The 72,089-nt window shown below is 35.4% G+C and overlaps 5 protein-coding genes and 2 long non-coding RNA genes across 21 annotated transcripts in view; 2 read left to right on the top strand and 5 right to left on the bottom strand.

The window, feature by feature from the left end:
* LOC125674359 (ralBP1-associated Eps domain-containing protein 1-like) overlaps positions 1-9,895 on the top strand; it is a 36,955-nt gene extending 27,060 nt beyond the window's left edge. For 2 of the 3 annotated variants that reach the window (XM_048911492.2, XM_048911490.2), the window contains 6 exons: positions 595-641; positions 869-1,048; positions 4,396-4,429; positions 4,994-5,025; positions 5,153-5,235; positions 6,636-9,895. In XM_048911492.2, coding sequence (XP_048767449.2) covers positions 595-641; positions 869-1,048; positions 4,396-4,429; positions 4,994-5,025; positions 5,153-5,235; positions 6,636-6,807 — 548 coding nt within the window. In that variant the 3' untranslated portion in view covers positions 6,808-9,895. The remainder of the gene's footprint in view (positions 1-594; positions 642-868; positions 1,049-4,395; positions 4,430-4,993; positions 5,026-5,152; positions 5,236-6,635) is intronic. The other variant, XM_048911491.2, reaches the window with a different exon arrangement.
* A 1,513-nt stretch (positions 9,896-11,408) lies between these two features.
* LOC125674793 (microtubule-associated protein futsch-like) lies at positions 11,409-38,149 on the top strand. Of its 11 annotated transcripts, none has more exons than XM_048912081.2 (17): positions 11,409-11,574; positions 16,291-17,099; positions 20,484-20,658; positions 21,666-21,692; positions 24,592-25,799; positions 27,399-27,602; positions 27,957-28,143; positions 28,585-28,760; positions 29,012-29,342; positions 29,516-30,268; positions 30,805-30,996; positions 32,566-32,697; positions 33,163-33,429; positions 34,790-34,967; positions 36,057-36,241; positions 36,334-36,379; positions 37,128-38,149. In XM_048912081.2, exons 1-17 carry the CDS (start codon positions 11,502-11,504, stop codon positions 37,186-37,188), a joined length of 5,004 nt encoding a protein of 1,667 aa, XP_048768038.2. In that variant the 5' UTR covers positions 11,409-11,501; the 3' UTR covers positions 37,189-38,149. The 11 variants fall into 11 exon arrangements, with proteins under 11 accessions (XP_048768038.2, XP_048768035.2, XP_048768036.2 ...); XM_048912078.2 differs by having other exon boundaries at positions 30,805-31,050; XM_056157782.1 differs by lacking the exon at positions 11,409-11,574 and adding an exon at positions 14,572-15,153.
* Positions 38,150-41,302: 3,153 nt separating this feature from the next.
* Positions 41,303-42,409, bottom strand: LOC130052565 (uncharacterized). The gene is made up of 2 exons (XR_008800906.1): positions 42,058-42,409; positions 41,303-41,516 (listed from the first exon to the last, which is right to left on the bottom strand). It is a non-coding gene; the product is annotated as an uncharacterized LOC130052565 (long non-coding RNA).
* A 2,473-nt stretch (positions 42,410-44,882) lies between these two features.
* LOC125676943 (uncharacterized) lies at positions 44,883-50,530 on the bottom strand. Of its 3 annotated transcripts, none has more exons than XM_048914815.2 (2): positions 50,283-50,530; positions 44,883-46,456 (listed from the first exon to the last, which is right to left on the bottom strand). In XM_048914815.2, exon 2 carries the CDS (start codon positions 46,454-46,456, stop codon positions 45,344-45,346), a length of 1,113 nt encoding a protein of 370 aa, XP_048770772.2. In that variant the 5' UTR covers positions 50,283-50,530; the 3' UTR covers positions 44,883-45,343. The 3 variants fall into 3 exon arrangements, with proteins under 3 accessions (XP_048770772.2, XP_056013753.1, XP_048770771.2); XM_056157778.1 differs by lacking the exon at positions 50,283-50,530 and adding an exon at positions 49,445-49,799; XM_048914814.2 differs by lacking the exon at positions 50,283-50,530 and adding an exon at positions 49,461-49,797.
* A 2,635-nt stretch (positions 50,531-53,165) lies between these two features.
* Positions 53,166-55,290, bottom strand: LOC125675622 (uncharacterized). The gene is made up of 2 exons (XR_007370579.2): positions 55,164-55,290; positions 53,166-54,110 (listed from the first exon to the last, which is right to left on the bottom strand). It is a non-coding gene; the product is annotated as an uncharacterized LOC125675622 (long non-coding RNA).
* A 2,996-nt stretch (positions 55,291-58,286) lies between these two features.
* On the bottom strand, positions 58,287-59,707 carry LOC125675577 (uncharacterized). Its single transcript, XM_048913317.2, has 2 exons — positions 59,404-59,707; positions 58,287-59,161 (listed from the first exon to the last, which is right to left on the bottom strand). The coding sequence occupies exons 1-2, from the start codon at positions 59,431-59,433 to the stop codon at positions 58,757-58,759; spliced, it is 435 nt and encodes a 144-aa protein (XP_048769274.2). The 5' UTR covers positions 59,434-59,707; the 3' UTR covers positions 58,287-58,756.
* A 12,031-nt stretch (positions 59,708-71,738) lies between these two features.
* Positions 71,739-72,089, bottom strand: part of LOC125673195 (proteoglycan 4-like) — a 1,781-nt gene continuing 1,430 nt past the window's right edge. The window contains exon 2 of the mRNA XM_048909646.2: positions 71,739-72,089. This exon is cut by the window's right edge and continues 21 nt beyond it. Within this exon, the coding sequence (XP_048765603.2) occupies positions 71,802-72,089 (288 nt within the window). The 3' untranslated portion in view covers positions 71,739-71,801.

The following is a 72,089-nucleotide window of genomic DNA, read 5'->3' as shown; positions in this document are numbered from 1 at the left end:
ACTTAAATGACCTTTGACCCTGTATAACTCTTTGGGGTCATGGAATAACATGACAGGATTTATAGAAAAAATATTCCCTGTCCAATTCTTAACACATGCCTACCTAAAACGGTGATACATGCAGATGTGACTCGATTTTAAAATATTGTCATTTAGTCTTTGAAAACTTCTAAAATGTGCCGGTAGAGAAAGGGTTAAGCAATAATGCCACTAAGCAGGTCACTTTTGTAATGCTTGCCATCACAATGATATCTAGTTATAAGTCTGATCATCACATTTTCAAACAAGCCAGGATATAACCCAATTAATTACATGTCTGATCATCACATTTTCAAACAATTCAGGATATAACCCAATTACATGTCTGATAATCGCACTCTTCAACAGACCAGGACATAACCCAATTACATGTCTGATAATCCCACTCTTCAACAGGCCAGGACATAACCCAATTACATGTCTGATAATCGCGCTCTTCAACAGGCCAGGACATAACTCGATTACATGTCTGATAATCGCACTCTTCAACAGGCCAGGATGTAACCTAATTAATTACATGTCTAATAATCGCACTTGTTTTTTTACTTTTGTCAGGTCTTTCCACGCCCCCAGCTGTTCCACCTAGAACCTCTCCAAAAGATGTAAGTTTCACCTTCGAATAAATTGATCTGTGTGGACCTATGTTGTGTCGTGATACTCGCTTCAAATTCTGTTTACATTTACCTGCTGTATGCATGAATGATTACTGTGTGTTTCTGAATTTGAAATTTTGTTTGTAAAATGATCAATATTTAGATCATGAATTTATACAAAGTTTAGGGTTACTCATTTTGGTATTGATAATTGTATGAAATTTTTATTCTTTTAGAGTCCTGGTGTTAGAAAATCTGGAGAAGTTTCCTTTAGTGCAATAAATTCAAAGTTTAACGAGTTTAAGAAGTTTGAATCCATTCCATCTGAAGAATCACTCAACAATATCGCTGGAATGGACAGTACAGATTCCACCAGTCACAAGGTTCGCTCATTAACACAGGAGTATGACAAAATGGTGAGAGGAATGTAGTAGATTTTATTTTGCTAGAGGAATTCTAATTGCTGGATAAGAATTTTGTCAACATTTACAGGGTCTTTTAAAAACAAAATTGGGTATGCAGAAGATATTCAGATTTTTAATGTTTTTTTTTTTTTTTTATGCCTGTCTAATACGGGACGCATTATATGGTGTGGTGATCGTGTTTGTCTGTCTGTCTGTCGTGTCCGGCTCATAACTTAAATACTACGAAACCTAGATTCATCAAACTTTGTCAGCTGATACATCTTGGGTAGAGGATGGGTCGCACTTTAAAGTTAGGTCACTGTGATCTTTGATTAAGACGATATGGCCAAATATGGCAAAATCCTGTCCGACTCTTAACTGGACAATTATTTGGTGTAGAATCATCCAATTTGGTTAGTTAATGCATCTTATGTAGAGGGTGTGTCATGGTCTAAATCAAGGTCACTGTAACCTATAATTCATCCTCACAATGTCAAGGTTTCTGTGATTACGTACCCTCCTGGAGAGTAAGCAGAAAACGTTGACATTGTGAAGATGCCTATAACCTGACAAGTGTTGAAAACTTCCACCCTCATATGAGTTATCAGTATTAATGGTTCAAAGTAGAAAAACTGTATTAATTTCCACATAATATAGTTTAATTATACCCCCCACAACAAGTTGTGGGGGGGGTATACTGGAATCGGGTTGTCCGTCTGTCTGTCTGTCCGTCCATCCGTCTGTAGATGCAATGGTTTCCGGGCTCTAAAGCTTTATCCTTTCCACCTACCATCACCATATCATATATATGGACTACCCATGGGATGAAGATGTTCCCTATCGATTTTGGGGTCAAAAGGTCAAAGGTCAAGTGCACTGGACATCGAAGTAGCAATATGGTTTCCGGGCTCTAAAGCGTTATCCTTTCCACCTACAGTCACCATATCATACATATGGACTACCCATGGGATGAAGATGTTCCCTATCAATTTTGGGGTCAAAAGGTCGAAGGTCAAGCGCACAGGACATCGAAGTAGCAATATGGTTTCCGGGCTCTAAAGCGTTATCCTTTCCACCTACAGGCACCATATCATACATATGGACTACCCATGGGATGAAGATGTTCCCTATCGATTTTGGGGTCAAAAGGTCAAAGGTCACACACACTGGACATCGAAGTAGCAATATGGTTTTCATTTAAATTCTTTAACGGCTTTTTTCATCGCATGGAACACCCTTTGGGAGATTGGGGTAAGCGGGGGGTATTCTTAGTGAGCATTGCTCACAGTACCTCTTGTTTAATTAATAACCAAAGAAAATGTATATGTTACCAACGTTTTAAACATCCATAAACAGCAGTATGTCAACATAAGAAAATCGCACATATTCCTTAAGCAGCATAATAAGAATAAATAAAAACTGGTTAAAATGACAAAATTTTAATTTCAACAGTTTAAAGAAATTGCTGCTGTATAAATATGTATAAATAAATGGTGGATATCAGGGAAATCATTATAATAGACATAAAATAGAGAAATACCAGCATAGGAGTTATTGCCCTTGACAACATTTTTATTATCATAAATAATTGATTTTTTTGTAACTTTTTCATTATGAATAGCTTACCAGATTTTTTTATTTTATCCAGTGAATAAAATTCCTCTAGAATATATATTTCTATCATGCACAAAGTTTAATTAAATAAAGATTTTGCAAAAGTCTATGACGTCACATGAGGATGGAGTTACCTTAACAACGGATTAAAACTTAAATACTTATATTTATTTATCATGTATTCCCAAGCTACTGAATGAGCAATAAGTAAATTGTTGAATTTAATCGGTAGTTGTGTATAGGGTATGATACAGAAAAGGATGAAGTTGATCGGTAGTCGTGTATAGGGTATGATACAGAAGTTGATCGGTAGTGTAGTTGTGTATAGGGTATGATACAGAAGTTGATCGGTAGTCGTGTATAGGGTATGATACAGAAGTTGATCGGTAGTGTAGTTGTGTATAGGGTATGATACAGAAGTTGATCGGTAGTCGTGTATAGGGTATGATACAGAAGTTGATCGGTAGTCGTGTATAGGGTATGATACAGAAGTTGATCGGTAGTCGTGTATTGGGTATGATACAGAAAGGGATGATCTTTTATTCTTTACCATCCCAAAAGATATACATGTATTTCCATGCACAAAGTTTAATCAAGGACATATGCGACGTTTCTCAATGATACACATATATATTTTTTCATGACATTTCACATACAATTCTCTTGCATTCTATCTGCAAAAAATCTGGGGGTATATTACCATGTCTGTTTTAGAGCTAGCATATTTTGATAGTTCCTGGGTGTTGTGAGTAAAAATGTGAAGTCAGCTCTTATGTCTTACAGAAGTTTGTATATATGGACATTAGAAACTCATTGTAGCAAAGAAGGAGGTAAAATCTTTGGAACAATCGGGGATCTAACCTGGGGCCCTTGCATTTACTAGTTAGGTGATCTAACCACTGAGCTACCTAAGCCCATGCACAAAATATGGCAGTATTACTATAATATTTAATTCAAACCTATTTTGGAAATCAGAATAGTCAGGAGATGAAAAATAATTTTAGAGAAAATGTCAGAGCGCATGTCCTTAAATAAAATGATTTTGCAAAAACCTATGACGTCACATGAGGGTGGACTACCTTGAATCAAAATTTTGTGTTTTCCCTTTTCGCCAAACCAGAAAATGCACCATACAATTTTATTGATATTTCCCTCAGAAGTAGTATTGTTTTTTATTTACTATCATTATTCCCTCAGAAATAGTATTGTGTTTTATTTACTATCATTATTCCCTCAGAAATAGTATTGTTTTTTATTTACTATCTTTATTTCAAAAGTTCAAAATTTTCTGGAATTTTGGTGTACTCTATTAAAAAACTTGGTAAAAATTTTCTGCCTTTTCTTGTTTCGTTTTATTTTTATGGGAGGGGGGGGGGGGGGGGCATTGAATCTATTTTTACATTTCTGCATAAATTCTATCTACTTCCCAAAAGGTCAAAATAGTGGATTGCAAAAGGAAATAAACTAGATTTCAATGTGATTGTCAACCTTACTATGAAATTTCAGTAAACCCTCAAACTCATCGGTTGTGCAATCCAAATGTTATCTAAACCTTGCACATAATAGAGCACCAAACTTTGAATTATATCATGAAAAATACTCTGCATCCCAAAATTAGTCTTATCTGAAGATTTGTTCTGATACCAAACATGTCTGTAATAAGCAAGTTTCACTGCATAAGCAGGAGGCTTAGTTTGTTTTTCATTGACTACCTGTAAATTGAACATGTAAATTTTTTCTTGTAGGGACATGTGCAAGCAACTGGACCTGAATCTGGAGGTAATATTCAGTTGAGGTTGTACCTCTCTTAGGTCCTGAAAATTGAAAGATTAATTTAGTTCCAGCTAAGCTTATTTTTGTCAACATTTTAAAAAGATGGAATTCCTTTTGTATATATTGAGTTTTCAAAGATATGGCATCAATTGATTGTCATATTGAAAAAAAAGTAATCATGCATAATAATGATAAATTATGATAAAAACATAGCACCTTATATTAAACAAATTACTCTCACTAGTGAGATTTTAACCACCAACTTCAAATCAAGAATTTAGAGATCCTACATTTTACCAGTGAGCTACAATGTCTGATATGTAAAGCATATACAATAAAGCCAGTACAAAAATTCTTTGATATAGATGGTAGAATTTATTATATCAACAAATAAATCCTGGTTGAGAGTTATCAAACATTGAGGGATATAACTTCAGTAAATTCAAATGATCATTATGTTTTACAAAGTTGGCCACATTATTTTATTCTATGATGAGAAAATCTGTAATTTCTAGCAGTGCACTAACAAATCAGGTTTATAAACACTGACATGTTATACTTTCATTTCAGATTCTAATGCTGTCGATGCCAATAAATCAAGGGTGAGGGGAATTTTTCTGTTAATACGTAAATTTTTGTCATGAATATCAAATATTGATATATCCTACTGTACGTAGTGTATGTACGTATTGAGTAACAGAACTGGAGTATGTGTATTTCTCATTGCAGGACTCCTCACCGCTGGTTAAGTTCGATATCCCAGATGATGAGACAGGAAGGGGGGAAACTCAGATTTCCCTTGAAATGAAGAGGTGGGCACTGACCTAAAGGGTTAAAAACATTTTTATTTAGTATAGCAATGTTTTGTTCATAATAAGTTCCAAAAATATTCTCAAGAAGCACTTTCAAGATTGTTTGCACACAATGACCCTTGGAGCCAGGACAAGGCCGCTATTTACAAAGAAATATGTAGGAAAATTCTTTAAAAACCTCTTTTAGAACCACGAGACTATGTCAAAATAATAAGCAAGCATCTATGTAGTGCAGATTCAAGTTACCCACACTGACAGAGACGAGGATGAACCCACAGTAGGGGTTAATTTTTTTTATTATTATTTTTTTTAATAAATTTTTTTTACATAGGATTCTGTAGACAATTAAAGGAAACCACCACAAGGGTACAATTTATCAAATAAATATGCAAAATTGTAAAATCAAGTTTTTGGAAATGTAAATTCAGACTATTACTTCTAAGGTCCTAGTGGGGCCTTTAAGAGGAGCTTAAAATTTTACGTAGAAATATGAAGGAAAATTGTCAAAACCCTTCTTAAGAACTGCCAAAGTTCAGGATGTCAAATTGATATGCAAGCATCATCATGTAATGTAGATTCCAGTTTATTCACCCCATAACTCAAGGGATCTTAGCTGAGTCATAAGATGTGTTTAAAATTTGATGTAGGAATACACAGGAAAATTCTTTATAATTCTTTTATTTCAAGAAACTCAAAAATACAATGTAAAATGAATATGTTAGAGTCCCAAGTAGTGTCAGTTCAAATTCGTTGAAACCACCAGATAGTGCAGATTCAAGTTTGTTCACAACATGACCCCCCCCCCCCCCCCCAGTAATATAGAATGTGGCATGCAGGAAGCTATGTTCATTGTAACAATGCTTCACGTAATTATCAAACTTTCTCCTCTCTTTTGATTGAAAATACCAAACAAGTGCATCCAAAGGGACATAACTCTCTTAAGTCATTGGTAGAAAAAATACCTTTAAGATTATAATTTTTCCTTTACCATCACTCTAGTCAATTGATAAGTAGTATTCTTTAAGGAATAAAGGTATATTATGTTATTTGAAGTATGTGGGTATACAAGCAATGGGAGCATTTGGCTATTTTTATTATCAGCAAAGCTGTTTATCCATAAATTGCCCCATTGTTTTACACACAGATAGACATTTATTCTTTTCACTTATATTTTATAATATATAGGTTTTTATGTTACTTTGAAAGTTTTAATGTTTTCAGTGCAATAAAATAAAATACAATGAAGCTGCAAAGGCTTATTAGTGACGAAATTTGATGAATATACATGGATACATATACTGATTGTAATCTCAAATTAGATTTCTTTTTTTTTCTTTCAAAAATCTAAATGTTTGTACTGTTAGAGGTGCCCGTTATGAGATGGCTTGTTGTAATTGTAGGCAGTTGAGCAGAGATAAGAAAGATCTACAGATGGCAATTCGGACACATAAAGAGAGAAACTCAATGTTAGAGAGACTGGGCAGTGAATTGAACCAAGAACTTCAGGAGGTTATGGAACAGCGTATTGCATTAGAGATTCAATTAGAACACCTGAAGCCTTTCTCCAGCTGAGAGTGGGAGATGTGTCACGACATAGTCTAGTCTGCATCTTGTGGTGTTCCAGTGATAAAAATCATTCCTACTATCCTCTGATAGAAAATTCATTGTCTTTGGTAAAGGTTTGGGGGAGGGGGGTGGAATAGTTGATGGCGTCATTACATGGAAGATGTATAAACAGGTTTTACATTTCAAAGAAATCTCTGTTAAGTTTATATTTATGGGAAACCTGTGTTATTTTTAATTTTTAAATTGTCTTTATGAATTGTAATATAACAATTTGTTTGCTTTTGTTGGTATTCCCAAACCACATTATGTGACAGCTTCATTGATGTAGAGATCTCGCTTCAGTTAAAATGGACTTTCCTTTAAAATGATGCATTTATATTACACCCATTCTACTTTTGTGTAATACAAAATGTAGATTATGTAATCTTTTCAACCATTAAGAAAAAATGTTCACCAGCTTCAGATTATTTGAATTTCATTTGATGATGATCAAAAGTGTCATTGAATTTTCCCTTTTTGTTTTGATATTTACAACATGCATTTCTGGTTGACTTTTGATAAGGATTTCTGCATACTTAAATTTGACTTCAGCTTAGCTCAAAGAAATGGAGATACAAAAGCAATATAACACTATATTGACCACATTTTAGTGTAAGACACATAGATATATTGCATATTCTCAGCTGACGATGATGAGATACCACACCGGAAGTATAGGTGTGAGTTTAAGAGGCTAGTATGACGGAATGGTTTTCCCCGTTACTCTTCCTGATGGCCAAATATTTATCCTTCCCACAACAATGCAATACATTGTGTAATGGGTGTGTACTAGTTTATACGTGGAAGTAAAGAATATGTTTTATTTTCGTGAATGCTTTAAGAGTGAACAATAGCAGATATCAGGAGTTCTGGGTAACAGACACTTTTGTACAGTGAACGTCATAGATTTTCATCCCTCAGTGCAATGTGTGCATTTCTTGTATTTGATGGTTATAAATTGGCCACTGTTTTACACATGGTATGCATCTTATAAACTGTAATGGTAAAAGATATTTACATATAGCTAGATTCTGGGTATGAATTATGTGTATTATGAGATTCAGTTTGGAGAAGTTCATACTACCTATGAAAATGACAAATCGCATATTCATTACCCACACATAAAGCAGGAGAAGTGAGAATGAACATATATATGTATCTAGTCTCGAAGACAACCAGTATCTTGCATGCTCGTAAGTTATACAGAGTTATATGCCCATTGTTTTTCATTCTATATAAAACACGTCATCAATTATAAACATATTCCAACTAGTCTGTAATAGTCTGCCACGTTACAATGCAGTCATTCAATTGAGCATAATGTGTCGCTTGATACTATAAAACAGGTTTATAGTAAAACTATCAGCATACACCGTATAAAAAATGGGGAGTTTTTTCTCCATTATAGTAAATTTAATTTCAACCAGGTGTTCTCTGATCATGACTGTATAAATTGTATTGTTATTTCATTTTATTTTGATTCAGAAGCTGAAGTTTAGATTGAACTAATGTAAGTGTATTGTGGCAAATGTACTGCATTTAGACCTCTCTTAAGCTAAAAAGAAATGAACTGTCTTAAAGAATCATTCTTTTTCAATATCATGTGATTCAGGGTCAAAAATACATGTGGACCTGGATGCAGTTTTATGATAGAAAGTCATATGCATAAATTTATCAATGTTCTTCTTTTAACTGACAAGGAATTACAGAATATTGTTTTCTTATTCATTCTCTCTCTCTCTCTAGCTGACCAAACCTACTACCGTAAGTGAGGATGTCCTCACAATGTGTAGAAGAGAATACACACATGTATTATTCTAAAGGCAAAACAATACTATGTTAGGTATAGCTATAAGGATGTCTATAAAAGTTTATCCAATAATCCCTTTTCGAAATATGAAAAAAAGGTTTTTGAGAGAGAATAATAGTAAGGACATGTCCTCACACCACTTGTCCTCACTAAGCTAATATTTTGTGTCTACATCTTTCAAATGCTGTAAGTCACATTTACGAGGACGTATAATTGTGAGGACATTTTTTTGTCCTCATAGTGCAATTCTGTCCTCACAGCTTATGTCCAGTGGTTGAAATTTGTCCTCACTTTGTTTTATTCTCTCTCTCTCTCGTACATGTATTTTATCTATTTTTGTAACTTATAAAATTGATTTAGAAAGAAAAAACACATCTTTTTTCGGTAGGGAATTTTGTAAATAAAATGAATACTTGCATTCAAAGTTTGAGCAATGATTGTAGAAGTAATATTCAGTGTTGCTTTTCACAGTATAGAACTTGGTGATATTAGGAATGACCCATGCCTCAGAGTAAAGATATCATTGTTTCAGCCATTTGTAAATATCAAATAGCCTGGTAGCTTGCAAACCAATGCAATGATGCAAATTATGATTCCGATGCATTCTATTTTGTTTTCGGTTGTGAGATAAATTAAGGCAATTATAACTTATTAAAGGCATTATACTATAAGAAATATAAGATAAGTAAAATTATTGAAAGACTGGCAAGTTTTTAATATGTTTGATTTACTACATGTGCAACAAATTTTCCCTCTGAGTTCGACTATTGACTAGTTTTGCAATAAATTGTGCATGTTCGCAATTCTTCACTTTCAGATCTCAAAATGAGGAAGGAAAGTTTGAAAGGGAATAAGATTTGCTTAGACATAGATCCCTTTGTTAATTGTACGTAGAAAGAGTAAATTTCCTTATTCAAGTTCTTTTTTTTGAAAAGGGCCTCAGATGTGTAGTTTCTTCCCATTCCTATGAAAAAGGGATTAGGAATGAGAAACAAAATGTATGTATATTGCATAATGAAGACGTATTTGGTTGAAGTTGTTAGATAAATAGGGTGTTTAACCTTTGAACTCTGAACTGTGTGAGTTGAATGTCTGTTGCAAGTTATAGTTGAGATAAGTAACAATAGTGTTATTTCTGTTGCCATGGTTACTTGTTTCGTTTTGAATGTTATAGAGCAGTTTGTGTATGGATGTTTTAAAAATGCGTAACTTATCATATAACAAGTTAATAAAACGTAAACCATGTATCTGCAGTTTCTTATCGATACAAAACTGGTCAGACAGTCATTTTCCTAACTCGGCCTAATTGTTCACCAATCAATTTTACACATTTCTAAACGAATATCAAAACTCCTCAATGACACACACATTTAGAAGGTCTATTTTAACCGATTATATTTTTCAATGTCAAGATATTTGTACATTGCATTATAGAGGTTTAATATGAAATCGCGTCTTGTCTTTAATTTGAACTAAAGTTGATATATTAATGCGTCGAAACGGTCGAACAAGCGAAATCAAAACTGATCAATATTGCTAGGAGGAAGTGTCTCCATTGTCATGCTCTATGCTTTGGAGACAAATGTAGCTTTAACATTAAATATTTACTCTTTGTGTAACCATTTATCATTGTTCGTGCTGAAGACCCAGTAAGAAGATTATTCCGCGGTCAGAGAAAGTGTTGTTCGTGGTTACATGTACATGAACGCGAGACCCGTCCATGTCCAGTCTTTCTGTATGTAGTGTAAAATCTGGGATATATGTGTGCCCCCTTTTGGTCCATGCCATATAAAGTGGGATTTGGCAGGAACAGGGTAAGCATTAAATTATCATCGAAGAAAATTCTTGTCTGGGGAAGACCGATCTCGTTGTTCGTTTTCTTTGCTTTACAAGTGAACTGAAACCATAACGGATCTTTAAATACTTTTGATATATAAGAAATTCGATTCGCACTCGATTGCAAACAAACTACTGTCTTGCATTTGTTTTCTCATTTTTGAAATAAGAAAAAACTAGTTCCCTGGTATTGCAATAACTGAGAATGACATTCAGGCGGCCCCTAGTTACAGAGACTCTGGAGCTACAGTTCATTCCAAAAATTAGAATATTGTTTCGAATACTCTGCCGCTAATGAAACCCGGTCCCGGATAGCTGAAGTACCGTGCTGTGTGACAGAGGTGCCCCGTTTTGTCCCCAGGTAAACCTGACGCCTCACGAACTTTTAATTTGATCAATATGTAATCTGTTCGTTATCGTATTGATTTTCAATACATATCATTAAATTTCAGTAAATATAAAACGGTATACATAAGAGTTCCATTATGTCTATAATGTTACACCAGTGATTTAATTAACCCGGTCAGATTTCATTTACGTTAACGCAACGCACATTTGTTTAAAGGTACGCCAATAAAGATGGAAGTTTTTGATTTAAAAAAAAAAATACATCCGTGCTTGACTCGTATATCCAAACTATTGACTTTAATCGGTTTGTTTTCTTTTTCTTGCATTGATTACATTCGAATTGATTGATTACTTTCTGTCATCTGATCCCTCGAAGTCAAGTGTTGTTGGTCCGCGGTAACCCCTATCGTGTCCCTCCCTTTCTGTACTTAGTATCAGAGATCCCCCCGTGGAATTGACACGGCGACACGTGAGTGTGACTTGTCAGAGCGTGCTAACGTTTAGTGTTTGATCTTTTTGGCAAAAGGTTGACTTCATTAATACATAAACGAACCATTAGTCGCAAAGCCCGAGTTTTGACACAGGTAAGTTAAGTAGATAGTTACTTTAGGTATTATAGTAAAGGTATCGACAGGGCGGGTGTGTGTGTCTCATTCTGTCGCCATGCATGGACTTTTACCACATTGAACTGTTGCTGTTCACTTTGGCCCGTAAAGTGTATCATAACTGGAGCACAGAGAGTGAGTAGCTTTAAGTCGATGTGGAACACAAGGAATGTGTTAGTGAACTCGGGTTTAACATTTCATTTCAATAGTATTCAAGTGAGACTACTGTGGTTACTAGTCTATTTGATATACAACATTTTATTTTAGTATTATTCGAGTGAGACTGTATTGTAGTCAGTATTTGATAAACAAAATTTTATTTTAGTATTATGCGAGTGAGACTGTATTGTAGTCAGTATTTGATAAAACAACATTTTATTTTAGTATTATTCGAGTGAGACTGTATTGTAGTCAGTATTTGATAAACAAAATTTTATTTTAGTATTATTCGAGTGAGACTGTATTGTAGTCAGTATTTGATAAACAAAATTTTATTTTAGTATTATTCGAGTGAGACTGTATTGTAGTCAGTATTTGATAAACAAAATTTTATTTTAGTGTTATTCGAGTGAGACTGTATTGTAGTCAGTATTTGATATACAAAATTTAGACAGTACAGCGGTCAGGAACACTGAATATTATCTGATATATACGAAATTTTATTTCAATAGTCGAGAGACTGTACTGCGGTCAGTAATTACTAACTGATATCCACTTTGGTAAATGATTAATGACAAGCACAGCTGTCAATTACTGCATGTTTTGTTAACTGTAACGCAATTATGCATATTTAAATGTGTCCTAATTAAGGAACAAGATACCGCATTGCAGTAAAAAGTCTGGGACTGGTTACTACAGACGCCAGTTTGTCGTTACAGGTTGACGTGCAGACCATAGTTAGTTCGTGTGTCGTGGATTTAGATTTTATTTTCATACGTAGCAACGATCCTGTTTGAGGCATTTTAAGAGATCTTTCATGTAGTAAATTCGTATACCTATTATACACATTCTCGTCGATGTTTGGCCCGACTTGTTAGAAACTAACATTTTTATGTTTCATGGACAATTGAAGAATAGAATTAGATTATGAATAAACGTGGCGACATTAAAGAGAAAACCCATCGAACGTAAATTTTAAATCATTACACTCTGTCCTGTTTGCATATTGTAAAACCCCCTATTTCAGAAATAGACCAAAGTAAATGAATAGCACAAAATCAAGTTTTGGTTGAAATGATTCGCCGTTCAGCTTTGTCCTGAGATACAATATCCGCACCTGGAATCCGCGCATTTCAACCCCATTGCATTTTTCATTTTCATTACCTTTCGTTTTCCACGATCAATAATCCGCCATGAAATTTTAATAAAAAAGCACGCAAACAGAAAATACCCTTTCCCATCTAAAATAGTATTCAATCTAGAAATATTTACAAAGCTGTTTTAAAATCTATCGACATTGATTTTTCTTTTCCAGTTTGGTTTTTCTTTAAATTAATTGTTAGAGTACAGAACGGCTATTTGTTGAATAACCCGGTATAAGCAATTTAATGGTAGCGTAAATTAAGTAAACATTTACTTTAAGAATAATGAAATCGCTGGAGAAGAAAAAATATTATAAATGGCGTCATACAATTTCAGGAAAAATGTTTTTGCAAAATCCCTTTCTTTATCCAACATCGCAACAATTGGCCATGGTAATGGAGTGTTTCCTATGTATACTTTTAAAAACTGGCGGCAGGCAGTTTGTTTTTCTTGTACATGATAATTTTATACATCTTGAAACATAACCCCTCCCCGAAATGAGATCCCCTCCCCGAAATGATGTCGCTGTTGATATCTTAATGCTATCGGCAGCTATGTTGACTTCTATCGGCTGTCATGTTGATGTTATTGGCTGCTATTTTGATGCTATCGGCTGCTATGTTGATGCTATTGGTAGCCATGTTGATTCTATCGGCTGCTATGTTGATTATATCGGCTGCTATCTTGATGCTATCGGCTGCTGTGTTGATGCTATCGGCTGCTATCTTGATGCTATCGGCTGCTGTGTTGATTCTATCGGCTGCTATGTTGATGCTATCGGCTGCTGTGTTGATTCTATCGGCTGCTATGTTGATTCTATCGGCTGCTATCTTGATGCTATCGGCTGCTATATTGATGCTATCGGCTGCTATCTTGATGCTATCGGCTGCTGTGTTGATGCTATCGGCTGCTGTGTTGATGCTATCGGCTGCTGTGTTGATGCTATCGGCTGCTATGTTGATTCTATCGGCTGCTATCTTGATGCTATCGGCTTTGTTAAATTCACAATAGGGGATCAAAGTTATGCATGCAAATATAGAAAGAAAATCTTTAAAAATCATCTTCTCAAGAACCACTGGGTCAGAAGAGTGGATATCTTATTGAAGGTTTCCTGATATAGAGTAGATTCGTTAAGATCATGGCCCCCGGGGTTAGGGTGGGGTTATAATAGGGGATAAAAGATTTACATAAAGATATTCTCCAGAACCACTGGGTCAATTTCAACCAAAGCATCCTTGGATGAAATCTATTAATATGAATGGCCATATCCCTCTTCAAGGGCATATGGTAATTAATCATTTTGTTGTCAAGATCATAATGATTAAGTTTGATAAAAGAATTTTAAGCTTTAAAAGGTGGGTTTTTTTTTCTGAAACAAGTTGCTTGTATAATGATGGTTTTGCTCATTCTTATTTATTATCAGGAACTGCTGCTCAGGTGAGCGATGTGGTCCATGGGCCTCTTGTTTTAACTGGCGGCTGCGTTATGATTATCTGGTGGCCGTCAAATAAATTTCTGTCGAAATAAATATCCGCCGGTCGTCCTGTAAAGGTGGATGCCACCATATAAAATATTTTTCTTACCTCGCACCAACTGGCTTCGTATTAACGAAAATGAATGAGATATATATTTACATAATATCTTGATTCGGAACACCAATGATACGCATATATTCTTGCGAAGATCAATATATATGTATATGTAACTGTATATATTTGATTCCAAACTCGCCATTTAGAGATTTATAAGATATTTGTAAAGGATTTTACAAAGAATTATACCCTGTATTGGTATTTCAAAAGATCCGCCAGTACAAAGCCAAAGCCCTTTGTCAATTACCTGACTGTATAAAAAGGTATTTGCATTCTGGGGAAAACATTTAAATCCGTTTTTTGTGGACAAGAAAATGAGAATTTGTTTTCCATTGAGATCAAATAATGGAAAACTAATTGCGGGTATTCTGAGTGTGTCAGAGTACGGACTGATCTTAGTGTGCAGAGCTGGTGATCTAGATCGATTTCTGGGGTACACGTCGCCTTGTCAAGGTACACCTACCTTGAAATATATATCGATTATCGAGGGATCTGTTATTGTTGGGAGATTAGTACCCATCATTCAGGCACACTGTTATCAGGATAGACCAACATTACGTGCAGTTCAGGTGGATTTATGGCATCACAAACCTCTCGGGATTCTGGAATAGAATCTGCGTCTGTGTGTCCCAGGTACCAATCTGGATCAACAGTCGATCTTCTGTTTCCATGTGCATGACATCGGGGAGATTTTAATCTGTAGATTTAATGCTATCAATATAAGTTCGTGAGGACACTGGGGCATCAGATTTTTTTCTTCCATCTCTGCATTGTCCATTCCCAATGTTGTCGCTGATGCAAGTGGCCGCCGCCTTACAAGGTAACCATCGATTTAAATGCCCTTCTTTGGGATTCGGCGAGCTTAATTATTGTTTCACCTTGTTTATAGACTTTTAATGAATGAGCAGTATAACAATTTCCATTGAGTGCTACTGGGTATTGTTTTGGTTGATAGGTAAAGCCGTATAATCAGAGATTCCGATTTATCGAAACAAGCCGTTGCACGTCTGCTGTGTGGACCCTAGTCTCCGGGGACAATAAATCGTGCTATACCCGTCCATTTGCTGTACAGTGTTAATATTTGATTAGTTTGAGTGGATCTGACATAAGCGGGTAGCTTTTTCTTTTTTCTTGGGTGTAAGAGTGTGTGGATTTAAGGTACATGGGTTAAAATGAAATATGGCCGAGGTGTGCACAGGTAAGTAATATACCTGAAGATTACCTGCAATGTTTAATCTCGCTGTATACTCACTGATCGTAAGAAAAATGTCCACCTTATTGAACACGTTAAATTACCAGTAGATTGTATAAGAATATAATTAGTATACTGTGTATTCATCTGTTTTATCCAATACTTGAAAAGAATTTTTATCACACAAATCACAGAAGAGGTATTTTACCTTGGCATGCGTGCATGTTTAAAGATTTGGCATTATTGATCGACACTAGTATGATTGGCCATGGGGTGCAAATAAAATTATCCATACAAGTATATTTCGGTATAACGGATTGATCGAATTCATGTCTGATTTTTCTAAATAATGCACCAAACAGTACAAAGCATACCATATCACACCATACTTCGATTTCTTATTTTAAAGTCGTTTAGCATGCAGGGACCGAATAAGTAGTGGGGTGAACAGGGTACACTGTAAAGGAAGGGAATAAGGGCAAGAGAAAATGGAGAGAGAGAGAGAGAGAGAGAGAGAGAGAGAGAGAGAGAGAGGGAGAGAGAGAGAGAGAGAGAGAGAGAGAGAGAAGTCGCCAGACTCGTGAATTTTAAGGATATAACCCTGATAGAAGCTCAGCTATCTCTCCTACTCCACCCATCCATTCTTCGATCTTGCGTCATTTTATAGACTCTTGCATTCCTTTTGAATTCGTCAGTTGTTTTATTTCACCAGTAGATTGTGTAGAATCTGGCATACCTTGCAATATCGGCTTTTTTCTACTACAGGAGCGGGTTCACAACAGAATTTAACCGAGGAGGCTGAAATCGAAACCAACGGAGAAACAGAGAAGGACCTTCTCCCCCAGGAATCGGAAACTCCGACGGAGGACAACAACAACGTTGAAACTACCAAGGACAAGATAGTTGAGGAGGCTGACCAGGAGACTGCTGCGGAAGACTCTCAGTTCGGCGGATGTAGTGTGTTTATACGCGATTCTGAGGACGAGGGTGATTCTGTAGACGCTGTCCCTTACTACGAAGACATCGGAAGTAAGACAGAAGACGACGGAAGTAAGACAGAAGACGACGGAAGTAGGACAGAAGACGACGGAAGTAAGACAGAAGACAACGGAAGTAAGACAGAAGACAACGGAAGTAAAACAGAGGACAACGGAAGTAAGACAGAAGACAACGGAAGTAAGACAGAAGACGAAAAGCGGACGGAAGACGTCGTACAACCCGAGGAGGAGGATGTTGTGAAGCCAGCAGTGAGTGATTCTGAATCGGATGGTGAGGAAGTGGTGGAAGAATTTGTGGAAATTAATGTTGTGAAAGAAAATGAGACTGTAGTACAAAAGGAGAGCGTTGAAAAAGACGAAACAGCAGATGAGAATAAAAATGAGGAAGTAGAGGAAAGTGATGTTTTAAACGCGCTAGACGAAAACGTCAGTACTGAGATCAACGAAGACGAGATGCCTGGCAGAGAGGACGAAGAGCTGTCGTCATCGTTACAGAGGGCCACGTGCCGCTATAGATGGGCGAAAACTTTGCGCACAAATTCCCAAGATGTCGTCTTTTTCCCCTCGTATAAAATGGTAAGGAGCTGTGCAATCAAAAGCTTAATCACAATACATATCTTATAGTGTACAATGCACATAAATCGGATAAATTTAGAGATTTACGTACATATGAGTTAATTTTTGTATATCAATCAAGGGGTCATCCATAATTGTCAACCATTTTCCAAAGTGTGCAAAAAGCACGCTCGGGGGGAGGGGGTAAAAAATCGACAATTTTACCGTACGCTCTTTTTTCTCTTCCGGATTTATTTCGTATCCGCGGAGTTCGGTTTTATTTTATCGTGATTTCATCTACTATTGGCTATAAAAACATAAAAGTATTGGTCATGTTACAAAAGTGTAATGCCTATAAAAAAAAAAAAAAAAAGACGACAAGATAAGACAGAGACATCTTTATTTTTTTCTATAAAAACAAAAATCTATTATGTACACAAGATTTGCACATTTATAAAACATTATATCATTCATATATAACAAGAAATAGGGGTACCAATATTAAAGAACGCATTGTTTGAACTAAATTGCTCATAAACTTGATTGTCGATCTTCTTGTTGAGAATTTGAAAATGGTTGATTTACACTTTTTGAGGGGGGTGGGGGTCTCAAAAAGTGTGCTTTTTGCACACTTTGGAAAATGGTTGACAATTATGGATGACCCCCAAAAGGCATAGTCACAGAAAATATACAAGTTTGAAGTAAACATGTGGGAGAGAGGTTAAGATTCAAAGTTATGTCATAATAGTGGGTACATGTAACAGTATTGTATCATGGCAGTGACGGATCCAGCACCAGATCTCCCCCCCCCTTTTTTTTTTTTACAAAAAGAGTAAGATATAGTAATTGAGTAATCGATATTGAATAATATTATTACAAATATGATCCATTTTTTAGAATATAGAAATATGTCCAAAAACACTCAGATATATACGTCTTGTTTTGTCAGAACTCAGTAGCCTCAGATGACCTTGTCCTTAATGAATTCAGTAGCTCCCACCAGGGCTTCAAGGCAGCATCGCCCCCTTCTGAAATTATGGATCCGCCACTGCATGGGCACCGTCGTAAAACTTCAAAACGGACCACCTTCCTTCCCCCTATATCCACTTTGGGACTATAAATAATATTACTAAATACATTTTTAAAGTATTACATACGAAGATTCAGAAAAAATCTCTTCTATATGAGTTAGCGATTATGTCTACATTGTACAATGAGGTTTTATTTTTACAATATACATATATATATACATACATAAACCCCCCAAACTAAACACCCGATATCGATGACGTTTTCATGATTTTGTGTTTTGACATGAAAAATATTTACACCATGTGAATATCATAGCCCCCCCCCCCCCCCCGAGTTTTATAGGGGGTAGGGTTCTGACCTCAAGTTCCTGTAGTACCCCCCCCCCCTCCAAAGCACAAGTGTTTAAAACTTAACATTGAGTTGGAAATGGAAATTACGTTGATAAGGAGGAGTGCATTTTCCAGAATAGACATACTTTGGCAGTTTGGTATGATTTAAGCCGTTGGGACTGTTATCAAACCACATTTACAAATGCAGGATTTAATTTCGATTAAATCGAAAACGCCTCTCATTTCTGTTAAATAAACATATATTCTAGTAGGGTTTAATAATAAACAAGTTCCCCGTGTATCGCATTACGTGTTGTGGAATTAAATCATTCATTGTTAAACATTGTAAATTATGTATTGGCCCGGCTGTGGCTGGCATTCAAACCTTTTTTCCAACCTTTGATCGTTATTTAGAGTTTAACTACAATGTAACCACTGTCTAGGTTTGGGATTTAACGATCGTAAACCGATTTTACTAGCTGCAATAATTGTAGTCCTTTACGATGGGGGGGTGGGGGGGGGGTGTCAGAATAGGAGAGGGCTACATTTTATCGGTGACGTGTTATAGGAGCCGTAAACTTCAGGCGCTTACCGGTATAACCGGTATGGTCAGCAGAAAGGGTATTTTAAAGTGATATACGTTTATCAGTTGTGAGCTATTTGTACATGTGTAACAACAACTAATTCGAAAACATACAAACATTGTTTTATTTCATCCCTCTTTCTGTTAACCAGCTAACACAAAATATTTCTTATCTTAAAAAAAAAAATAAGTTAACACGTACAGGTATACGTAAACGATATGTACATTGATTTAAACTTGAGAAATGCGTTCGATTCAAAATTTCGTATTTGCTTGTTGTAAGTAACGTAAGTAGTGTGGGAGTGCAAATCTAGGGGGGGGGGGGGGGGGGGGGGGGGGGGGGGGTGTTAGGCTGCTGGTCAATCCATTCTCCCCCAAGAGAGCTAGTTCCACAGAGTTCTAGATAACAAATGAACCTGATTAATCATACCTCAAACAATATCTTTTTAAAATTAATACGTCACGTGATGAGACGGTACTGAACAGTTAGCTGTCCTGGACGCAGGTAATACAGATCATTTAATCATGTTACTGTAATAATTACTATACCGTCCTCAGGGGGATTCTCAAAGTTAATAATTAATTTAGCGTCCTCAGTGGGCTTCTCAAAGTTAATAATTAATATAGCGTCCTCAGGGGGGCTTCTCAAAGTTAATAATTAATATAGCGTCCTCAGGGGGCTTCTCAAAGTTAATAATGAGACCGTCCTCAGGGGGGGGGGGGTGTCTCAAAGTTAATAATTACTATACCGTCCTCAGGGGGCTTCTCTAAGTTAATAATTACTATACCGTCCTCAGGGGGATTCTCAAAGTTAATAATTAATATAGCGTCCTCAGGGAGATTCTCAAAGTTAATTAATCTGCCCTCAACCGCAGCACGGTACATAGGTTTCTGGGGAAAATTGCCCCATACAAGTAATATTTATCCATGATACCCCTACTGAAATCTTTTTCTGATGTTTTCAGTCCAAGGGGCTGAATTTTCCAAACAAACCCTATGACCTCGGATATGTAGGGGCAGTAGCAGACCTAGAAGCCCCCCCCCCCCCCTTCTCCCGTTTTTCATAACAAAATAATCTTGAATGGATTTGCCTTGGATGAATTGACGAGAATGGGATAAAATATCTTATTAAAGTAAAAGGATTAAAAATATTTGAGAGTATGTGCACAATGATCCGTGCAGATTTGAAAATAAATTACGTTCCGTATTACATGCTAATCCCGGCTGAGATTTGGCTGGGCTGGATACGTTTTACCGAAGGCGTCAGTGCAAATATCTAGCGGAGCCGAATCTCAGCCAAGATTTTCCCATCTTCGCTAGCCAAGGGTGACGCTCCACGGTAAAAAGAGAAACACCGTGGAGCGTCACCCTTGGCTAGCGATGAGATTTTCTATGAAACACGGATGATTTCCAAATATTTATAAAATGAGAAAACATAATCATTTTATTTATTTTTTTTAGGAGGAACCTATTAAATTAACTTGGAATGAATCCAGTGAATGCTTTTTCTCGCCGGAGCTTGAGGTGACCACTGGGATTTACAGGGGTAATCTAGTCATTGACGGCAACACGTACCCCATAGAGGACGTCACCATCAAACATTACACGTTCGAGGCCGATATCTACGTTAGAGAAGGTACAGTTTTATTTACAGGAAATTATCGGAGGTGTGCGACTTTGATTGTACTTGTTTGAATCCCGCAAATTTTCAGTTGTAGGTACTTTAAGGTTTTAGGTAAACAGACATGTGTGAACCATGTTTTGAGAAGAGGCTCTTGACGTAAATTTACGTCAAAGAGAACATCGCTCGCCCAAGTTCATTCACAATCACCTGAAAATTACCAACGAGTTGCAAAGAAAGCCCTAGATTAAAAAATCACTCTCCTTTATAGTTAGAAATGTTTGTTCACCAATTAAGGGCGGGGCAGGGGGGGGGGTACAGTTTAACAAGTAATTAGTTATAAGAGTACTAGTATAAATAAATAACAATCATTCAGATGTACTAAGTACCACTGTCATAGTTCACATTGCTGCACTCCAAACATTTAAAAGTGTTACCTATGTAATGCTGATTTCAGACAAATTATATGCACTATTACTTGAATAGAACCTAAGAGGATGTAGGTTTATTTGATTAAGGGGTTTATTTGCAATTTGTCGATAACATTTTAGGTGCCTGGCTCATTTGCATGAAGTCATTAAATTGCTTTCTTTCTGATAGAAATAACCAGTCTATTTATTGACAGTCCACCTCTCTTGAAACCAAATTACAGTCACAGGAATTTGAATTATAGTTGATTCATGACTTTGTTATTTAATTATTGAGGCATTCAAATTTACCCCGATAGGATGCGGCACATATTGGGCCTACTAGATGTTCATCCCATTAGGGCCTGTATGTTCATTCATTAACAGGGCATTTCCATTACATTTTCATTTAATTGTTGTAGTAATTCTCAGATTTTATACTGAGTGAAATGAAAATTTGCCACATTTTAGAAATTGTCTTTTCATTGAGAGGTAACTAAATATTGAACTATAAGTGTAGATCCACCTTTTAGTATCCATATTAAATGTGTAGTAGGAGAGTCCTGCATGCTGTGATGTGTAAACAGTAAACAATTCCTGACTTTTTATGTGCAGCCATTTTGAAGGAAGTGCATCAGAAATGTGAGTGTGATTGTGCATGTGGTAACCATGGTAATAGAGGAAGAGTAGGGTCAAGTGCTTATAGTGTCTGCTTTATAACCCTAGTGTGATGTCAGGTGGCTTTATGATAGGGTTGATCTTAAGTTAGTAGAATATTGCAGTTAAGTTTTGTGATTAAGCTTTAGAAGTAATATATTTGATTGATACTTATATCATAATAACAATTAATATACTCTTAAAAATGTTTATGAAGAAACATTAAGAGAAATTTACCTTCTTTTAATGTTTGAATTTTCTTATGTACCTATACTAGTCCGGTATATGTATGTGTGTGGGTAACACAAGTAAAATTGTTAGCTCAATTGATTTGATACATCACATGTAGCTCTGTTATCAAGAGAGGGAAGGACCTTATTGATTTTGAGGTCAAAGGTTAAGGTCACTACAAGACTTCATAGGAAAATCTTATAGACACTCTACACACCACATTTTTTGATTGATTTGATATTTTTGTTATCAAGAGAGGAAGAAAACTATTGGTTTTGGGGTCAAAGTTCAAGGTTAAATACTTGACAGGACTTCATAGAACAAAATTACTTTTACTGATTGACTACATTGGGAGGGGATGTCCCACTTTGAAGGCCTTTTATTAATTTTTTTCAATTGATAGATTTTCATTAATGTTATATGTATTTTGCAAATTGTTTGATCATTTGATAGATTGTTTACAGTTGGCATAATTTGCATGGATTTTTGCAAGCATATTTAGTACATACATATACATTTATATTTGTACACTTAGTTTGCAAAGTAGACATAACATAGGAAAATGTATAACAAACTGAAGCAATAATAGTGTTTAATGACCTATAAAAGTCATGATAATTAACACAAGATATTAATGACTGTAACCTTTCACTTTAATCTTTAATCCAAATATTGTTACGTACATTAACACCTGTAAAGAAATGACGTGAATTTTAATCATGCAGATTTAAATGCCGGCCTTTTCCCACCCATTTAATGCTGTGACCCCGATAACATGTCTCAACAACTCTTACATTAGTTATATACTATTGGACTGGAGCATGTTTTAATATTGTACAAATAACGAGACATAATACACTGGACTTTACCTAGATGTGATTGTCATGGCTGACATTGTGGGGTAGGTGTACTATAAGGTTGAAGGTTAAAATTAATACACATTTATGTACTACACATTAAATAGACATTGCCTTGCTCTTAAAGTGCCATCATACAGTTTTTGATCATTTAGCTGTGAATATTGGATGTTTTCTGTATACTTGAAGAATTGTACACAAAGAATGTTTTGTAAAATAAATTAGGATAATTATTAAGTTCACATATTGACTTTATTATACTTATAGTGTGAATGTGTATGTGTATCCAAATGTTGCAACACACTTTAATGTAGAGATATTGTATATTAGTCAGTTTAAATTCAATTCTTACTGCAATGGGATATATGTGTAGTGGTCAGCCAGGTTTGATCGTCAGTGGCCATGTGGATAGTTCAGTTGCCTGGTAGAGCACCTGACATTATAGAGATTCAGGGGTTCGAATCCCGGTCTGCAGGTGTGTTGCATTAAAATTTTCTCCTTTCCTGTTACATTTGGTGCCATTGACCAGCCCCTGAAACTGACACACCATGTGATTTCTAGATACTAATTATGGTTAATTGTGTTAATTAACCCCAAACAAGCATGGCGTTAATCTTTGACAGTGTTTATCTTATTATCCTGATAGCCTTGCACATATAGTGATTCCATCCAATCTTATTCATCTTAGCAGCCTACAGCACTGCATACAACACTGCCTTGGTGACCATATCTACTAAATATTTAGATAAACTTTGGGGTACCTGAGTGTTAAAGTTCTGCCTGGGCTATCACCTGAAGCTTTTGTTTGTTATCGGCTAAAACAAGGAGTTGACTGCGAAGTATTTGAAAATGGGATCAGCATTTTTGATGAGGTGGTTATCCACAACTCGAGTAATATATCTCTCCTGTATTTTTCATTCTCCTTACATTTTCATTCTAAATTATCCTCTATGTGTGTGCAATAGCAATACTTTGTGAATCAGGTCTTTTGAAAGTAGTCTGATCCTCTCTTTGTGCATCTAATTCAAAGCAATATGTGGGTATGTACATGTATATTGAAATCAGAAAAGAAGGTATACAGAATTGAATTCTATATCAACTGTAAAGAGTTATTCATAAATGTTTTAAAGTTCACTTGATAGGGGGGAATCAGTCATAAATTTCATTTATACTTAACAAAGAGAGTGTCTTTCAGCCCATGTAATGTCGGACTATTATGATATGTGTGAAGCGACATGCGGCCATGCTTGTAGTCTGTTTAGTTAAGTTCTCACTGAACTGTAGCACAAAAGGAAAAGTGATTTAGGAATTGACAAGCCCTTAATAAATCTGTTTAATTTATCAGTGTTGAGTCTTTTGAAATTGTATACACTGCTGTCAGGCACATTAAGAATTTTAGTGTGTGTGTCCCAACATGTATAGAATTCAGCGGCCCGTATTGTGAAAAAATATCCATTATCTGCATTATCAGTTTGATTTAAAGTGTTTGAGGTGGATTATTGTTCTTTGGGAACTCTGCTCCAGTTTTTTATTGTCTTAACACTGTCGTAGAAGCAGTCTCTCTGTAGTAATCGATCGTTGCTGACTCCTTAGCTTTAGTGGACAAAATTGTTACATTAGAAACAGGTATTACCTACATAGTGGGTAATAGGAATTCGAACAGTAATTTTGATGTGTGTGTGTTAAGGCCCGATTTCTTTCTTTCAGTAGATATTGTTATCGGGAAATGATTCACACGTACATTTGTACATGTATAGCAGTATGATTGTCTTAAATTGTTGCATTCATAATTACAGACCTTTCTGAAGATGAAGTAAGCAAAAGTTTGATCCCCGAGGAAGATGAGGTGAGGGACATATGTCAGGAGCAGACAGGGGACACTTACCAGGAAATTAACAGCGAACAGGAGACAATGGAACGCAGTCAAGAATCGCCTCTCAATCTCTCCAGCAAGTTTGAGAATCTGGTAAAGAAACAGATTTCCCAGGAATCCAAAGATGATGAATCAAATGCACGCAGCTCTGCCGGACGCAGGACACCGATTGGTGATGTTGCATCAGAACCGTTCCATGACGGTAGAGAAAATGGATTTGTGGATGATGTGGTAGAAAGGCCACATTCGAGATCATCAGTGAAAAGTTCTGGTTCAGTGACACATCCTAGCACACAAAAAACTGTAGAGGAAATTATTCGTGAAGTCAATAGTGCTACAAACAGTGCTGAACTGTATCGAAGTGAGGGTTGGAAATCTCCTCTGAGGTCAGGGGAGAATTCACTTAATGGCTCAGTTCATGTAGTTGTGGAGGATGTGATAGCAACACAAGACACTAAGTCTCCACTGGGATCACCGTATCACTCCTCACCAGGTTCCCTAAGACAGACCCCTGTTAGGGAGTCTTCTCAGAGGTCTGTAGAGGGTTCATTACAAGGTTCCAACAGACAGACCCCAACAGCAGGCTTTATAGATGATGTGCTAGGGCAGTCTACTCCCGTCAACAGGTCAGAACAAGGATCTGCCAGACATACCCCACAGCCGATGTCTAACCATTCCTCATCAAGGAACACCCCTCAGCTGATCAGTGATATCCTGCAGACTAGCGGGGAGAAATTATACTCCGCAGGGTCAATAGCATCTGATGGGAGTAGACCAGAGAGTCTCACAAGTGAGCAGGAACTCAACCAGTACTTTGAGAAGGGTGGAAGTCATCACGGATCAGTGCATGGGTCAGAGAGATCTGGATCAATGAGGACCCCAGTGATTCCCTCACCCAGCATTAAAACGCCCGAGCGACCTCACAGCTCATCCAGTCTGCCAGTCATTACCACGCAACAGAGACTTCTAACGGAGAGAAGGAGCATGACGCCAGACAATCACATCCGAGTTCCCGGGGAGACATCGCCGGCCCTCAGGGGAGCTAACCCAGGGGCTAACAGGTCCAATGTCTCATCTCGAGCCAGCGATCGAACACTGACACCAGGTGCACTGGAAAATGGGTATACTGAGGTGAGTCGAGATAAACATTTTACAAATTTGATTTATTAAGGATGTATGCTACACCAGGGAAATTTGATATGTATAACCTCCTAACCTATTGAGTTACTCAGCTAGGCGATGATATTTGAAATGAATAGACAAATATTGATGTTATCTATATTTTCATCCATGTTTTAAAAGGAAGTCAGCCATTATGATGATGTAGAGTACCTCCTTAAGCCATTGTGTTTAATAGTGTCTGCTTCAGAACTGCAGATTTGACAGGAAGGGTGAAAATGCAATAGATATACCAAAAATTCAGACCTTGGGTCCCTGAATCAGTTTGATCACTGGTGACCTGAGAATAGCTTAATTGGTAGGGCACTTGACTGGAGATTCAGGATTCATGGGTTAAGATATCTCAGTCTGGTTCTTTGCACAGACAAATATGTGAAAGAATGTTGGTTATCAATTCAAAACACATGTACCCAGAAGTTCCTTGCGCTTATCTAAACATGTAAGTCGTTTAGGAAGATATTCTGTTCAGTTGCAAAAAATCTTAATATGTCTTGCTGAAATACAGAATTTGTGACTGCTCATTTAGCAAACAGCAATAAGTTTTGAAAACTTTGGATTCATGCTGTGATTTTCCGATATGAAGTGGCCAATGCTCAAATGAACAGTGCTGTCATGTTTTTATCTGGAGTGTTTTATCGGGACATTTTGTCAGACCAGATACCGGTACATCTCTGCTCAGCATTAAAACTTGGTCAACACACCTCTGCCTGTATTCAGGATACGTAGAATTAATGAAAACCTGTTCTATCAAGTTGCCTGTAAGCTAAGTGTGGGTAAAGAAGCATTTCATGTTTATTTGCTGTTTCTTAAACTGAAACCTAAATACATATATACCATGTGAAAAAATATGAAATATTTGATTTTTGTTGGTCATGGTGAAAAGCTTTCTTTATAGGTTTAAAATGGGGTTTTTTCAATACAAGAGTAAACACCTACTACATTGTGCGAGCTGTCTCTATACATTGGGATATAGATTAGCACATTGGTTGGCTGATATCATTATTTCAAAAGCATTCTGTTAACAAAGCTTGTTTGTGTCATTAATTATGAAAAAGGTTAAATGCTTTTTTTTCAAAGGATCGATGTCACACTTCGGAGCATAGTATAGTTTTTGTCTCAACATGCCCTTGAATATCCAGTTACAATTTCACTGTTAAATTTTACTAGTGTTTGATTATTGGAGATTAGCTTGCATGCATCGGATTCACCTTCTGGTAAATCTCAGATATATATATATACTGTTATGGAGTTTTGAAGAGTTCATCGATTAGTTAATACCCATTACTTTCTGTCCTGTGATATGGATGAGTAAGGTATGGATTTTTAACTGATGAGCAGGTGTCTGTGAATGGAGGTAATTACTGAGATACGTTTACTGTTTGTGACAGGGCATCATCATCTCCTGTTATAACAGCTATAGTGTCTAAATCTTCTTAATGATCGTGATTGGCTACATGTTCTGAGTTAAGTGAAACATTACAAGACAGTTTATAGTTGTTAAGTTTTTATATTTCCTTTAGTGTACTGGATTTATTTTTCTATGATAATTAGGATGCACAGACACAGAGAATTAACGACCTTGAGGACAGCGTTAGAAACCTGAGGAAATTGCTAGGTAGTCGAGAGGCTGAAGTTCACGACCTCACCAATCAGCTGAAGCAGTTGAAAACGTTAAACCAACAGCTGACTGAGGAGTTGGATTCTGCCAGAATGAGGGAACAGCGGACTTCTCCAGCTTACAGCAATGTTCAGGAGGTGAATGAAAATATTCAGTCTAGTTTCTCATTACCTTGTGTATGTGTGTGCATATGTATGGGGACAGTTGATTTTGTTAGAGTGCAACAAAGAAAATTTTTGTCTAATATTTCATAGTTTTCTTACAAGAGATGTTTGCAAGAAGAAAAGATAATTTGAGTTCTATTAACTATGGGTGTCTTATTTTTATTGTTCAATGTTATTTACTTCTCAGTTCCACCTGCTATCTCCAACAGAATGTAAACACAAAAAATGGCAGACAATTTCTTAATGCTGAAATCGAGACTAAAACACAAAAATGTGACCCTCTGTAGTCTGAAATAGGTCGTTTTTATAATTTTGTTGTCGTTTTAGTTGGAGAGGCGGTACAACCAGGTCCTGAGTGAGAAGGAAATCATGGCTGGTGAGATTGTCAAATTAAGGGACCAGATGGAGGAGCTGAGGATCGGAAGGAATGGTCGACCGGATGGGGAGACCAGCGAGATGTCACAGGGGATCAGCTACAACCCCAACAACCCATATGCCCTGCAGAGGAAAATAGGTACGTTCAATGCCGAAAAATCCCAGCAGCCCAAACACTAAGAGGAGAATGTGGTGAATAAGATATGTCGCCAGGCATCAGCTGAAATTCCAACAACTCAATCTTGTTTTCCCTGTAAAGGATAATAGATACAAAAGTCAAAGAGTATGCGAAACTCCCCAAAAGTTGCAAATTAACAGATGATGAAAGAAAAGGGGGCGTTTGCCTGAGTTCACATAGAAACACCAATATTGGAATTGGTTAGATTGGCGGTTAAAAAAGCTATTCATCATGGTATTTGCTTTTAATTCTGGATATGGAATCCAACATTTTATGCCCTGGTTTAATATTACATGCATTCCATTTCATTATTTGATATTAACTTACTTAAATCTTTGCCTCAATGTAATGTTGATGCTCTTGATCCAAGCTTGCTGATGAAACCATTTGTTCCTGTTCCAGCTGACTTGGAGAGTCAAGTCCAAGATTTACAGGAAGCCAATGAAACAGCTGTTGCCGAGCTCTCCAGCACAGAGAGGAAAGTGGAGGAACTACAGCGGGCCAAAGAAACCCTGAGGCTGGGTCAGGGGTCACAAAATCTAGATCTGCAGGAGGAAAACCAGAGACTTCATGATCAGGTATTGATTTGGAATAGAATTAGTCAGCTGGTAGCTTAATTCTGAATTCCCTTCTATTAGGCACCATAAAGAGGACTAATAATTAATTCATTTAAAGATGAAAGACATTCTGAACTTCATGTTTACTGCAGGTTTGTTTAAATTCAAAACACAGAATATTGATGATAATTATCAATCAATAGTTATCAGTACATGGCATAAGTAATGGTATGCTAAATGAATTTATTTCAACAAGAGATCACATATTGTAGATATCCAAAATGTATGAAAAAGGATATGGTGGTTCCAGCACAGATTCGGATCACAGAATTCAGATCGAGATTCAACAGCTGAGAGAAGACAACAGAGCACTGAGAGAGAGAAATTATAAACTCCACGAGGAAAGTATGCAGGTCAGAGATGAACTAATGAAACTTAAACAAGAGGGACTGAGAACGCTACCACCACGTGACGTGAGAATGTCGCCACGAGACACAAGGACCATGTCGCCGCGAGATGCGAGGACCATGTCGCCACGAGATATCAGAACCATGTCACCACGAGAGGTCAGGACACCTCTACATGCCAGGGGATTCAGTCTAGGTGAGAATTACCTGTAAATGTTTTGTAAAATAGTAAAATGTTCCTCATTCACCAGTAGGCTTATGGTGTGTCTTTAATTGCAATGTTCATACTACAGATCAAGAATTTCTTCACTTGTCTTTCATTGATAATAACAAATGTAAGATGACATCTATTTATTTATTTTATTTTAGAGAAGTCAGTAGAACTAGGATCAGAGAGGATTTCCAAAGAGAGGACAGTCCCAAGCAGGATGTCATTAGAACAAGAAGATGCACGACTGCTCAGTAGCATACACCGACAGACAGACCATAAATACAGCCGAACGGAGGGAGAGATCCGCGGTAAATACAGACCACCCGCAGACAGAAACAGTGATATTAAAGACAGTGATACCAAAGAGGACAGCTACTTCGGCCGGAGTATTCAAAAAGCGGAAACTAGGCTTAGGAGTAGTTTAGAAAGGGCAGATGCTAATTTTAGAAAAATTGCAGATGGAGAGGATTCGAAGCCTAGATTTGATCGCTTTTCTAGGCTTAGTAGCAGTCTGGACAGACACACGGACAGACGGAAGTATGAGAATGAGGACATGTCAAGATCGGAGAGCTATAGAATGGGCCCTGATGGGGGTATAGAGGACCGTGAACCACTATCAGCCACACTACCTCGTCATGGTGTGTCTAGACAAACTGAAACAGAGTATAACCAATTAACCAGGGAAAGGTCAAGGACACCAGATTTGGCATCATACAACACGGTTGCCATAGATACAGAGTGGCATAAGTATGACAGAGAAAGACGGCTACGGAATGAGACTACTACAAGTAAATCGTGTACGGAGCTTTCCAAACCTCTTTACAACACAGAACCATCATATTTAGAGCAGGAGAGGAATGCATACCAACAGGACTACAAGTCCAATGCAAAAGTCACAGAGAAAAATCGAGGTAGGTTTGGACCTGAATGTGGTAGCAATGTCATCCAGCTGGATAGAAAATTTGAGCATGCCTTTGTTCTGAAAATGACATGTAATTTACATGCATGAAATAGCTGATTTAACATTTATATTGAGAGTGAAATGACTTTTAAGAGAAAGCTTTCTAGATTATATGTGATAGATATAGGCTTCAGATATAGATATAGTTTTAGATACAGGTAGATTGAAGTATCTCACGGTATTCAACATTATAATAGAACTCCGCTGTACATCATGGAAATATTTATTACAGGAATAACAACTTCTTGGAAAAATGGAATTCTTTATATCAGAAGTAATTAACAGAACTGCAATAGATCACTCTCTGAAAATTAATATCAGCTTTGTCTTGTTTTGAGCTGTGTAATGTTTCACTGACACCATTTTCACAGAAAGCAGAAAGTTTTCTTTTTCTTTGAAGACCCTAAATGTAACAACACTCATAATGAACACCCTGGCTTTTGTGTACTGACTACTTTTTCTTCCTTCACGCATGACTGATTATAGAATGGTCACGATCAGAAGCAGATCTTAGGCATGCGCACTATCCCTATAGAGGGCGCTCCAGAACGCCTGACCCTGGGTTGTCACGGCGGCGGTCGCCCTCTCCTGGATACATGGATCTTCCATCAACATCGTCCTATCAGCGCACCAATTTTCACTATGACCACACCCCTCGACCTAGATATGACTGGGATGGTAGGTTTGCATGCTCTTATTGCGGTCACCACTTTGGCCATGGTAGTCAACGAGGTAACCTTCTAAAATACTGTAGAACTGGAAGTGATGTGGCACTGCCCCAAGGTGGTTGTCTAACCCCACACTTCTGGAGGATATGTTGTGTGCATGTGGTCTGTTTGTATTAACCAGAGTTGTTCCTTCCTTTTCACTATAGACTTTTGTTGGATGGCTCTAATTTGCACTGACTACTTGTTGCTTTGTCTCTACCTCCTTGATAAAAATTATTAAACTTTCGAAACAATTTGATAAAAACTAAAAAGTACTTAATATCTTTTCGGGAATACTAACGGCAAATATATGTAATTCAAACTGCTTAAAAAGTTCTAATTCTAATAGTCTTTCTATTTTACCAAAGGACTGAAATATTTCATTTCTTAAGGATTTAGATGATGTACTATACCCATTGTGAGGTGTCAAATACGTTAAATTATGTCAAATTTATTGATAATAAGGAAAAAATCTCTAAAGATGAAAAAAAAAACCCATTAGAAAACAAAAGGTTTCCCGGGTAAATATCCTCAATATTTGAGGATTATTACAGGCTAAATGACGCAATTATTGTTTTTTTTAAAAACCCAACCACTATATGAAATAAGGAGGTCATGCCCTCCTGTCTAATCCTCCAATGTACATTAATACCAATTACATATGTATGTACTATAACATTTTCCATCTGAATTTGAACTAAACATTGCATTTGGAATTTATTGGTAGTATTAACACGGCTAAGGTCTTTTAAAATGAGTTAAACCTATATCAATCCTTAAAGGTTTTCTTTTAAATCCATGAATACAATGGTTAACTGGTGATTGGAGGTTTGTTTAACCTTGTTAAGAGTGTGTTACATTTGTGCCAAGTATTAAGGGAGTGTAGGTTAGTGTGGCTTGGTACAAGGAGACTTTTCAGTGTATTATGCGATTTGAGTTTCACACCTTTAATTTTGTAAGATTTATTTTGGTAGAATCTGCTGTTTCTGATGCAACTTCCTTTGCTGAAAATATTTCCCTGCTTGTTTTAGGGATGAAACATTTTAAAATTGATGTAATATATTTTAGTTTTGAATATGTATGATTTGTTGCAGACTTGGCATTCAATTTGATATATTCAGGAGTGTTTTTGTGTAGGGATCACCATGTTAACTCGCTATATTAATACACTTCAATGTAAATCAATCTGGCACAATTTTAACATCACATTGTAATATGAAATTTATGTGACAGAAATATGCTTTTATTAAACATGATTTTATTGATTTTCTATTGAATGCAATTATTTCATGCATCTTGTTCTCAATAAGCTTTTAAATAAGAATTAAAGTGGAATCTGTTGTCGAGCTTTACAGCAAAAATGTATATTGTACCATGCATATGCTTTTTCTTTCCTTTCAATTGTTATTTGTCTGAAATATGCTTTATGCAAACTTATGTAATCAGCTTATCATGTGCATTTTAAAATATTGGTAAAAATGCTACATGTATCTGTAATTTAACATTGATTCATATCTCTGTTGTCTTTGCCACTTCTCAGAGGAACCCCTCCCCCTTCACCCGACCTCGTCCCTGTCTGAACGCAGCAACAAAACCGACTACCTGACTGGCTCTTACCACAAACCCAGCAACCCTGCACTGTCCATCTTTCAGCCAAGCCACCAAGACAAAGGTAGAAAACTTCTCACATATAAGAATTTTCTCCAGTTTCATTTAGGCTCTGTCAGAAAAATTGATATCATTCTTGCTATTGTAGATGATATGCTGAATGATGTAGTTTTCTCTTTGAGAGCAGTTACACATCTGGCTTTTCTTAAGCATGTAGTTAAAGTTTAGAAACAGAGAAACAGTATTCATTGCACTCATGCAACAATTGTTAAAACTAGATCAGCAGTGACATCAGATTTAATCCATCTGCTCATTTATTTACAATCTATATTATACTGGTACATATATTTACATTGTACACTCTTATTTTCTGAAGAAAAACTTTGAAATTTGGGTGATAGTTTACAAATGACGTCACACTATGCTAAAATTTTTGTTGACATGACAGTGAATGACATTACAGTGCCAGTTGAATGATTTCGTTGATATCACAAATTGCTTCTGTTCCTAATGCCACCTCTATGAACAGGTTATGATGTAATGAGGAAGTCGGGTCTAAACCAGGACGGGGAGGAAAGTGACACTGGGACAGACATCTTGGTCAACACCAAATTCCAGGAGGTATCGTCACGGCTCTCCCCCATCAGCCCCGAGCCCATTCACCGACGGTCCGGCAGTCACCAGTACGGTTACCGCAGGCGACGGGACTCTCTGGGGTCAGAGGGGTCAGTGTCGGATGAGGAAATGGAGAAACCTTATTCTAAACATCCTAGATCCAAATCTGCAGATGGAAGGGGTAATATATACTAACTCACACTGTGCTTTATCAATTGTACTTGTTGTCTGCTTACAATTGTACTTGTTGTCTGCTTACAATTGTACTTGTTGTCTGCTTACAATTGCACTTACATCTACAAAACATGTAACATCCTAAATGGTGGTTATAGAAACACAGAATAAATTCCAGATCGTAACTTTCCTCATATTACTTAAATCAGCATTCTAGAAACAAGATTATGGAATACAACATGAAATATTACAATAAACATGTAGGTTGCACCCCCTTACACACGTAGTGATCAACATTTTCTAAGGTCCAGATTAAAATTAAGCACTTTTGTTTTCATTAATTGCGCTCCTTAATTTCTTGGATTGCGCTCCTTATTATTATCAGTGTATCATAAGCTTTAAGTATGACTTAAGTTTTCTTATCTCTACAGCGAGTAATTAATCTTTAATAATGTTAGTGTAGAGATAACAAATGTTTTCACGACATGATGTTGACCTTAATCCTAATAAATTGTGTATGAAAATAAAAGCATGCATGTCAGGACATAAACAAAAAATATTAAAAACATTTAATCTTGTTGCACCAAGAGAATGCATGAGGAGTTGGTCATAAGTTTAAAGTTTTACGTAATTCTTCTGGGGACTTCTAGTGAAATGAATGAAACATACATAAAACCTCGCATCAGGTGTGGTTAAAGGCCATGCTAGGTAAACAATATGAATGAAGGGTTTTGTACTAAGCAAGCAGAAACACACATTAGGAATATTTTGAATTGTACCTTTAATCCCTCAACTGATATATTGCGTTTTTTAAGTATTAAAGTGATCGTACATTTAAATGATAAAAAAAAAATCAATATCGAGGTTCTTATAGATCGCCTATGTGTGACATGACAGCTTACTACAGAGGGACAGGGTTTAATCAGGAAACTGAACATTGGGTGTAGACGTTCTATTTGGGAGTTATGGCTAGATTTTTAAGGATAGAAATTACATGTATTGTTTTTACAACACTTGAGAGCTTGTAGACTTTATTCAATAGGTTATAGTGTGGGTTTGGAATATCAAATAACACACACGTTCTGGCAGCTTTTCAAAACGCTGAATTGTGAAATGGCAGGTTAGCAGTTTTGACAGAGACATGCTTTCTTTAAAAATCCCATTGTAAATACATTGGATGTTTCTCTAAAAGATAATTATGCGTAGAAGGACTAAAGAACCTGCATGATTACAGTACATGTTACAGTTCTTGATATAATGCCAGTTTCTATATCAGTATTGAGGATACATTGTGATGTTGAGAATGCACTTCTGTGAACTTGCAAGTATAAGTCTACTTTGTGACTGAAATCCATTTATTTTTTCAGAATTATTGAGGAGTTCCCTCTCCATGGGTACGGAAAGGTCCATGATTTTAATGACCCAACCCATCGATCGTACCGTGAACAAGAGAAATCCTGCACCCCCTACCGCAAACCTCAGAACAATCACCCCCGGCGTCCTAACTACTCAACACAACAGGAACATGCTAGCGGCATCAACAGGGTCAGTATTAAAACATCAACAGAATCAGTGTTAAAACATCAACAGGGTCAGTGTTAAAACATCAACAGGGTCAGTGTTAAAACATTGACAGGATCAGTGTTAAAACATCAACAGGGTCAGTGTTAAAACATCAACAGGGTCAGTGTTAAAACGGGTCAGTGTTAAAACATCAACAGGGTCAGTGTTAAAACATTGACAGGATCAGTGTTAAAACATCAACAGGGTCAGTGTTAAAACATCAACAGGGTCAATATTGATACAAAGTATGAGAGGCCAGAGTTAGGTGAAAGGTAAAGATAATGAACAGTGATCAATCTCATAGCTCCTATAAAAATACAAAATAGAGAGTTGGGTAAACACAGATCCTTTGATATACCAGAGGTGGGATCAGGTGTCTAGGAGGAGTAAGCATCCCCTGTTGACCACTCACACCCGCCCGGCGTGAGCCCTATAGGTCAATCTTTGTTCATATGCACCATCACAAAGTATTGAATAGTTATTTTTATACTTAAGATTATTATGTAGTGTAAGAGCGTTAAGGTGTCACAAACTTACACGTGTATGTATTGAAGTTTCACTATAGACTTGTTCTGCAATTCTGCTTATGAGTTTTGTTTGGAAAGGTTTTATTTTTGTGAAGATAGCTCTTCTTTTAGCTACACAGTCTACTCCACTTATATTGAAGTCGCTTATACTGAACTATCTGTTATATTGAAGTCGCTCATACTGAAATATCTGTTATATTGAAGTCACTTATATTGAACTATCTGTTATATTGAAATCACTTATATTGAGCGATCTGTTATATTGAAGTAAAAATAAATCCCCAGTAACATTATCTGTATAGTTTAACATTGGTTATATTAAACTTTGGATTTGATGAACAATTCTGGCCTGTCCCCTGAATTTCAATATATACAGAGCAGAGTGTATATTGAAATTCATTGTCATAATTTTTATATTTCCAAAATCTTAATCAAATTTAATGTTTAACATTGAGAAGTACAATATCTATGGATGTTTGTTAAGTTTTGTTAATTATGAAATTAATCAATTAATTATGTTAATTTCTTTAATTCATTTTCTCAGTTCTCTTGCATCACTGACAACCGGGTTGAAGCCATTTTCTCCCCGATCCCCAGGTGACATAAATCTGGAGGATGTTGTAAAATTCTCAAGGGCAGGTGGAAAACTTAGTCAGGGAACCGTGAAGTTCGTGGGCCATTTACCAGGTCGCAGTGATGCATACCTAGGGGTGGAGTTGGACAGAGAAGGTAAGCATGATACACTAGAAGTGCAGTCAAAGCCTGCTTTGTGACTCTTATATTTAGAACTTTATTGTAACATATTCTGATTTTGCTTTCAGATGGAAAGCATGATGGAAAATTTGAAGGGATGAGATATTTTAGATGGTATGGATTTCTTTGTGTCGTTTAAACCTTTACCACTACCCCCCTCTCTCTTTTTCTCTTTCCTCTCTCTCTCTTTCTCTGTCTCTCTACTCTCTATCTATGTATATATATCACTAAAATGACCAACAACACAAACAATAAAATTGCAAAATGTTTGGGATGACCTGACACTTCCTCAGGACAAGCGGGAAAGTTTTACATAAGTAAAATATGTACAAAAAAGTCTAGCACTAAATCTGCAAACATACATGTATATACTCTGCAGATTACATGTTTATTGTTTTTGACTTGCTAATCAATAAGTTTTCTAAGGTATGAATGAGGACAAATCCTATTCATCCCATGGGCTGATTCACAAAGTGTGAAGAAATAATGGGTAACGTAATTATCCTCCTAATTACGAAAATTTTACAATTGTTTGTGTCGTTGGCCATTTCAATGTTTTATATAAATTTTATATCTAACGTTGCATCTACTTTGTGTATCCAACACTTTTAGGTATCTGGTGTTTTTGGAACTTGTGTTCTCTCTCTCTCTCTCTATTATATATACACACACACACACACACACACATATATATATATATGCCCATAACCTTTTAGATATCAAGTGTAAAGTCAATATTATAGTTCCAAGAGTTTACCATTAAGGTTAATGTTGCAGACAGACAGACACACCCAAAACAGCATGCCTCCAATCTTCGATGCATGGAAAGATTAAATGTTTTTTTTTCATTTTTATTTTACAGTAAACCAAATAAGGGAGTGTTTGTAGCTTTCAACAAAGTAGTGATGGCCTGGAGCAGATGAACTCTACTGTTTGTATGAGATTTCCTTCCCTTTGCAGAGATCCGTCTAAAGCTAAAGTCATTATGAAGTTATTTTGATGTATGTTAGCTTTAAAGTAAAGCTCTTGCTATTGAATGTGTGTTCTTAACAAAAGATACTGATGCAGATGTTGAGAATGTAATAAAGAGTTTTGTTTTAATTTAATTATTCATCATTGCCATACTTTAAATTATTTTATTTTTGAATCATTGCCATATTTTCGATTTACATCTTATAAAATATTTATATAAAATTGTCATTAAGTTTTTGTTGTTTGTAGATATGTTTTAACATTTATATATTTATTACCATTTTAATTTGTTTTTTTTTTTAAAGAGAATTTTGAAACCATATACGTACATGTTTTCTTTCTTTAGTATGTTCCATTCAAGCTGTGATGTAATTTTTTTGTGGATTTTACTTGTATTTTAAAGTAATTAAATTTTCTTCTGGTATGAAACAAAGAAATAATGGAGGATCCTATTGTCTCACTCTGCAGAGTCCTTCTGCAGAATCTGTATGTCTGTGTAGTTTGTTTCCGTGGCAATTGTTATTTTTTTGTTGTACAGTTTTAAAACGGTAAAAATAAGTTTTATTAATGTTACTGAGTGCACATGCACAAAAACAAGGGATCAAGCTCATTGCTCTTTCAAATTATTAATATTCCATTCAATCCATTTCATGTGCTCATTAACATAGTTACATTAATGATACTGCTTCCGTCCAGTTAAATTAGTTTTCAAAAAGATGTACTGTTTTAGTGTGTATCAAAGTGCTTTTTGTAGGTATATAAGAGCTGTGATATTGCGATAATATAGAGTTTAAGGAATTGTGCACATGGTAAATCAGTATTGTCCGTCCATATATATATATATATATATTAATTATTTTTGTAGACCTAATGATTTAATACAACCTGTTTTGAATAAATCTACAAAATGTTTCATCATTTGTTGTACTTGAACAGAATTTTATGACTCTGAACAACTATAACGTACAAATTTCATATCGAAAATAATTTTTGGAATGTAGAATTTGACTTATTGAAATGACAGCTTGTGTCTGGTTGGTCACTAGTGAAATCCCAAAATAGACCTATAGAGGTTAATTGGGGTGAATTCAGACTGAAATACATGTACATCTAAGGAAAGGTCATATTGACCAATATCAGATGACTAAGATTTCATCATAATGTATATTATGTTAGAGCAAACCCAGGATAGGTCACTGCAGTGAGGCTGAATGTGCGTGTATTTGGTATGCATGACCTGGATAAGTTCTAGGTCAGTGGTAGAAAAAAATGAAAACTTCCGACCATATCTATACGGCATCGATTGGAAGGTAAATGACTCGCATGGCAAATTTAAACAAGCTTTTAGTTCAGACAAGATACATACCAATTGTTAGGCCGTTCCTTCCACACCGATTTTGACAACGGATCACTCCGTTTTACCTGATCGAAATATAGGGGTCACGGAGAGTGACCGGTCGACAGGGGATGTTTACTCCTCCTCGTCATCTGATCTCACCTCTGTGACTGTCCAGGGGTCCGTGTTTGCCCAACTCTTAATTTTGTATTCCTTATAGGAGTTGTGAGGTTGATCGCTGTTATAAGAATTTATAAAGGTCTGGACTTTCTTGACTGTTGCCCTCCACGTTTCAACCTAGTATAGAAGAACTGACTTGACGTTTGAGTTGAATAGCCTGATCTTGGTCTGCAGAGTCAGTTCTTTGGAGTTTCATACGTTCTTCAGTTGTAGAAATGCTGCTCTGGCTTTTTGGAAAACCATATACTGAGACATAAAATAGTGAGAAGCCCTGTTAAGAAAAATCTACGAATGCTCTCTCTTTTGTTTTGGTTAAAGCACCCAGCTAGAACTCCTATACAAGTACAGAGGTCTCGCGTATACCTAGATGGGAGACGATACACCTTTTACAACATTGTGCATTAAGATGATTATGTCTTTGTGTGATATATAATTTCGGAATCGGTTCCGTTGCCCGTTACATGGTGCCCCCCCCCCCCCCCCCCCCGATATATAATTTCGGAATCGGTTCCGTTGCCCGTTACATGTTGCCCCCCCCCCCCCCCCCCCCCCCCCGACACCAGCAGTGAAGCAATCCTTCAACGATCGCGGTGTCTCAGTGGCAGGGCGTTTTTGGAGCGCCAAAGTAGCGTAAACTCAAATAATTGAAGACATCTTTGATTATTTGATTGATTGAATATTGTTTAACGTCCCTCTCGAGAATCTTTCACTCATATGGAGACGTCACCATTGCAGGTGAAGGGCTGCATAATTTAGGCCTATGCTCAGCGTTTACGACCAGGGAGGATCTTTATTGTGCCACACCTGCTGTGACTCGTAGCCTCTGTTTTTGTAGTCTCATCCGAAGGACCGCCCCCATTTAATCACCTCTTACGACAAGCAAGGGTTACTGAGGATCTATTCTAACCCGGATACCCATGGGACTTAATTATTTGAAGATTCCATCAATTCAATTAATGCAAGCAATAAATTTCTTAAATATTTGGAGAGATCTTCAATTCCATTTGGCACATTCATAATTGAATTATGCGCCTGTTTAAATACAACTGAATTGATGCTCTTTCTTGGTCTAAAAGAGCAGAATCTGACAAAATTAGGGAAATTCGTAATCCAATGACAGCGTGCTCTACACCAACACGCAGGTACAAGAAATGAATAACGCGCTTCAATATAAGTATGTCGGGGTGAAGTGTTGCAGTTCATACCTTAATGTATTTTTCAAAAATTAATTTTATTTTTTATAATTACATATTTTTTTGATCGAAATTCCCAGCTGTGAAAATAGTCGTATATGTATTGAGATTCATACGCACATTGTTCACATTTATGAGGAAATGGCTACATTTCAATTGGTAAAGATATCGAAGATAAAATTTTTGGGATATGTATATGAAAATATATCCAAATAATTAGATATATTTTCACTTGAATTAGGCATATCTTCAATTTACAGAGAGATCCTGAATTGAATTATTTGGAGATGTTTCTATTTGCTGAATTAATGTTCTCTTTAGCAAACTTTTTGACCTGAAATGTTACAGGGTTATAGAAAGTGATTAGTTATGTCATGATGTCAATATAGTATACGTCAGAACTCAGGATATCTAATTAATGCGCTTCGTATGCTGTCTGCCGACTCGAGGCATTGCAGTTCATACCCTCGCGTATCTTCAAAAATGGAATTTATTTTTCTTATATTTACATTCCAATTTCATACCTGTCGGCATACCCTGCCGTTGAAATAGACGTACGCTATTTATCAAAATAATTCTATTCATACGCGCATTGTTAACAACTGCAATCCGTAAAGATATCATTCAGGCAAAAACATTGGTAATGTAAATACATACACATATCTTAAGGTAATTTATCGCTGTAGATTAGAAATTTAATGTGAACTGAAATTAAAATTATTATATGCAAATGCAGTGGCCGAAACACGTTTAACTTTGTTCAATTACGGCAACCTCTGCCCCATTACTCCAGATAATGGTAATTCTGCGTCCTATAAGCTTATTTGTTCCTGTGCATTTTTATAAGAGAACCTGAGAATAGCTAGAATAACACAGAGAGCAAACGTTCTACGAAAACCTTCTTCATATCCGAGTCGGTCAGTCAATTCGTTGGTTAGTTTCACAGAATAAAGAATGTGATGAATTCGAGTTTTTCCTCGTAGTGGCTTTCTATTTTCCCCTACTAGTAATTCATGGTTCCACTGTATTCCATCGTCAGATACCCACTATACTGAGTAGAAGACGAGATCACCCGACGATGATTGTATTCTAGATGACAGACTTTTGTTTGAAGAAAAATGTCATCCCTAATTGATTGAATACTACAAAGAATGTGGGTATGGTCAAAATTCTGTAGAAAGTTTCAGGAGTTGGCATACGTCAGAGTGAGTGCAGGGCCTTGACTAAAAAACAAACAGGAAGTGAGTAGAATAGCACCCGGATATAAAGAAAGAGAACAGAGAGGGGTGTACACTGGCAGATGATTTCGATTTCGGACTTCAAGAATTACGCCACGAAAAAAACATGGGGCTATAGTATGTTGATACGCTTTCTACTTTAATAATTTAATAAAGTACTCATACATCGTCATACAGTGATTTTCTCTTGAATATATCGGTCAGTTGAAGTTTCTTTGAAACAGGATCCATAATACACCCTAACATATCAGCCGTCTGCTGAGCTCCTCCATGTCTGTACATTGTACCACATATCACGACATGTACAGCGTTCTGCTTTGTGGTACATGTTTCTACAATGTAAACATTGTTAAACAGAATTTATCACAGGCATAAAGAAATAAAGAATCTCACTACGATGAATTAGACACGTACAGGAATAGAATATCTAAACTGATGAGCTTGTGGTCTCTGACGACAGCAATGTATCAGAGAATAATTAAAATTACCACCGAAGTTGACAGTGATATTTAATGGGTCTCTTTTTAATTATTAGCGTGCTTAACTTCTAAAAATAAGGTTTAATGATATTTTGGTATTTTTTTTTTAAATTGAAAAGTTACAGAATTTGTGCATGTTAAGAGCATAAAAGGAAACCATCTATGATTTCTCGCCATTCGTAACCAAAACATTTCCTCTTTTCTGATTGGTATTTTAAATGTCTGATAAAGTAATGCTTATTTTAGGGATATGGGACAAAAATGTCAATATGCATGTAATAGTTTGGTTAAAAAAAGACAAATTAAACAAAAGCAGACCCGTTTTTCTCCATTTGAAATGTCAAAAGATTCAACATAGTCTATTTTTTTTTTATTATCATCAAACATTTCTTACCTTCTAACCAGGATGCCGTAACGGTCCAAAAGCGTAATTCTTATAGGAAATTCCTCGGGCTCTTTTCACAGGCGTTTATTAAATCAGTCGAGAAGGCTAACATTTAGAAGTATTTCTTGAACTTTTGACATTTACATGTATTTGTGATTGTACCAACAGTTTGCGTGTGTCTATTTCATGAACATCACTTTTCAGTACATATTTGAATATAAAAAACAAGTCAGCTAACAACAGGCGTTGAACTTCCTCAGTTTTGAAGAAATATTATGAAGAGAGTACATGATTTATTTGTCTAACGCCAACCACACTTTTCAATGAGGACCTTCTTATTTGACAAAGTGTTTTTGTGGGTATTGAAGATGTGCATGTGATAAGGATTTTGATTTCCCTCACATTTTGAAAAAAACAAAAAACTACAGGTTGTTGGACTTTCAGTCAGTTTTAAGGAAATATTACGAAGTGAGTTTTTGAGGAAATATTACGAATTGAGTACATGTTTTGTCCATATAATTCCTCTAACAGTTTTCAAGCGTAGCCCTTTGTAAGCAACATAAAAAAGTGCATTTTGCAAGAATTTTATTGCCAACAATTTTCATTGATGTTTGATAAAATTTCAGGGCGTTGAACTCGGTCAATATTAGTGAAATATTTCACACATACAAAGCTCTTGGTTCGTCTATCTACCCCTTGTCACAGTTTTTAAGTTAGGACCTTTTCTTATGATGCTACAGAAAGTATGTTACAACTTGATGATGATGACCGATACTACCTAACACGAGTTCTACAGCTCGTGGCATTTATTGCCTCGTGACGAGTGGATTATGTATCGTTTCCGGTCCTCGTGTGACATGTACGCCGCGATATACCTATATATATATAATATCTCTCTAATAGATAATGAGGCAGATTTTCTTAACAGCAAGTTGCTGCTTAAAATTCCATAGCTGATGGTAAACGATTTATGGACTAAGTATTTGAATAACACATAATAATCATAATCATATACATGGTTTTGCATTGATATGTTCGTGTTTTTTGAAGACACAAATTATGATTAATAGTTGAACAGATAGCCTTTTGTTTTGCTATTATACTGCATTATGGTTTCTACATGAGTGGGATACATTTAACATACAGGGGTCGACGTTTCGACGTTCTTGCAATAGATTATAATAAAGATATAAAATAGTTGTATTTGTTACATTATCCAATTACAGTAGCCTTATCTATGTTCCTTGGATCATAGGATCTTGCCAAGTAAGCCTTTGCTTGTTACCTGGTAAAGGCAGTGAAAACAGACCTGGATTTCTCGAAAAGAACTTAAATCTGAGAGTTTTTGACTACTCAAATAAAAGAAAACTCAAACTTAAGTTTGAGATTTGTTTTTTGGAGAAATCCAAACCAGGACACTAATGTGAATAGAAAGAAGTATTTTTTGTCCCTAGTGGTGGTCAGAGTGACTAGGAAGACATTTATAAGAACAAATGTGATACACTTGCTTGTTAAACAGTGTTATATGACGTTTGGCTTGTTTCCACTATCCATTATACGCAAATGTATATTGTACAATGTTGATTATTATTTAATAGATATTGTTTAAACTATGACTGACGTACGTAAAACTATAGCGAAGTTCAGCTAAACTGAGCTGTAACGGAATTGCTGCTTGATTTCTGTTTTCATTCAATTCCACTGATAATGCAAAGACGATTGTTCTTGGACTGATTGAATTACTTCAGCATATTGCAATAAAAGCATGGCGACACGAAATTTGATTTTCAGATTGACTGATTGATTGATAATGGTTTTACGCTGTTTTGGCAATATTTTAGCCATTTTACGGCGGTGATTTTCAGAAGAATCTATTTAAAAGTGAAACTGCAAATAGATGAAGAGTTTATTTTGTTTCTTGCATTTTGACGGACCATAAGGTATAAACATTTAATTCGACTATATAATTCACAGATTTTAAAATTGAATTTATTTGTACACGGCATAATGACACGCGCTTGCTATTATGCAGGTTAATGAATTTTATGTACAATGTAGTCTGCACATTGCTTCTATAAGTTACGAGACGACAGGATAATAATTCTATCCTGAACTACATGGATAAGTACTTAGCAGATTTTACATAATGAAATGTACATTAAAAATATCAAAAACTTAATTTACATGCAATTTCAGGGAGTGTTTGTCGTGAAAATTTTAATATGCAACCTTGGACCCGTCGCAAGCGACCACGATTAGCCCCATAATGACATATAATTACAATAGGAGACACAAATGTTTTGCATTTTAAGTCAAAAATAAAACAGAATGACCAAGCTGAGAAAAGACTGACATTCTCTGTCATTCTTTGGGTCATATTTGAACTTTGCAGCTGGAGCCTCAGTATTGAATGCTAGAGTTTATGATATCGTTAGGTCATCTATGGTACAGCAATGCTCACATATTATCGGTAGACCATGACATGATTCAATAGATAAACATACTAAATGCTATCTAAGGTCAGATACTGTGACTTTGAGAACTTTATTAGCTCTTTTAGGAGGTTCTGAGAAATAAGGATCTTTTTGCATTAAACTTCGAAATTTTATTTGGTTACCTCATTGGCTTGTACCACTAGTTATTCACTAGCTAATTGGTTCAGTTTGATTGGATGCATCAACTATTGTCAACAGCACCTTCTGGTACCGTATGGTTACATCAAGTCATAATCAGAAATTCTTAATTTAGATTTTGATTGAATGTCTCTGTAATGTAGACCGGATCTGATGAACGATCCATTTATAAACGTTGTTGAAAAAAGAAAAGAAAAAAATACATATATATACATGTAATGAGTTATCAATCCGGTAATAATAGACACAGGATGTAAGCATATTTAGTTGATAGTGTACACGAACTCGCTAAAAGATATACACACAATTCCAAAGAAATGAAATATAGAGATTATATATATAGTAATTAGACAACACTATTTGTACCCAAATATCAGTTAAAGTAACATCAATGATGTAAAATACAGTGTCAGGACGTAACTTGACATCACGATCTCTCTCTTGATCATTCGAGTGAACTTTTTAAAGGAATTTAATTAGGGTTTTCCGCAACAATGAATTGAAGTTTTGTGAAGTTTACTCTTAGAAAACCTTTTATATCTCTTTTGACTTTTTATCGCATTGTATCTTTAATCATAGATACATATGCTTCAAATGTTCTTTTTGGAAGTGGTACAGAACGACCGTTTGTTCCACATAGCAATACAACACTCTTTTATCTGCTAGCGTACCCAATCAATCAAAGCAGCAGTGGAAATTGAGGCCATCAAGCGAAAAATGATATTTCCAAGGAAGCCGAAGAGGAAAGTGATATTCCATTCTGTTGTGGACAGAAGGAAACCCAGAAGACACCCTACGCTAGTACCAAGTATGGCATACAGTGACCCGATGACTCTTTTCAGCATCTCCCTTTTGTACGTAGATTCCGATATATTGTCTTGTTTCTTATCATACCACACTTTGTACATTTGGTAAATGCTACATATTTCCAAACCTACAGAAAATGCAAAGGAGTGTTGTACAATTTTCAGACTAAGAAGAAAAATCTTCATTGCAATGTCATATAGAAATCTTTCAGGCTGGGCAACATGTTCGAGCGGGATTCCATATTTTGTGCAAAATCTTTCTATGTAGGTATTAAAAACATTTGGTGGAGTCACTGCTTTTGATGTTGGGCGAAATTTCTTGACGACTCTTGAAATGAATGAAGTCCAAGTCTTCGAACTCGTATTCACTCTTTGTCTTACTTCAACGACAGACATTCTTGTGAGTTTCCTCGAATACAAAGAACTGATAAGACTTGCCCCAGCTTTAAATAAAGTTTCTTTCCACTCGCAAATTAGGATATCTAAAACATCTCCCTTTAGTCTTTGTGTCAAAGTAGCCAAGGTCCACTGCTCTGAATGCGCAATCCCTGTCAATATGTATGAAACAAGGTGCTCGCAGTTGTTGAATGTAACGTAGTACCTTTTTTCTCCTTCTCTTTTCAGCCATCTACTCCATGCTATTGCCATATCCTCTACTTCTCTAGGGTAGTCGTCTTTCTCAATTAAACTTAGACCCTTCCCAATATCAGCTTTGATATCATCACTGGAGTATTGGTCTCGCTTTACTCTTCCAACACCACCTATCGCTACAGCTGTACGATAGTTCCCAGTAAAATGTATTCTTTGACATGATTGGCTGTCCCAAGTGTGACCCAGTAATATGAAATGATGGTCATATCCATTTCGAATGACTTTGCAATGCTTCAGAGCAAGGTTTGCTGATTGTGTGAGTCGGACCAGATGGTCCAGATCGGTTATTTGGGTTTCCTTTGGTGGAGGCTGCTGCATCTGTCATAAAAAAGATAGACAATAATTGTAAAAAATCAAACGATATGTAGTCGTGATTGATGATTAAGGTAGCTCCACCCTCATGGGACTTATTAAAATTAATGGTTCAAAGTAGAAATGTTATATTGATTTCCACTTAATATAGGCCGATTTCATCAATAACCGAAGAAAATGTATATGTTGCCAGATTTTTATAGATGTCAGACATAGACAAACAAAACGTTAATATCAATATCCGAAAATCGCACATTTTCATTAAATAGCATGATAAAAATACATAAAAATTGGTTGAAATGACAAAATTTTAATTTCAAAAGTTAACAAAAACTGCTGCTTTATAAAAATATATATGAGTTAATTGTGGATATCATAGAAATCATTGTATAATAAACATACAATAGAAAAATACCAGTATAGGAGTTTTAGCCCTTGACAACATTTTTGTAATATAGATAACTGATTATTTATAGAAAATATAAACCCTTTCAACATTAATTTTTTTACCAGAGTTTTTATTATACCAAGTGAACAAATTCCTCTTAAAGATGTATTTCTATTGTGCACAAATTTTAATGAAATACTAATTTTTCAAAAACTTATGACGTCACACGAGGGTGGAATTACTTTAATACCAAACTAGGAATTGATATTTCCATGTACACACTGTTATATAGTTTAACAGCAGAATAAAAAAAAATAGATTTTTCATATGCGGTGATTTGTGTAAATTTTTTCGAAACATATACTAGTATTTATCGTACAACAGGACAATATATTGAATTGCATAGTATGGTTGACAACATTGTACATGGATTGTGAATCATATTGTTTCTTTAAATGAGATCTACCATAATGTCACACAATGTAGGTCTTCAATGAGTTCCCATATATAATTTATCTACTAAACATAGGCATAGAAAAACAGAAAGGACTCTGTTCTAAAAAATTCCAGTTTAAATTGGGTTTGGAAAACTGTTTACATAATAGATGTGATTTAATTTGTTTCGATGGAATATCATTTAAAAACTACAGTTTTCATTCGCAAACAAATACGATTATGATAAAGAATGCTAATGTTCTTTTTTGAAGTGCGCAATGACACAATGATCATAGGCATTCCTGTACATCAAAGTGTGCAAAGTTATGGAACTAAGTTCACTTATAGTATAAATCTGATGTTCTTAAACTACACAGCCACCAGAAATTTTGAAATGAATTTAGAATCCATCGTTAAATAGATGAGGGATGTAAAAGTAATTATAATTCTAGCAACGAATCCTGATTTCGTAAATATTTGGACCCCATTGTCTTTCAACTGGCCAACATTTGTCATTTCCCAAAGCGATTTGGCTTCAGAAAGTGTAAGCGTCATGAGTAAACATTGTTGATATATATGTCGTTTATATCCCATAAAAAATCAGTACTATGTATAAAATGTTATCTTTTGATTCTGACTACTTAAACATGGACATAAATGAATTTCACACCAATTCGAGAATATTGAATTTTTGGAACGGAAATGGCTTCTGTCGTACACAATTCGTTAGGTCTAACTACATAATGAAAAAAGTGAAGGTAACGAATAGTGGTCAATCTCATAATTTCTTTAAGGAAAACAAAATTAAGACTTGTGGAAACACGGACCCCTGGACATGTCAGAGGTGGGACCAGGTGCATAGGAGGAGTAAGCATCCCCTGTCAACCGGTCACACTTGCCGTGAGCCCTATATCTTAATAAGGTAAACAGAGTCATTCATAGATTGGTATAACGACCACAGAATTTGAAAAATGCTGACTTTAAACGATACAGCCCCTTTAACATCAACTTATTTGTCAGTAGCCTGCAGCGATTTAAAAATTGATCATACGCAGAAAAAGCTCTGGCGTATCGAATCAGTTGAGAGACCTAAACTCCATATGTAGGTAATAAAGGGATACATAAATATGGAAGTTGACGATGCGGAAACTGAATTGATCCCATTTGTCATAAAGGTAAGTTGTTAACTGGCTCTTAACATCTATGTTCAATGAAATATCTAAGGACGAAGCAGATGTGGAAGACTGTGGTGTCTTTTATATTGAGTTTAATGGAATGAAAACGATTATTGCTAATACATAAAACGATATCGATATACCTTAAATGTCGATTTGAAGGCCATTGCAAGAATTTTATTCTTCTGATGTAGAATTGTTTGAATACATTCAGCCTCAAGAATATGAAGGTGAAGATAACGAACAGTGATCAATCTCATAAATCATATAAGCAATGCAAAATAGAGAGTTGCGCAAACACGGACTTCTCCTAGGCACCTGATCCAACTTCTGGTATGTCCAGGGGTCCATGTTTGCGTAACTCTCTATTTTGCATTGCTTATAGGAGTTGCTATATTTGATCATTGCTCGTTACCTTCTGGGTGCCACTAGATAACTAAAAAAATGTTGAGTGTGGCGGAAAACAGCCAATTAATCAATCAATTAATCGTTATCTCCACCGTTCATTAAATTTTATTGTCAATGGAATAAATTTTTTTGTAACTAGTAACGATAGCTTTACTTATCAAAATATATTTAGGAATATTTATCTATTACAATTATTTTCAATATTTAGATAGGAAGCAGTGCATATTTTGTTTTCTCAATAATTTTGCATTAAATAATCTATTTGCAGAGAACTGAACTATTCGTTCAAACTATAACAGTCATCAACATTATATGTATCTTCAATAATTTTCATAATAATGTAAAATTGGAAGTGAAAGTAAAGGACTGGGGTCTTAGAATCCCGAGTTTTGGGTGATATATGTTGTGGAGGATAAATTTACCTTTAAAAAGACGATATTTACTTTGACTATAGACATGTAAGTAAACCAGGAAGTAAATACAACGCTCAAGGTCATAAATTGTTAATTTTTTTTTATTTTGATATAGATTTTGGTGAAAATCATATTGCCAAATCTTGAACACTCAAAGGTTTGAAAATAATTGCACATAGATTGATATTTACCGCTCAGTTGTCAACGTTATCCTCATAAAATTACCACTTATCACCAGAGAACTCCGTAAAACGCCATTTTTGTTATTGGTATCGGATTTCAATAACAAACTGCGCATTAGACACTCGACTGGTGATAAAGATCTGCATACAATGTTTAGTATAATGAACAGGAACATTTACTGTGCATGCACATTTAAGGATATGCAGATTTTAAAAAAAAGTAAACGAAAAAAAGCTTTAGCTCTTATGTCCTGTATAGGATCAAATGTAAGAATCAAAAGGTTTCTTTATACTCGAGAACTGTAGGGATACACTCATGCTTGCAAGAATGGGACAAGTCATTTCAACCAGGTTGACAGAATACACTAAATGATATTAATACTTATTTATTACAATTCTTTTCAATATTGTGATAGCAAGCAGTGGATATTTTGTTTTCTCAATACTTTTGCATTAAATAATCCAGCAGCAGAGAACTGTTCAATCGAAAACAGACCAAACGTTACATGTATTTTTAATCATTTTCATGAAAATGTAAAATTGGAAGTGAAAGTAAACGACTGGAATCTTAGCCTCCCGATTTCTGGTGAGATATGTGGAGGATAAATTTACCTTTAAAAAGATGATATTTACGTTGACGATTGGCATATATGTAAACCAAAGCAAAAACACGAATGTTTACAAATAGAGGTAACTATATGGCTATGCACAGGAAGTAGATACAACGATCAAGGTCATATAAATTGTCAGGTTTTTTCTTTTGATTGTGGTGAAAATTATGTTACCAAATCTTGAAAGGCACTGAAAAGATTTGAAAATATTGAAATTTACCGCTCCGTTGTCAATGTTATCCTCATGGAGTTTATACGATCACCACTTATCAACAGAAAAGTCCGCAAAACGCCATTTTGTGATTGATATCGGATTTCAGTAAGAAACTGCGCATTAGACACTTGAATGGTGATAAAGATCTGTATGCAATGTTTAGTGCAGTGAGCAGGAACAACTACTGTCCATGCACATTTGTTTGGTAGGATTTAAAAAAGTAAACAAAAACGTTTTAGCTCTTATGTCCTGCACAGGATCAAATATAAGAATCAAAAGGTTTCTTTATATTCGCGAACTGTAGGGATACACTCATGCTTGCGACAATGGGACAAGTCCCTTCAACCAGGTAGACAGAAGACACTAAATGATATTAATTTGTGATTAATTCTAATCTGAAATCTGATCTCAGCAACACATTATGAAATGGTCTTCATAATACACCTTCAATCACTGATAATAACATTAGGACCGCATATAACAACACATGACGACTTTGGAATTCAGAAGTGACTTTTAGTGGAATGAGTATGAGCTCATTTTTATTTATTGTGCACACCCTTCATTGTTTTGGCGATCTCTGAAAAGAAGGACACATTTCTTGATCTCGAAAATCTATAAAATTCAAAATTCTAAAGCGGTCAAGAAAAGCCAATTCTTATTCAATTTCAGAAAGTATACTTCAATGAATTTCTTGATAATATGCACAGTTCCTTGAATTTCCTGATACCATAGTGTCATAATTAGTTTTACTCAAATTTAGTAAAAGTTTCATTATTTATAAGAATTTATTTTTCAGGACACTACAAAAAATGATAAACCTGAACTCGATGTTATTTAGACTTTTCTTCCAAATCTTGGCCAATGTGGTCAAATTGATGAGAAGAAAAGAGTTACTTCGGGATCTTTGCACTAAATATACTTAGTTTTGAAACAAAAGCATGTTGTCAATGTTGGTGGCAAATTAAGCGATCTTCATACATAAGCATGGTTCTATAAAAATCGATATGAAAATTGAAAATAGAGTACTGTTTTAGAATAATGTATCTGAGCAGTAGTCTATATCATTTACTATGACGTCATGGACAGATGGATTCTTTTTCTTTTCCGTCAAACCAGTGTAATGATAGTCAGCATATTGATCACGTGATTGAAATATGTTACCGGGTATGTCGGAAATAGTTAATGTCGTCACATTACTAACTATGGCATCATATAATACATGTACTAAACTACGTTACGTTTTGTAGAAGATCATAGCATTATAGCTGTTTGTATATGGTCAGTTCACAGTGATATGACTCTCCAACCCGAGTGAATTAGAAAATGACCGAGGCGTGATTTTCCCCTATTTTCTTGAAGTTCTCCACCAAATCTCCTTCGAATATGAAAAATACATCCAGAATAATGTTGATTTCTATAGTTCTCTTGGAATTTTCATAGTCAATGGGATGGATGGATATGAGTTACCGTACCTATACTGGGTTCCTAAACGTCAGAAAAACACTTACAAAGAAATATACATTGCTGGATCGAGTAAATGTTCTACCTCACGGAAATATTAACTGTGATGGAGAAACTTCAAACGTACTGTACCAAAACATTAGATATATCGACGTCGCTAATTTTCATTCATATGTCGATTCGATACATGTATATCCATGTGAACATGGACACTATGTAAAAGACACCACAGCGTCGTCCACTTTTGCTTCATACTTAGATATTTTATCAAAATTATATATCAAATGCAAACTAGCAACTCAACATTGTGATAAACGGGATAATTTCAGCTTCTTCATCGTGAACTTTCCATATTTAGGTAGCAATATTCCATTATCACCTGCATATGGTGTTTATATCTCTCAACTGATTCGATACGCAAGAGCTTGTTCTGCGTATAGTCAGTTTTTAAATCGAGGCAAGCTACTAATAATCAAGTTGATGGTACAGGGGTTTCAACCGTCTCGTTTAAAGTCAACATTTCGCAAATTCTATGGTCGTTTGCCAATACAATATCTCATTGGGTCAAATGCTGTCTGACATGTTTTATTCCGATTGTTAGACCGTTCTTGGCACACTGATTTTGATTACGGATTACTCCGTTTACCTGATCAAGATGTAGGGCTTACAGCGGGTGTGACCAGTCGACAGGGGATGCTTACTCCTCCTAAGCACCTGATACCACCTCTGGTGTGTCCAGAGTTCCGTGTTTGCCTAACTATCTATTTTGTATTGCTGATAAGAGTTATGCGATTGATCACTAATCGTAATCTTCACCTTTTGATGTTAATACATACAACGTTGTCAATATATCGATTTGTCAAGTTGAAGACCACAGCAAGAAATATTTTTTCTCATGTAGAAGTTTTTAAGTAAATTCTGCTTCATAAGAATATAAAAAGAGGTCAGCTAATAAAGGAGCACAATTCGTGTCCATGGAATCACGAAAGACTACGAAGATATTGTCAATAAGGAACTTCAGTATATTTTGAATATCATCATCAGAATACCTATGCGTAGAATCATAGTTGTGTTTTAAAAAGTAATTTTGAATGACTGATCACTAGATATCAGTATTTCCTTTTTCCAGTTCTGTTGGAGAAGATATCAATTATGAGGAAACATAATTTTTTTCTCGTCAGTGTCCTGCCACATTTTGAAGGCATTTTAGCCTTTTAAGCAACTGTATCATCTATAACTAAACAGAAAATATGTAATTAACCATATCATAATAAATTTATAATCTTTAAAAACAGCGAGGTAGACATCTTTGAACAATTTTTCTCGAGTAAAATACGGTGGGGAAAAATGTCCATTTTCTTTTTGATTCTTAAACAACACATAAACTGTTGCAAGTTGGCGATGTCACAATTCAGTAATATATACTCTGTTTGCTTGAAACTTTATTTGTCATAAACATATAAGAAATGATTAAATCCAAGAACAATCCCATACAACGGCTAAAAATGGAACCATTCTTAGATTTTGTTTCCGTTCACGTACAGAGTCGTGACGGTATTATAAAACCGTTTCCATTTTCAGTTCATGTTTGCTATATCAAATGAACAATTTATCATATCAAGCTGCGTTATCAGTCGTTAAACTAGGAGGATGTACAATAAAATATGTGCAATTTTATTTTTGAAATACGTATGCTGGAATAGAATGGATTTCTCGCATTGGGTTAAAAACTCCCAATTCATTATGCATCATACAGGACAAATATTTCCCCAAGCGTTTAGACGATCACCAATTTATTACTGGTGACAACAGAAGACAGATAAAACGCTATTTAAATCAAGTTCATGTTGAAGTGCATTCGCCTTCATGAGTTTTTGCCATTTTTACAGTTTCTTACGTGTTACGTGTGCAGAAAACACCAGTTTCCTGACAAATGGAAAAGGTAGATGATGGCTACAAATAAATTGTTAATTGAAAATCTACAATTATCATGATGACCACACGAAAAGTCAATTGACATACTCTTCAACATTTACTATAGTTTTCACTGAAATCGAATTTACACTCTATCAAGCACTGCTTTCTGTCAAAATCGTTCAAATACACATAATTCTTGCAGCTGTGCCTACATCCAGCTCGCTCTCTTTTGTTCAAGGCCTTGCACTCACAGGTGTCATCACATTTCCTAAATTCAGCTTCACATTTCTTGGAACATGCCTGGAACTTCTTCTTGAAAGAGTTGGACATATAGTCCTTCCTACAGTCCGTGTGACATTTTGTTCTGTAGGGATAACATTCCTGTTCACAAAAAGTTCTATCCCCCAGAACACAAATAATGCACAGAGAGATGGAGACAAAAAGTAAATGCATCTGCAAAGTGAATAAAAAAAGAATAATTTTGGAGTTAGCACAACATAAAAATGCCTACAGAGTAGGGATGTACTGGTGGTACGATTTAAATTTGTGTAATGTTGAGATACGAAACGGATATATGAATCATACCATCATGACTTAGAAAAGAGAATAATGAGTTGTGATTCTAGTTCTAAAATAAATTTCGTGATGTGAATATTCCTAAGAAAGAACCTGCCAAGTAACGTTCATATATTTTGTGACACTAGAATTGCTTTGTACATTTGTACTTCACATTCGAATTAATTTAATTTTACAATTCCTGAATTTGAAAATTGCCGATTAGATTTGTTTATTTTGTGATTAGTAGGCGATATTTTGTTTGTTTATTATTACATTTATTTCATCGTCATGTTTTGAGTTTGAATTCAGTAAAACAGAATTTATATATTATACACATAAAACATAATTTATATATTGTACACATATTTCCAGGTTCTTGAATGTTGTAATATTTAAACGCACAATCTATCTGTTTTGAATAGCTGTCTTTTTAAGAACTGAAATTTGGATTGTTTATGATTACGAAAACTCTGCTGTTAATGTGAACATAATGAAATGGACACGCTGTTCATAAAATCTTCTGAAACACCATCATTTTTCCAATATCTACTTTGATCAACGGAATTAAACAAGTAGCTCAGTTACAAATGGCTCTATAACGAAATGAATGCTTGAAAAATATCACCGAAACATAATTTGGTAAAATCTATGCAAATAACAGTTTTGATATGAATAAATTCCACAATAGCCTTGGACGTTGATTTGATGTAACATTTCTTTAATTATCTTTTATCTGCTCTATAACGAGATGAATGCTTGAAAAATATCACCGAAAGATGAGTTCGTACAATCTATGCAAATAACAGCTTTGATATGAATATATTCAACAATAGCCTTGGATGCTGATTTAATGAAACATTTCTTTCATTATATTTTATTTCCTAGGATTTTTATTTTTAAAATTATTTACAAAAACATGTACACTTGAACTTCAGATATGTACCTTACCTTTAATCTGTTGGTCGGACTTCTTTCAGATGTAGGATTGCGTGGAGCACAATAAATACGTATTGCATAAAATTATACGTGGGATACAGCGTGTATGTCATATTCAAATAACATCATGTTTTAATCTGAAAAATTAAATACTGCCGTTTTGCGGTCAGATTGAGTAAATTCTCCGTGACATTTCTTTTTCCTTGACATGTCAAGATCCGGTGCTCTTTATCAGGCATTTCATTTTTTCCTATTGTATTACCTATATGAATCTGTTGACGTACCGTTATAGCTTGGCATATCAAAATTAGAATCATAAAAACAATTAAAGCTTGAAATTTAAAAAGCCTTTAATTTGTTTTGACGTCACTCAACGAATTCTTTTGATGGGAGGGAAATAAAAAAACACGTTTCTGTGTTAAAAAAGCATTTAAAAAACTTGTTTTCATAAGTAACAACTGCAGTAAAGCTCTTGGATGATGACACTGTAATGATATAAGTAAGGGGCGCGACATGGTAAAAGTTTGAGTGTTTGACAATCATCATCACCAAGCGCACGACATCTGAAAAACATCATTGAACGATATAGGGCTCACGGCGGATGTGACTGGTCTACAGGGGATGCTCACTCCTCCTAGCCACCTGATCCCACCTCTGATGTATCCAGGAGTCCATGTTTGCCCAACTCTCTATTTTGTATTCCTTATAGAAGTTACGAGATTGATCACTATTCGTTATTTCCACCTTTTTATTAGGTAAATGACGATATGCTACAAATATCCATGCAATCAGATGCTAGGATAAGACGCTTTGAATCGACGTTGGTAGGATAGATTGTATCCAGGATGCTAGAATAGATTCTTCGTCTCTTGGATGCTAGGCTAGGATAGACTTAAAAGTATATGATGCTAATATAGATTCATTTTACCCAGGATGCTATTAATAACTCCAAGTATCCAGTATGCTACGATATATCATATATCCAGGATGTTAGCATATATTATGTATCCAGTATGCTACGATATACTATGCTATGTATCCAGTATTGCAGGATAGACTAGGCTAGGATATACTCTATGTATCCAGGATGCTAGGATAGACTAGGCTAGGATATACTCTATGTATCCAGTATGCCAGGATAGACTATGTTATGGTATATACTATGTATCCAGTATGCTAGGATAGACTAGGCTAGGGTATGTTCTATGTATCCAGGATGCTAGGTAGACTATGTATTCAGGATGCTAGAAAAGACTACATCTCCAGGATGTCTCCGGAATGCTAAGATAGATTCTAGGTACCCAGGGGTGCGTTTTACAAAAGAACTTACGACTTACGACCAACTTTACATAGTGGAATTTTCCAGTTCATTGTAAGATCATTCGTTAGGTATCCAGGATGCTAGGATAGACCCAAGAATAAACTCCATATTTCCAAGATGGTAGGATATACTTATCGCAGGATATTTGGATCTAAGTATCTACGATACTAGGAAGACTCTAGCTGTCAAGGATACTAGGATAGACTCTTATTGATCAGGATATCAAACTAATACTAAATATATCCGGGATGCTGGGGTAGAATTTATGTATTCAGGATGACCGTATATCCTCTATGTATCCATGATGCTAAAATAGTCCCTAAGTATTAGGATGTTAGGACATACTTTGTGTCCAGGGCACTAGGATATGTATCCTGGATACTTGGATAGGATAGACGCCATTTGTCCAATATACTATACTCTTTACATGCAAGATGCTAGGAGAGACTATATATATATATCCAGGGATGCTAAACTATACCATAATTATGTATTTTAGGAAACTAGTATAGACTATACTACTAGAGTCTCTAGAATACTACGATAGACTTTTCGTCTCCATGATACCAAGATAGACTCCATATATCCATGATGTTAGAATATACTCTAAGTCTCAAAGATGCTACGATAGACAAATTTATTCAGGATGCTACGATAGACAAATATATCCAGGATGCTACGATATACAAATATATCCAGGATGGTACGATATACAAATATATCCAGGATGGTACGATAGACAAATATATCCAGGATGCTACGATAGACAAATATATCCAGGATGCTACGATAGACAAATATATCCAGGATGCTATAATATAGTTTTCATCTTCAGAATGCAATAATTACACAAAACCAAAAAAACAACAACAAAAAACAAAAAACAACAACAACAAAAAACACCCCCCCCCCGAAAAAACAACAACTTTAAAGACTTTAAGTAAATCGACACTAATTACCAGTCACGCACAATCTTTGTGAATAATAAAACTGGTTTATCAAAATTTATAACAACTCTTTTAATCACACCCACACATCATGTGTAGCTTGTGGAAAAACAAAAAATGAAAAATGAAAATAATTTTGATGTGACAAGCAAAGATGAGTATTTGTAGTCCTTTTGGCGAGGAATATGTAAAGTGTTACAGGTATGCCCAACAAGCAGCATAAAATTAATGTTTTCTTTCCTAACTACGAGTAGTTCGGAATTGTCCAGTCGTTGATAGCAAATCTATGCTTCATCTGAAAACTGGAAGCCTCTTTTCAGTCGTTGTTCACGTGTGGAAATGATGTTATAGAAAGATCTTAATTGCTGTCTTAATCGATAATAACGATAAAGAATTTAATTTGATGTAAAAAAGAGTTTTCAATACATACAACAGGGATTCAAATTCATACGATCTGTTGTTTTACAGAAAATATATAACAATTTAATTTTCCGAAAAATAGAATATCATTTTAATGTACATGTACTTTGAACACGATGACTTGTTGGTTGTCACAAGTAGCATGGTTAGTTTGTCTCTATTGGAACAATATTTGATCAAGATATAGGGTGACCGGATGACAGAGGATGTTTACTCCTCTTAGACACCTGATCCCACCTCTGGTATTTCCAGGGGTACATGTTTGCTCAACTCTCTATTTTGTATTGCGTATAAAAGTTATGAAATTGATCACTGTTCGTTATTTTCACCTTTCACTTGGGGTGGTTTTTTATTTCTTTGAAACGACAAAGGAAATATACTCAACATCAAACTGAAGGACATAAGAAACTAGCTCGACAAAAAAAAACAAAAAAAAAACCCAGTAAAGATATTCTGAACAATTTATTTGAAACGTAACACAACAAAGAAGTGATAATTTCACTTGATGATTATACATTATATTATGCAAATTCTTTGAGATTTAAACACCATTAGGTTTACATTTGACAGGACAATAACTCCGGTGTAAATTGCATGGAGAAACACTTAGTAGTTGTTTTAGTTTTTGCAAAATAAAGCGTACAATGGATAGTTTAAACGCTTCATTAAAATCTAATTTATGAAAGTTTTAGATGATATGCATAATTACAATGGAAATTAAACTGAGACCCTGCACCCGTCGCAAGATTCCACGAACATTCGCATACAGAAATGTTATTAGGACGGCAGACACAATGGATGTACAAGTAAATAAATAAACTTAGATTGTACTAAGCAGCGGAAAGACTGGGCATGCGCTGTCCTTTCTGAGGTCTTTTTGACCATGTTGTTTAGAGTTTATTTGCACATATTCTAACTCATGTCTTCTGTTGTCCATTTTTAGTATTTGCAGCCCTCTGAATCTGATGTCGTCCTGTACAAGACTTTTGGGCGTCCTCATAGTCAAATTTACACTCCTTGTGACAATGAGATCTGTCAAAGGAACTCCTGAAGGGAAATGAATCGCACGTCTTATCGCATCCTGCTTTTTCCCGCTCCGTCAAAGCCACGCAGTCACAACGTGGGTAGCACATAAATGCTCCAAGATCACATTTTTCGGAACACATCAGGAATTTGGGTTTTGACAAATTTCGCCAGAAGCCTTTTTTACACTTTGACATACATTTGACTCTGATTGGATAGCATGTATCTCTACAAGACTTCTTCTGTCTTCGTTGTGCGTTAGTGAGTACAAGGTAGACAACCATTAACCAGAAAAGCATCTGAGAATAAAAGAAAATGAATCAATACATGGAAAAAGTACATCACATTTTACATCAATTGTCTTTGGTTTCAAAATTTTTCTTGAAAATACCCTGGGCCAAAGGTGAAATCAACAAAAAATTATAATCCATATTAGATAATGGAAAACTTGTAGCTTATTTTAGTGAAATCTTGATTATGTGACTGAGTAAGAATTCATAAACAGTGTTTAATATGATTATACGATAAGCTCAACACTTACCGAGACACTCCTTGTCGCAATGAGACCCATCTTCTGAAACAGACACAACACGTACTGAGCTACGTGGGATGAAAACGAAGATATATGAGCCGACTTCTTAATTAATATTCAATTATCTTATAATTTCCACCATTTAATTTAATAAGACGGCAATTATTAGCCCTAGTTTTTGTCAGGTAACACAGGACCTGTCAGGATCATCACATCAAGCAATTAATTCGGACGGAATTGTCTTAAATGTTAATTAGTGACCACATCCAGATAGGAAATTTGGCTAAATTGTAAATTAAATTTATAGATCCGATGAATGCACCAATGTATCCCTCCCTGATTGAAGTGTGTCGATTGACATCTGGACAAATAAGCTGGAGAATGATATTCTTCAATAATCCCAGGTAACAGATCCAAACAATATTGAATAGGCACACTACACCATCTGCTTATGAGAAGTAAAGTGTACAGAAATATCGAAGTCGACTGAAATTTATATCTGATGGGGTCAACGTGAACATGGAATTTGACAGTTTACTTCCATACAATTACACATAATTATTGAATGAATAACTTGATCGTACCTTTCACGATGTGAACTTAAATTAAACGATATGACACATACAAGGTATCGTTAATTGCTGTTTTTCTTACTTTCTTGTATTTATGCACCGAAATCTGTCAAAATCGGAATTACGTAAAACAAAAGTATGGCTATTATTATCATTATTTGTAAAGAATATTATGGCAATATCACGTTTGAGAATATTCAATTATATTAAGTTTGGAATGTAGAAAGTTTTAGGTATACTTTGAAGTTGTGTTATCAGAATTAATTTGTGTATTGGAATCTGTACAAAAATAATCATTTGTTTCAATTATCAAATTAGAGTCCTTTCAACTCAACAAAACCTTTTCAAGTTAATTTTCTAAAATATCGGCAAACCATTCAAATATTACCAATACACCATACAATATATCTCTATTAAAGGTAGAATAAACGAAAATTGAATGTATCACACAACGATTTCAAATGGCGAATTGTATTTTTACGAACAAAGTGTCTTGGTATTTTGTGAATTGTTCAAAAATTGATGGTGCAGATATTTTGTTAAATAGATGAAAATACATCCATATTGTTCCATAAGAATTGCTCATTTGACACAGGAATATGAATAGACATACCACGACTAGAATTTGCACGGTGATTCAGAACTAGACTTCACAGTTTAGATTCTAAAATATGAATATAGATTCTAAAATATAGATGATCTGATACATTGCTGCATATCATCAATACTGGCATCAATATAGATGATAGAATACAGATGTGCATAAGGTAAGAACATACATGAAAGTGAAAAGCGTGTGTACAAGTACTCCTAGATTTAACTGCAATAATCAGTTAAATCATTGAAATCTATTCGTGTTCGTGTAAATTTGTTTGCAACTTTGGCGAGAAACAGTGGTATTTTATGTTTGCATCATTTAATTAGTTGTGATAAATGAAAAACCACCTCTTCATAATTTTTATGAACATAATTTGACATTCAATATTAAATTTGCATCATAAATGTCCATATCACTTAAATGTTTCTTTCATTTTTCTGGCCATTAAACTATTCAATCCACTATATCAACATATATTTGTCAATACAAGAAAGGTTATGTTATACAGATAATTATACAGACAATTGATGATAAATTTTTAGAACGAAAAGGAAATTAAAATATTTGGCAACAAATATCAGCTCGTGTATTTGGTGACTTTGACTAATACTCTTGTGTCACATTAAAATTCTGCTAGTACTTAAGCGTGACTCGCTAAGAAGGATTCGTCGTCTTAAAGGTCCATAAAGTTGTCAAATTAGATAAGCTGTCTGAACAAAATATCACACAACATTTTTCAATCTATTTCATTCAAAGCAAGGAAGCGATAAACTGCCCTGCTGTACATACGTACATGCAGAAAGAAGGACAAAAACACCATAAAAGATTTAAATCATGTCATTTAACGTTTACCTAAATATACGAGAAATATTTATGGTAATTCATAATGCATGGCTTTTGCTCCCTAGTTTTGGATTGCTAGAATAGACTTTGAAGGTTACCATGAGCACGGATTTCCCCTTCTTTTTAGAATCACAGAAGCTGTTTCTAATATATTTCTAGGAGTGCATTAGATAGCAAAGGAATTTGTTTAATAAAGAAACATAACTTATATTTGATCGAATTCAGTTGATAACCTGAAACTTTTCTTTTGCAGTTTCGATACATGGACAAATATTCAGAAAGTTAAATAAAATCATCAATTTCTGCATAAATTACGGTGCATATATCGATCAAAGTCATTCTGCATCAAAAAAAGCATAGTGCTACTCGATTTATGTATGATTTTTCAGGATTAAGTTTCTTGAATGTTAGATATGAGTTTTCTCAATGCAAAATGGTAAAAAAAAAAATGGGAAAAAAAATAAATAACCGAGGCGTCATGCGTCATTCTCTCATTTGTTGAACGGAATACTGATATTTTGATATTTCTTTTCGGCCGATAATTCAAAAATTTGATTTTATCCCCACTTTTTAAAGTTTCATCTTAAATTTTGAGGCAAGATATTGTGTAACTTGCGTGAAATTTAAAAACAATCACAATACTACTAGTACGTTCAAATTCTATAAAAGATTAAATAATCAATTCTTCCGCATTTTAAGGGCACAAAGGACATAATCATTTATTTCAAATCTACTGGTATTAGATTGTTTGAATTTATACTGGTAGAGAACTTGAGTATGTATTACTTTAATATAATTACCGATTTGAGTTATTTTAAGTAATGTGGATATCAAAAGACAAAACTAGTTTATGCGAATAAATCAAAAGGAAATTTTAAGTGCAAAAAGGTCAAATTTAACGCACCGTAGCTCAAAAACAAGCACTATGGCTCCTAGTTTTCTTTTTATATTCCCTCTTAAATGTAGAAATTAAAAATACTTTCAAAAGACTGACAATACTTCATCTTAGGTATATCATTCTAGTTGTATTTGACGTGTTAATTTTTGGTTTTTCTTTTCAATGTTTTGTATTATAAAAGAAGTCAAGATCAACAGAATTATAGATCATATCAATTAACTATTGTCAAGTAGGTATATTTGTGGGAATCGATTCTCGCGGATTTGGTAACACGTGTATATCATAGAAATACATCATGTACGTACACCATACTTACTGTAATCATCTTCTTATTTTGTAGTCCATGAAAGTCGTTCCTCGAGAAAATGATTGATTTCTCAGTATTGGTGAATCACATTTATAAATTCGTATCTGGTAGATGTCAATACTTTTGTTACCAGCGAATATGGAATCATACGGGTCTTATACGTGACATTCTGTTTAAACCCCCTAACTCCCCGGATTTAACTATAATCTTCATTCATCTCGCTCTGAATTCTGCTTTTTATTTTGAAATAATTTACATAATACATGTATGAAGATAAATTTCTAATACTAAATGATATATATATCGAGACCAGCATTGTAAATTAAATATGAGTATCCAAATCCAATGGCGATTTCATAAATGAATGATTAAATGAATTCTTCCTTTCTCCTTTTTAAATTATCCGTACGATCACTGATTGTTGAGACATTCATAATTCAAATTTACGTTTTACAAAAACACATTTTTAGATGATAGTTTCTTCTACAGACGTATGGAAAAGTAAACAATGGGGATTTTAAGATGATGCCTAGCCTCTTAACTAACTGTTGAAAGTGAAAACTTAATCACGGCAAGAAAATAGAAATTGAGGTCGATTCGTAATTGTATAGTAATTTGACGTTTTGTGTTGTTTGACAATAACGGGTTCACATTGACGTGCAAATGAAACATTAATATTCCATACATTGAACGAAAGAGTTTGTCAGTTGTCTGACGGATAGAACAGGCAAGAAAACGTATTTAAAAATTAGAAAATGGTCTACAAGTAAATCATAAAATTGTGATTGCCATTATGAAAACATTACATCAAAGAACCTTGATATAATTTCTTCATATGAATTCTGAGGAGCATAATTTTGAAATGGCATTTTAGAAATTTATATGAAATATTTTTTTCTGTAGTTAGCGAATTTAAATAATCATTTCAATATTCAAATTATTTCAACACTTACTGTCAGATAACATAACATCGCCTCTTGAATTTCTGGTATTCTCATATCGTTTGCCCAACTCTATATTTTGTATTACATTTCGGTTGAGCATCACTGAAGAGACATTATTTGTCGAAATGCGCATCTGGTGCATCAAAATTGGTACCGTATAAGTTTTACATTATAGGAGTTATGAGATTGATCACTGTTCTTATCTTCACCTTTTATTATCTGTCATCATAAGACTTGATAACAGTTATTCTAAATTCACAAATTTATACAATTTCGTTCTTTCAAAGACACAATTAAAATAAAATGATATAATGATAATGGCTTCGTTCTCTAGTTAATTGTGACGTCATTTCATGTCAGCCACTGTGCCCAAAGATATAAAATAAGTGACAAGGCGTAATTAATGAAATGTGAATAATGATACAGTTGATAATTTTGATATCTACACCATCAGCATTCCATATTCTAATGTGTGGGTTTTATTTCGCATTCCATTAAAAAAAATTTAGACACATGCTTATAGGGGACTAAAATTACCAAATGAATAGGATTGAATTGAGATAGTGGGTTATATCCGCGCTCCTGTACAGTGATACCATGTGAAGTAATTTCAAAATCACATTTTTATCTCGAACCATTCTATCTAAATGTTATGGCAAGTCTTTACTATACTGTAGTTTATTTCTATATTGGTTACAGCCGAGTGGTTAAAGCATCACGCTCAAAATCACACGGCCTCCATCTCTGGTTGGATTGGGTTCGAATCCCGTTCGCGCCGGTAAGTGAGAAAGTTTCCCACTTTACTTTCGGAAGGTCGGTGGTCTCTTCCCAGGTACATTGAATCTGGGTTCTCTCTTCCACCAATAAAAACCGGGCGCCACCAAATATCTGAAAAATTGTTGAGTGTGGCGGAAAACATCAATTAATCAATCAATCATGAACGTAGAGTAAGCAATTAATTTATTTATTCATTGTGATAGGTGTATACCGCATGTTCATAGGAAATTTAAAAATAAATCAAACACCGGTCTATCGGACCTATAAGTCACTTAAATGTTAACGGCAAACTAACATCTAAACATTATGACAAACAGGATGACTTCAAGTTCTCCATCGTCATCTTCCCATATCTATGTATCAATATTCCAGTATCCCCTGCACATGGTGTGCATGTCTTTCAACTGATTCCATACGCAAAAGCTTATTCTGCGTATGATCTGTTCTTAAATCGTGTGGTAGACTACTGACAAACAAGTTGATGTTACAGAGATTTCAACAATCTCGTTAAAAGTAAGTATTTCGCAAATTCTGTAGTTTGCAAATACAACCTGTCATTGGATCGATTGCTGTCTGACGTGTTTCATACCAATTATTAGGCCGTTCTTTACACACTGATTTTAATTACGGAATACTCCGGTTACCCGATCGAGATATAGGGTCCTCGTCGAGTGTGACCCGTTGACAGGGAATGCTTACTCCTCGTCCGCACCTGAATCTACTTCTTGTGTTTACCCAACTCATATTTTTGTATTCCTTATAGGAGTTACGCAATTGATAGCGGTTCGTTATCTTCTTATTTTCATGTAATTAGTACTGAAATCCCATACAAAATAGTGATGAAAAACCAAGCAAACTGAAACAAAACGGATAAACGAAACATCGCAAAATAGATGAAGAGAGACCTTCGAAAGGAGAACAGAAGGAAAGTCGGTATGAGAGACTCGGGTGGTACAAATATTAGTGTATTGTCATTTTTTTGGTACAGCTAGGTATAAAGAGCATCTCTCTCTATCTCATTTTCTATCTTCATTATCGTGTTACAATGACCTGATATAACATTCTTAACAGTCAATTAATTACTGAAACATGGGGTGCTTACTCCTCCTAGGCACCTGATCCCACATCTGGTGTGTCCAGGGGTCCGTATTTGCCCAACTATCTATTTTGTATTGCTTATAGGAGTTATGAGATTGATCACTGTTCGTTATCGTTACCTTTCATGTATACAATATCGTTGTATTCGTCGTTGTTAGTTCAAAATTCATTGGCTGAACTAAAGTTAGTGATATTGCTTTTACTGGAAAGGATTACAACCGCGCATTATACTAGCTGTCACTCTGTTTGATATAAATGGCATGTTAAAGAATTAAATATCTCCGAATTTTATACATTCAAAAAGTATGACAAGTATGAAAACATTCCTGATAATTAGAATGTAGACTTTTCCATCGCATACATTGTAGTTTGATAGCTCGACACAACAATTGGTATTTTTCGATCGAATTTGAAGTTGATTGATTGATGACCGTGTTTTTTGTACGTTTCGTTTTATAATATGAGTTTGCATCTCATTGAATATACTTAACTCTTCTTACTACTTGGATTGTAATAATGGCGATATCTTGAGTTCAAAGTAATTCATTTTGGAAGCACTGTAGTATGAGTCTCTGTAAAATGCTAAATAAAATGAAAACGGGAAGAAAGAAACCGAAACCGAACGACACGAACATCACACGAAAATCACAGATATGAAACTAAAGGAGCTGAATCAAAACAAACTGAACTAAATCCAAACGTAATTGATAGACGAGATGAAAATAGAAGGACATACAGTATAAAGATAGCAAGGAATAGCGATTACTACAGGGTGGGATATTACAGTTCATGAAAATTTTGTATAAATACAATGTTTCAATTATTTGTGGGTTTTATCCTTGAGAATATGTAGTTAGGTACCACAACCAGGGTCGAATACAGGCTTCCAGGCCCAGGTATGAAATCGGGGGCTTCACTGAAACACGAAGCGTAGAACGGAGGCATGTGAGGGACGGAGTCACCAGTCGTCCGCGGGGTTGGTGGGGGTGGGGTTCTCCCCGGAAATATTTTACGAGATACTCAAAATGGTACATTCTAAGAGCATTTTGTATGATTTGTGCGTAAAAGTATTTAAAGATTTCTTGGGCAATTGTATGTTAAAATTCCCATTACAATTATATCCACAAAACATGTCCAACTTCTATGATTAAACTACTTTTATCAACAGCACACCGTTCATGAGATCTCTTAAAATCATTCAATGACAATAGAAATACATGTATTCTCATTTTCAAGTCATAAGAAAGTAGAAGTGTCACAATTTCATAAAATGAGATGTGATTATCTCGCTTGGTACACGTATGTGATTGCTATGGATCTAATAGACATTTTAAAGTTTTTTGTGTAACCAGAACTCGTGTATACTCTATCATAAAATTAGAAAGGTTGCATGCAAGTATGAGTGTGATTGAATGTGTTGGATGATTTGAAAATGTTGAAAGAGACACACACGGCATTTTTATGATTACTAAATGGCGAGTCCTTTGCTGCAAATTCTGCATCTATGATTACTCCGTTTAACTCATCAAGATGAACTACCCACGGCGGTTGTAACTGGTCAACAGGGGATGCTTACTCCTAGTCGGCACCTGATCCTACCTCTGGTGTGTCCAGGGGTGCCGTGTTTGCGCTTGAGCAACACATTACCGCTACCGATGCTTAAACACCCCACTCCAAAGTCAACTTCATTGTAAATAATTGCACATACGTTATTAATTAAGTTTTAAGCATATATGCTTACGTATGCAAATATACCAAACAACCCCCAAAACAAATACAGTTCTTCATAGCAAAGACAAAGGATCAAACTAAATGTTACCCTGCAAACAAATAATCTATCAATCTTAGTAAGTAAGACTATTCACAGTAAATATCATACACATGTGCTCTAGGAAACCAACACATACATCTAATGTTCAAAAACAAATATATCTTACTGGAAAATTAAAATTTCATTTTATTAGAAACCATAGAGTTTTACACACATAAATAGCTATGGGAAAACATTCCACAAATGCAGGAAATTGGAGAGTAGACACAAATTCACACAGAAAGTTTAGAGCATTACTTTTAAACCTTCAATATTACGAACGTAAATATGATTCATATTATATACTTTGCAAGCATAATGTCAAAATCACTTAACATTCACATGTCAAACACGGATTTTAAACATGTTATCGAAAATACACTATTACAAGTAAACAATTTTGTAAACATTCAACTAACAACAATTATGCACGTAAATTCTCTTGTAAAAACAGATCAATTTCAGGTTTCACTTACCACCTTAAACGTTTTCTCTCATAGAAATGCAAGGTTATAAGTACAGGTGACTAGGAAATGGGTGGCAAGTTATACTAAAGCTCGTACACCCGCGAAAATGTAAAATGCAAGTCAAACCGGATTAATGAATGGTGAAGATAACGGACAGTGATCAATCTCATAATTCCTATAAGCAATTAAGAAATGAACATCACTTTTTAGCTGTTCAGGGTCAATATGAACGGATTTGGATTTGAGGCAAATTCTGTGAATCACGCTAGCGATTCACAAAGAATTTGCCTCAAATCCAAATCCGTTCATTTTGACCATGAATAGCTCAAAAGTGATGTTCATTTCTTATATTTATATTTATTTACTAAATCACCATTTGTTTACATTGCTTGTATCAATCAAGAAATATTTTGTTTCATAAAACGAACTCCTAAGATCCACCTATGTCACAGTCATATTGTGACGTACGTCAAAACATGGACATGACGTCACACTTTACTCTGCATTTTATCAACATTGCACGGTGCACTGTATTTTGGAGCTAGGAGACCACAGGATTGGGATGATAATCCACGTAAGTTCACAATCTTAATCCGAGGTTTGGCTTTGCAAGAACTTAGTAACACAGGTTGTATTTTTTAAAATCTTTACGCTCTCTCAGTCGCGTGCTTTAAGCTAGTTCATAATCCGTTCATAGTCAATATGAACGGATTGTTTTGCGTGCTGAACTTGGTTGGTTTATAGAAGAAAATGCGATTTGTAATATGAATATTACAAAATAGATAGTTGGCCAAACCCGGACCCCTGGGCACACCAGAGGTGGTATTAGGTGCCTAGGAGGAGTAAGCATTCCCTGTCGATCAGTCACACCCACCGTGAGCCCTATATCTTGATCAGGTAAACGGAGTCATCCGTAGTCAAAATCAGTATGCCAAGAACGGCCTAACAATCGGTATGAAACACGTCAGACAGCATTTGACCGAATGATAGGTTGTATTGACGAACTAAATCATTATAACGACCAAAGAATTTGCGAAATGCTGACTTCAATCGAGACTGTTGAAACCCCTATACCATCAACTTGTTTGTCAGTAGCTTACCTCGATTTAAAAACTGACTATACGCAGAACAAGCTCTGGCATATCGAATCAGTTGAGATATATAAACACCATATGCAGGTGATAATGCAATATTGCTACATAAATAAGGAAAGTTGACGATGCAGAAGCTGAAATCATCCCGTTTGTCATACAGTTGAATTGTCAGTATACCGTTAATGTCTGCTTTCAATAAAATATCTGAGTATGAAGCAGAAGTGGACGACTCTGTGGTGTCCTTTATTTCGAGCTCACAGGGATATATCAAATTGACATATGAATGAAAGTTATTATTGTTAATAGACAAAACGTCATCGATATATCGAAATATCGAAATGAAGGCCACAGCGAGAGATGTTTTCTTCTCACGTAGAAGTTTTTGAATAAATTCTGCTTCATATGAATATAGAAACAGGTCAGCTAACAAAGACGCACAATTCCTGCTCATGGGAATTCCAACAGACTATTGGAAGACCCGATCACCAAAAACCACGAAGATATTGTCAATGAGTAACTCTAGCATATTTTTTATTTCAATTTCAGAGTACTTGTGCGTGGAATCAGAGTGGTGTTTAACAAAGTAAGTTTTTGAATGACTGATCACTAGATATGAATATTTCCGTTTTCCATTTTTGTTGAAGAAGCAACTGTCTATGATGTCAAAAAGTCTAGTGTTTAATTTATCGTGAGGAATGGTCGTGTATAGTGTTGAAAAGTCATAGGTTTTAATGTGATTGATTTGGGAAAAATTCTGCGATTTCAAGTTTACTACGAGTTCTTTAGAACGTTTTAGAATCCACATTTGACTAACACCACTTCTGACATATGTAGTCGCACAGTAAGTGTGAAGTTTCTCCTTCACAGTTGTTAATATTTTCGTGAGGAGCAAAGATAGAGGCTTGGTAGAGCACTTACTGGATCCAGCAATGTATCTTTGTTTGTAAGGATTTTTATGTAGGTTTGGAATCCAATTTAGGTACCGAAACTCGTATTCATTCGACCCATTTGACTGGGATATTAAATGTGTTCAAAACTGAAGAATGGTGTTGAAGAATTTCATCTTTTGAAAGGGCAGTTGGGGTATAAGTACGATTACCAAAAGTGGAATTGATACTAAGTTCGTTGAAAATACAGTTATGATAATGAGCCTTACAAACAAAGACAATGTTGTTACTAGCTTTGTCAGCTGGAACCAAAACATATTCCCCATGTAATCTATCTAATTTTTTTACCACTTCTGGTTTACTAAACACAGAAGGATAGATGGTACGTACTTTTGTTTTCATAGATTATACGTCGTCGATATATCTAAATGTCAAATTGAAGGCCACAGCAAGATATTTTCTCTTCTCACGTAGAAGTATTTGAATAAATTCTGCTTCATAAGTACATAAAACAGGTCAGCTAATAAAGGAGCACAATTCGTGCCCATGGGAATTCCAACAGACTGTTGGAAGACTTGTTCACCAAAGATCACGAAAATATTGTCAATGAGGAACTCCAGCATATTTTTATTTCAACTTATGAGTACTTGTGCATGGAATCAGAGTTGTGTTAAACAAAGTAAATTTTTGGATGACTCTATCTCTAGATATGAATATTTCCGTTTTCCATTTTTGTTGACGAAGCAACTGTCTATGATTTCAAAAAGTCTAGTTTTTAATTATCGTGAGGAATGGTCATGTAAAGACATACCTTTTGATGTTATGGATTTGAGAAAAGGTTTGCGATTTCAGATTAACTAAAGGTTGTTTAGATTTGTTATAATTCACATTTGATTTACACCACCTCTGGTATATGTAGTTGCAGAGTACGTTTGAAGTTTCTCCTTCCCAGCTATTAATATTTTTATGCGGAGCAAAGATAGGGGCTTGGTAGAACATTTACTGGATCCAGTTATGTATCTTTGTAAGGGTTTTTATGAAGTTTAGGAATCTAGCATCAGTACGGTAACTCATATTCATCCGACCGACTGACTGGGATATGTGTCTAAAACTGAAACATGGGTATGAAGAATTTCATTTTTTGAAAGGGCAGTTGGAGTAAAAGTAAGATTACCAAAGGTGTATGTTTCTCCTTCATTATCTATATTCAACGTTTCATTATACCCCCCGCAACAAGTTGTGGGGGGTGGTATACTGGAATCGGGTCGTCCGTCTGTCTGTCCGTCCGTCCGTCCGTCTGTAGACGCAATGGTTTCCGGGCTCTAAAGCATTATCCTTTCCACCTACCGTCACCATATCATATATATGGACTACCCATGGGATGAAGATGTTCCCTATCGATTTTAGGGTCAAAAGGTCAAAGGTTAAGCGCACTGGACATCGAAGTAGCAATATGGTTTCCGAGCTCTAAAGCGTTATCCTTTCCACCTACAGTCACCATATCATATATATGGACTACCCATGGGATGAAGATGTTCCCTATCGATTTTAGGGTCAAAAGGTCAAAGGTCACGCGCACTGGACATCGAAGTAGCAATATGGTTCGGTTTGTCATGCCATTTGTTTTTTACACTCAGAAAAGAGGTAGTTTATACCTATTACCAACACCCTTTGGGAGATTGGGGTAAGCGGGGGGTATTCTTAGTGAGCATTGCTCACAGTACCTCTTGTTTTATCCACTGGTTGCCCCACCCCTTTTTGGTAGTGAAATGGAGGAAATATAAGCTTAAACCAATGAAATGAAGCCGTGTAACAAAGAATGAACCTGAACGAATGATGATCTTAAGGTTTGTGTAGAAGTCAACTTCTTCTACGACTACCCCTCTTCCCCTTTATTGAAAAACGATGTTCTACGCTACATGGCAGCATCGTAACGTGGATTATGTCGGAAGTATTTTACACGGTCTGTTTATACTAACCAACGTATTATGTTCTTTGTTCCTCTCCTGATGATAAAGATTCAATTAAAATAAGATATGAACAACAAAATAACAGAAAACATTTAATCTAAATTGATGTTCTACATACAAAACAAGCGGAACAGAAAAATCTCTAATCAGCATCCACACAATCCGTGTGACATTCTGTGTATTCTTTCTTGCATTCTCGTTCACATTTTGCTTTGTCTCCGGGGTCACTCTCCTCCCCACATTTCCTCTTGCACTTGTTTTTATCCGCTTCGCATTCAACCATACATTCACAGCAATCCATGTAATCCTCCTTGCAATCCTTTATACAATCGTTCCCTCCGCCACAATCTTTGTTGCAGGTATCTTTAGCCTTTCCACATGCTTTGTCACATTTAGAAGAGGATGACTCTATGATCAATATCTGGATCAG

This window comes from Ostrea edulis, chromosome 3, assembly GCF_947568905.1.
Source record: "Ostrea edulis chromosome 3, xbOstEdul1.1, whole genome shotgun sequence".
In the NCBI taxonomy this organism is placed as follows: domain Eukaryota; kingdom Metazoa; phylum Mollusca; class Bivalvia; order Ostreida; family Ostreidae; genus Ostrea; species Ostrea edulis.
This window is presented reverse-complemented; position numbering and strand designations above follow the sequence as displayed.

Coding starts and splice junctions, on each gene's coding strand:
- LOC125674793 (XM_048912078.2), top strand. CDS start 11,502: ATGGACTTTTACCACATTGAACTGTTGCTGTTCACTTTGGCCCGTAAA. Junction 17,100..20,483: donor TTTTCCCCTCGTATAAAATG/GTAAGGAGCTGT, acceptor TATTTTTTTTAG/GAGGAACCTATTAAATTAAC. Junction 36,380..37,127: donor GGGATGAGATATTTTAGATG/GTATGGATTTCT, acceptor TTTATTTTACAG/TAAACCAAATAAGGGAGTGT.
- LOC125676943 (XM_048914815.2), bottom strand. CDS start 46,456: ATGCAGCAGCCTCCACCAAAGGAAACCCAAATAACCGATCTGGACCAT.
- LOC125675577 (XM_048913317.2), bottom strand. CDS start 59,433: ATGGGTCTCATTGCGACAAGGAGTGTCTCG. Junction 59,162..59,403: donor TTGCGACAAGGAGTGTCTCG/GTAAGTGTTGAG, acceptor TTTTATTCTCAG/ATGCTTTTCTGGTTAATGGT.